General features: G+C 46.4%; 2 protein-coding genes across 2 annotated transcripts; one reads left to right on the top strand and one right to left on the bottom strand.

The window, feature by feature from the left end:
• Nucleotides 1–52,571: 52,571 nt before the first annotated feature.
• LOC125520009 (uncharacterized) lies at nucleotides 52,572–56,467 on the top strand. The gene is made up of 11 exons (XM_048684790.2): nucleotides 52,572–52,906; nucleotides 53,637–53,731; nucleotides 54,194–54,251; nucleotides 54,380–54,574; nucleotides 54,727–54,803; nucleotides 54,966–55,048; nucleotides 55,229–55,280; nucleotides 55,432–55,500; nucleotides 55,607–55,693; nucleotides 55,848–55,912; nucleotides 56,003–56,467. Exons 1-11 carry the CDS (start codon nucleotides 52,756–52,758, stop codon nucleotides 56,178–56,180), a joined length of 1,110 nt encoding a protein of 369 aa, XP_048540747.1. The 5' UTR covers nucleotides 52,572–52,755; the 3' UTR covers nucleotides 56,181–56,467.
• A 1,807-nt stretch (nucleotides 56,468–58,274) lies between these two features.
• PSRP6 (plastid-specific 50S ribosomal protein 6) lies at nucleotides 58,275–58,833 on the bottom strand. Its single transcript, XM_048684791.2, has one exon. It carries the CDS (start codon nucleotides 58,743–58,745, stop codon nucleotides 58,389–58,391), a length of 357 nt encoding a protein of 118 aa, XP_048540748.1. The 5' UTR covers nucleotides 58,746–58,833; the 3' UTR covers nucleotides 58,275–58,388.
• Nucleotides 58,834–72,089: the final 13,256 nt, after the last annotated feature.

The raw sequence follows: 72,089 nt of genomic DNA, 5'->3' as shown, positions 1-72,089 counted from the left end.
TGGGCCTACTAAGTTGACGGGGATGGAGGGCTTTGTCAACTTAGTCAATATGCACGATTCTAGCTCTAGTGACCGTACGATGTCCATCCAACGGCCGTAGTGCTTCTTCAACCTCTGGTCTTCTTGCTCCAGCCGCCCAACCCAACGCCGGTCGTGCCTCGTGCTCCTGCCTCCCGTGGTTGGTTGCGACGAGGTGGAGGCCTCACCGCCCCCTACTACTCCCACCGCTGGCCAGGCCATCCCTCTACTCACCCACACCCTGTGTTATTCTGCGGCCACGGCAGCCTCACACCGTAGCGAACCAGTGAACCCTCATACTCCTCTACGCGTGGGCGTCCACTGTCACGTCTTCCCCGGCTCCGCGTCGTCCCCTTCCTAGGCCTCGCCGTCGTCCACCGCCTTGGTGCTCTCGGCGTGGCATGGTCAACATGGTCAAGGAACGGCTTCCATCGGACGTGGACTGTACGTGGAGAGGCTGACAGCTGGGTCCACGGCCGCAGCAAGGAAGTGCCTCCTTATTACGTGCAAAATAATTATTCCTCCACCTGACAGCGGGGACCCACCGGATGGGCCACCGTATTTCACGAAAAAAATGTTTCCCCCTGACTGCTGGGACCCACCAGCTACATCTTCGCACACAAGGAAGTGCCTGACAGTCGGGACCCACCTGGTCGAAGCGTACCTAGCATTGTCATTCTGGTCGCGAACGTGTACGTACATATATACTGGTGGATGTAGAGGCGTCCACGTGTCGTAGTAGAGGCGCGCACGTAGCATGTACACGTACGTACAGTGGCCAGGGTATAAGAAAGAAAATACGGCCACGTATGTGTACATACGGGCGGGGTCTCTAACGCCTACTCGTGCATACGTACGGCCAGGGCTCGTGTACATGGTTGGGTCGGAAGGGAGAAACATCATCGTCATCGTGTTCATGGGGAGGCAACGGAATGCGTCGTGTTCATGGGGAGGCAACGAAATGCGTCGTGTTCATGGGGAGGCAACCGAATGCGTCGTGTTCAACGGGAGGCAACGGAACGCGTGGGAGCCAACCGGCTGGGTCGGAACGGAATGCGCGGTCGTGTTCATCGGGAGGGCTTGGACGGAACAGGCGATGGAAACGAGGCATGTCGTACCGCAGAACGAAGGAAACAGCCTTGTGTTCGACCAGCCACGTTCAAAACGGGATCCTGTTCATAGGGAGGGGTCTGGCGTACTGCAAAACGGAGGAAACGGACCTCCTACGGTCAAAACGGGGGTCCTGTTGATCGGGAGGGGTGTGGCGTACCGTAAAATGGACGAAACGGACCTCCTATGGTCGAAACGGGGGTCCTGTTGATCGGGAGGGGTGTGGCGTACCGCAAAACGGACGAAACGGACCTCCTACGATCGAAACGGGGGTCCTGTTCATCGGGAGGGTGTGGCGTACCGCAAAACGGGACTCCACGGGATACTGTTCATCTCCACCGTCGACCTCCTCCAGCCTCCACGGGCTACCGTCGACCTCCTCCGGCCTCCACGGGCTCCTGTTCATCCAGCCTCCACCGCGCTCTACTCCACCGACTACTGTTCAACCACCCCTCCACGGGCACCCCTCCATCGTCTACTGTTCATCCAGCCCTCCACACCATGGGGTCCTATTCAACCACCCCTCCACGGGCACCCCTCCACCATTTACTTTTCATCCAGCCCTCCACCACACCACGGGGTCCTGTTCATCCAGAGGCAACGCCACCGCTCACTGTTCATCCAACCCCCCTGCAACGCTCACTATTCATCATATCGACCGGCTTCAGTTAGCAGCAGTAGCGAAGGAATCGCTCGATCGGGTTCAGTTAACAGCCATCGATCGATCGCTCGGGTTCAGTAACGCGTAGCCTGCAGTGCAATCTCTTGGGTTCAGTTAGAGCCCAACGCCTCGCTCGGGTTCAGTTAGAGCCAACGCTTCGCACACACACGCGTACGTGTACGAGAGAAACACGCATCGCTCGGCCCCCGACCTCCCACCGTAACCGGGAACTCCCCGAAATTTTCCTCCCCCTCGCTTCTACCATGGTTTTTTCGGTCATGGACGGCCCAAAGAATGTCATGCAGCTGCGTCTCCGGCCCGCACAGGACGAAAAGCCCATTTTCTGTCATGATTTTTTGTCATAGAAGTAGGAGCCCACCACATCTATGATGATACCGGGTTTTGTCACAATTATCGTCATAGAAGTGTCATATGTATGACATAAAAAAAATTTGTTCGGCCCAAAATGTCACGGATGTGTCTTTTTTTTGTAGTGACGTGACGGCCAGTGTGCGGCGGAGCCGAAGAAGACCCAAGAAGGATGGCCTCAGAGGAGCCCGACTAAGCCGAACAGCCCAGCTCCTTCCCACTGTGACCTCCCGAGGCTCCAGGAGCCTCAGCCTCGGGAGCCGCATGTCGCATCTCCTCAGCAACCGACGCCTCAGGAGGGGGGTCGCAGGCTCCCGAGGACGACGCCCCGGGATCACCACACGACATGTGCTCCTCAGCACCCGAGCCGTCGGCCCCCGTCGCGGCTCGCTCCCCTGCATCGTCACCTAGGGCGAGCCCGGCACCGGCGGCGAAGAAGGGGACCATGATGATGGGGTTCTCGCGGGGCCCCACCTAACCGACTGGGCGCAACCCCCACTCATCAAAGGAAGGCATGTTCGCGGCAAATGTGACTTTGTTCTTGCAGCGGTACAACATGAAGTTGTTCCTGGCATCTCATCTGGCAGAGGGACACCTGACAGGACCGCGAACATTGTTTGCCGCGCAGCGAGAGGAAGCCCCTCCTCCTGGACCCTCATGTTGTCCCATATGCTGAGCAAGTCCCGCATCCGGCGAGAATGGCGCTGGAGCGGAGCAACTTGACGCCTGACAAACTCCCTCACCACCATGGGCGCTGATACGTCTCCGTCATATCTACTTTTCCCAACACTTTTGCCCTTATTTTGGACTCTAACTTGCATGATTTGAATGGAACTAAACCTGATTGACGTTGTTTTCAGCAGAATCACCATGGTGTTATTTATGTGCAGAAACAAGCGTTCTCGGAATGACCTGAAACTTCACAGAGCAACTTTTTGGAAGATATATAAAATACCTACAAAAGATGAAGGCCAGGGGGCCACCACCTGTCCACGAGGGTGGGGGCGCGCCCCCTACCTCGTGGGCCCCCTGGAGCTCCTCCGACTCCAACTCCAACTCTATATATTGTGTTTCAGGGAGAAAAAAAATCAGGGAGAAGAATTCATCGCGTTTTACGATACGGAGCCACTGCCAAGCCCTAAAACCTCTCGGGAAGGCTGATCTGGAGTCCCTTCGGGGCTTTGGAGAGGGGAATCCGTCACCATCGTCATCATCAACCATCCTCCATCAGCAATTTCATGATGCTCATCGCCGTGCGTGAGTAACTCCATCGTAGGCTTGCTTGACGGTGATGGGTTGGATGGGATCTATCATGTGATCGAGTTAGTTTTGTTAGGGTTTGATCCCTAGTATCCACTATGTTCTGAGATTGATGTTGCTATGACTTTGCTATGCTTAATGCTTGTCACTAGGGCCCAAGTGCCATGATTTCTGATCTGAACCTATTATGTTTTCATCAATATATGAGTGTCCTTGATCCTATCTTGCAAGCCTATAGTCACCTATTATGTGTTATGATCCATTAACCCCGAAGTGACAATAATCGGGATACTTACCGGTGATGACCGTAGTTTGACGAGTTCATGTATTCACTATGTTCTAATGCTTTGTTCCGGTACTCTATTAAAAGGAGGCCTTAATATCCCTTAGTTTCCGTAAGGACCCCGCTGCCACGGGAGGGTAGGACAAAAGATGTCATGCAAGTTCTTTTCCATAAGCACGTATGACTATATTCGGAATACATGCCTACATTACATCGATGAATGGAGCTAGTTCTGTGTCACCCTAGGTTATGACTGTTACATGATGAACTGCATCCGGCATAATTCTCCATCACTGATCCATTGCCTACGAGCTTTCCATATATTGTTCTTCGCTTATTTACTTTCCCGTTTCTATTGCTATCATCACTACAAAATACCAAAAACATTACTTTTACTATTGTTACCTTTTGCTACCATTACCACTACTATCATATTACTTTGCTACTAAACACTTTGTTGAAGATATTAAGTTTCCAGGTGTGGTTGAATTGACAACTCAGCTGCTAATACTTGAGAGTATTCTTTGGCTCCCCTTGTGTCGAATCAATAAATTTGGGTTGAATACTTTACCCTCGAAAACTGTTGCGATCCCCTATACTTGCGGGTTATCAAGACTATTTTCTGGCGCCATTGCCGGGGAACATAGCTCTATTCTTTGAGTCACTTGGGATTTATATCTTCTTATCATTATGAAGAACTTGAAAGATCCAAGAACCAAGATTTATCCCTCAACTATGAGGGGAGGTAAGAAACTGCCATCTAGCTCTGCACTTAATTCACCTTCTGTTTTGAGTAAGCTTGCGACACCTAAATCTGCTTCTGCTATTCGTTCTGATATGTCACATGTTATTGAAGATGCCACTTCTGCTATACATGATACTTATGATGAAACTACTTCTATGCTTGATACTACTGTGCCACTTGGTGAATTTCTTGATAAACAACTTGCTAGGGCTAGAGAGATTGAAAATATTGAATCTGATAATACTGATGAAATTGATGATGAAGACTTGCCTGTTATTCTTGAGGGTTATGTTTTTGATAAAGAAGCTTCTTTAGCTATTTTAGCTTGCAAGGATAGACACGAACTTAAGAGGTTATTAGCTAAATGGAATAAACAATCTCTAAATGCTAGGATGAAACCTGACCCTGCTTTTGCTACTTCACCTATCTGTGTTACCGATAAGGATTATGAATTCTTTGTTGATCCTGATATAATTACTTTAGTTGAATCTGATCCTTTTCATGGCTATGAATCTGAAACTGTTGTGGCACATCTTACTAAATTAAATGATATAGCCACCTTGTTCACTACTGATGAGAGAACTCGTTACTTTTATATCCTTAAAATATTTCCGTTCACATTAAAGGGTGATGCTAAGATATGGTTTAATTCTCTTGATCCTGGTTGTGTGCGTAGTCTCCAGGATATGATTTATTACTTCTCTGCTAAATATTTCCCTGCTCATAAGAAACAAGCTGCAAATTGAAGAAGAGAGTATCCCACAAGCTTGGGGGAGGCTTCTCCAATTACTTAATGCTTTTCTTGATCATCCTCTTAAGAAAAATGAAATACTTGATATCCTTTATAATGGACTAACTGATGCTTCCAGAGATTACCTGGATAGTTGTGCTAGTTCTGTTTTCAGGGAAAGAACACCAGATGAAGCTGAAATTCTATTGAATAACATGTTGACAAATGAAAATAATTGGACACCTCCGGAGCCAATTCCTGAGCCTATTCCTAAACCAACTCCGAAGAAGCGGGGTATTCTATTCCTCAGTCCTGAAGATATGCAAGAGGCAAAGAAATCTATGAAAGAAAAAGGTATTAAAGCTGAAGATGTTAAGAATTTACCTCCTATTGAAGAAATACATGGTCTTAATTTACCGCCTGTTGAAGAAACGTATGATCTTAATCCATTACCTATTGAAGAAACCCATGGTCTTGATAACCCGACACAGGTAGTAAAGGTAAATTCTCTCTATAGGTATGATAAAGCTGAAATCCCATTTACTAAGTTTGCTAGCCAATGATTAGATGAGTTTGATAAATTTATGGCTAAGCAAGAAGATTTTAATGCTTATTTTGGTAGACAATTGAAATACAATTCAAATATGCTTGAACACTTGGGTGATTATATGGCTAATGTAAATGGTGAACTTAAACTTATTAGTAAACATGCTTCTATGGTTACCACTCAAGTAGGATAAGTACTTAAAGCTCAAAATGATTTGCTCAATGAATTGAATAGTAAGAATAATGATAATGCTATTAGAGTGGCTACTAGAACTGGTAGAATGACTCAGGAACCTTTGTATCATGAAGGCCACCCTAAGAGAATTGAGCAAGATTCTCAGAGAAATAATATAGATGCACCTAGTCCTTCTAAAAGGAAGAAAAAGAAAAAATGATAGGACTTTGCATGCTTCTAGTGAACCTATTACTGAAACTCCTGAGAATCCAAATGATATTTCTATTTCTGATGCTGAAACTCAATCCGGTAATGAACCTGAAACTAGTGATAATGTTAATGATAATGTTCATGATGATGCTCAACCTAGTAATGATAATGATATAGGAATTGAACCTGCTGTTGATCTTAATAACCCACAATCAAAGAATCAACGTTATGATAAGAAAGACTTTGTTGCTAGGAAACATGGTAAGGAAAGAGAGCCTTGGGTTCAGAAACCCATGCCTTTTCCTCCCAAACCATCCAAGAAAAAGGATGATGAGGATTTTGAGTGCTTTGCTGAAATGATTAGACCTATCTTTTTGCGCATGCGATTAACTGATGTGCTCAAAATGAATCCTTATGCTAAGTATATGAAAGATATTGTTACAAATAAGAGAAAGATACCAAAAGCTGAAATTTCCATCATGCTTGCTAATTATACTTTTAAGGGTGGAATACCAAAGAAACTAGGAGATCCCGGTGTACCCACTGTACCATGCTCTATTGAAAGAAACTATGTTAAAACTGCCTTATGTGATCTTGGAGCCGGTGTTAGTGTTATGCATCTCTCTTTATATCGTAGACTTGATTTGAATAAGTTGACACCTACTGAAATATCTTTGCAAATGGCTGATAAATCAACTGCTATACCTGTCGGTATTTGTGAGGATGTGCCTGTTGTAGTTGCAAACGTCACTATTTTAACGGACTTTGTTATTCTTGATATTCCCAAGGACGATAGTATGTCTATTATTCTTGGAAGACCCTTTTCGAATACTGCAGGGGCTGTTATTGATTGCACTAAAGGCAATGTCACTTTTCATGTTAATGGTAATGAGCATACGGTACACTTTTCGAGGAAACAACCTCAAGTCCACAGTATCGATTCTATTGGAAAAATCCCATCGATTATATTTGGAGGTTTTGAATTTCCTCTTCCTACTGTAAAGAAGAAATATGATATTCTTATTATTGGGGATGTGCATATCCCCGTTGACGTAACATAGTGTTATTCGAAATTTCTCTGGTTCCATGTTATTCGGAATGAGTTCGTTAACAAGACTTGATCAACCTTGTTAGTGGATTCCTTTTGATGATCATGAGATGGATGAAACTAGAAGGCACAAGCTTCTGTACCCCACTTTTACTTTCTATTATTTATATTAAATAAAATAAAAATAAATATTTTCTGTCTGTTTTCTGATTATCCGTGCAATATAAAAATACCCCGAAAATAAAAGTTCTCCAAATGCCCTGAAATTTAAATATGATTTTTTCTAGAATATTTGAGAATCTTTGGCACTGAGAACACAGCAGGGGGGTCAACCACCTGCCCGCGAGGGTGGAGGGCACGCCCTACCCCCCTAGGCGCCCCCTGCCTCGTGGGCCCACGGTGGCCCTCCTCCACTTATCCTTTCACCCACACACTCCTTCTTCCTCCCCCAAACACAAACAACCAGCTCAAACCCGAGTCCAAGCTCGTTTTGCTGCCATTTTCGATCTCCTTGCTCAAAGCACCCCTCACAAAACTGCTTGGGGAGATTGTTCCTTGGTATGTGACTCCTCCATTGGTCCAATTAGTTTTTCCTCTAGTGCTTTATTCATTGCAAATTTTTGCTGCTTAGGTGACCCTGTTCTTGAGCTTGCATGTCAAATTTATATGGTCAAAAGTAGTTTTGATGCATGATATAGGCCCTAGGCACTTGTAGGAGTAGTTTCTATCAATATTATTGAGTTTGGTTTACTTTTATTTTGAAGTTGCTAAAAATTTCAGAATTTTCAGAAAATGATGAAGAGACTTTTGAGGGGCTCATCGAGCTGAAGCTCGAAGAAAAAGGCACCGAAGCCTAAGTATAATCTGCCTCGCACCGCGGAGGTTCGAGCGTGTGAATGGACTTCCGATGATTTCTTAAGAGCAGCCGGGATTTATGAAGATTTTCATGAATTGGCTAAGAATGTAGGCCTCACCGCTTTCCTCCATGACCAATGCGATCAGTATCTCTTACTCACAAATATATTTGTGCAAAACTTTCATTTCCATTCTAGGAGCTTACCACCTACGGTGGAGTTTTATTTATATGATGAGCATAAGGAGATGTCACTTTATGATTTTTGTCGGGTTTGTTTGGTCCCTTTCGAGGGCAAGATAGAGGAACCACATTGCAAGGATGTGGACGGGTTTATTGATACTATCACTGTAGGGGAAACAAGGAAGGTTTCCGATGCACGAATCACTAGCATACATTTCCCTATTTTACGCTATTTTGCATTATTTGCTAGTCGTTGTTTAATTGGTTGCGGAAACTGTGGAAACCTTAGTATCCCTGATATTAATATTTTGCTCCATGGTTTATACGGTGATAACTCTGTTAGTATGGGCGGCATTATTGCTAAACGGCTAAGTCTGAACCGTACCAAGGGCCCCATCTTTGGAGGCATCTATGCTTCATGCCTAGCTGCACATTTTAACATACCTATTAGGCATATGAGAAGGAAGAAAAAGTGTTGCCTCGTGTTTATTTAGATTATAAAAGTATGGTGGCACATGATTTTATTGTTAAGAATAGGGAAGGAGAGCTTAAATACAAATTGTTCTTTGATAAACATCATCCTGAGACTATTACCCTGCCTGCTCCTTCTTTGTTTGATTTATCTGCAGGCCAGTACCTTGTTCCGTTGAAGGCTATCCATGCCTACCAGAACCCTGCACCAGCCATGGAGCCAGAGCCGGAACCACAAGTTGATCCTTCACGACAGTATAATTACCAGTGGGATCCGGAGATGATTGCCAGCCAGTGGCAATCAGAGTCTTCTTCTTCTTCTCAGTACGACCCCAACTATTATTATGGATACCCGCCAGGCCAGCCGTGGCCATAGACCAACTTAGGCCAAAAGCCTAAGCATGGGGGAGTACGTATTTCCCACCGACATTACATTTATGTTCACACACTCATTGCTAGATGTCGGTGCTCATACTTTTTCATTGTATCATCCATGCTAGTTTACTTTCCTTTTTATGCTTTCTTCTTGTGTGTTTAATAAACCTTAAGAAAAACCAAAAAAATTAGTTGTAGCTTTTAATTATTTTACTTTCCATGATTGTAGTAGTAATTAAAAAGAAAACCCAAAAATATTTCATGTTCTTCTTTTGCTTGTTGGGAGCTTTCCCGTGTAAATAGTTTTATCTTTTTTTATTTTCTTTGGGGGTCGATAGGAGAAGACCATGATTAAATTGTTGAAGTGGCTCTTATATGCATTAATGTTGATCTGACAAAAGAACCCATATTGCCTTGTCTTCTCATGTTTATTGAATGCTTGCAGATTCCAGCTTAGTCCAATGCACGCGCACTATTATTATTATTCACATCGTTCGGTCGTGCAAGTGAAAGGCAATTATGACGATATATGATGGACTGACTGAGATGAGAAAAGTTGGTATGAACTCGACCTGTTTTGTTTTTGTAAATATGATTAGTTCATTGTTCCTGATTCATCCTATTATGAATAAACATGTTTGCAATGACAACTAGAGATCATAGTTTCTTGTTCCATGCTTGATTAGCTATGAGTTATAATGGTTTACCTTGCGTGCCAACATGCTATTCAAATGGTTATGATGTGGTATGATAGGATGGTATCCTCCCCTAAATGATTTAAGTGACTTGACTTGGCACATGTTCACACATGTAGTTGAAACAAAATCAACATAGCCTTCACGATATTTATGTTCATGGTGGATTATATCCTACTCATGCTTGCATTCGGTGTTGATTAATTTTAATGCATGTTCATGACTGTTGTCGCTCTCTAGCTAGTCGCTTCCCAGCCTTTTGCTAGCCTTCACCTGTACTAAGCAGGAATACTGCTTGTGCATCCAATCCCTTAAACCGCAAAGTTATTCCACATGAGTCCACTATACCTACCCATATACGGTATCTACCTGCCATTTCAAGTAAATTTGTATGTGCCAAACTCTAAACCTTCAAATAAATATCTTGTTTTGTATGCTAGAATAGCTCATGTATCAACTAGGGTTGTCTGTATCTTCCATGTTAGGCGGATTATTCTCAAGAGGAGTGAACTCTGCTCCTCACTCACGAGATAAATGGCTGGTCACTCGGATGCCCAGTCCCATGCTTTATGCAAACTAAATCAAAATAATTGCAAACAAAACTCCCCCTGGGACTCTTGTTAGTTGGAGGCACTCGTTGTTTTGAGCAAGCCATGGATTGATGCTTGTTGGTGGAAGGGGGAGTATAAACTTTACCATTCTGTTTGGGAACCGCCTATAATGTGTGTAGCATGGAAGATATTGCCATCTCTTGGTTGTTATGTAGACAATGAAAGTATACCGCTCAAAATATTATTTACCTCTATTTCAAAACCAAGCTCTGGCACCTCTACAAATCCCTGCTTCCCTCTGCGAAGGGCCTATCTCTTTACTTTTATGCTGAGTCATCATCCTCTTATTAAAAAGCACAAGTTGGAGAGCACCGCTGTCATTTGCATTCATTACTTTTAGTTTACATTGAGTATGACTTGACTGGATCTCTTTTACCATGAATTACAATGTCTAGTCAGTCCTTGGTCTTTAAAGGTGCTCTACATTTATGTTTTGCGGTCTCAGAAAGGGCTAGTGAGATACCATCTTGTTATATCATATTATGATTGTTTTGAGAAAGTGTTGTCATCCAAGATTTATTATTATTGCTCGCTAGTTGATTATGTTATTGATATGAGTAAACTTGAGACCTAAGCGTTATTGCGAATGTGGTTAGTTATAATATTTGCTGAAAACTTGAATGCTGACTTTACATATTTACAACAACAAGAGCAAACAGAGTTTGTAAAAGTTTTTCTTTATCACTTTCAGTTTGTCAACTGAATTTCTTGAGGACAAGTAAAGGTTTAAGCTTGGGGGAGTTGATACATCTCCGTCGTATCTACTTTTCCAAACACTTTTGCCCTTGTTTTGGACTCTAACTTGCATGATTTGAATGGAACTAACCCGGACTAACGCTGTTTTCAGCAGAATTACCATGGTGTTATTTATGTGCAGAAACAAACGTTCTCGGAATGACCTGAAACTTCACGGAGCAACTTTTTGGAAAATATAAAAAATACCTACAAAAGATGAAGGCCAGGGGGCCCACCACCTGTCCACGAGGGTGGGGGGCGTGCCTGCCCCCCTAGGGCGCACCCCCTACCTCGTGGGCCCCCTGGAGCTCCTCCGACTCCAACTCCAACTCTATATATTGTGTTTCGGGGAAAAAATCAAGGAGAAGAATTCATCACGTTTTACGATATGGAGCCGCCGCCAAGCCCTAAAACCTCTCGGGAAGGCTGGTCTGGAGTCTGTTCAGGGCTCCAGAGAGGGGAATCCGTCGCCATGTCATCATCAACCATCCTCCATCACCAATTTCATGATGCTCACCGCCGTGCGTGAGTAACTCCATCGTAGGCTTGCTGGACGGTGATGGGTTGGATGGGATCGATCATGTAATCGAGTTAGTTTTGTTAGATTTGATCCCTAGTATCCACTATGTTCTGAGATTGATGTTTCTATGACTTTGCTATGCTTAATGCAGTGGGGGCTCCTAAGGTCGGGGAAGGCTCTGATTACCAACTTGTAACGCCCTCGATGCGGCTATATCTCCCACGTGTCGAAGCACGACTTAGAGGCATAACCGCATTGAAAGCAATGTCGCAAGTGAGGTAATCTTCACACAACCCATGTAATACATAAGGGAAAGAGATACATAGTTGGCTTACAATCGCCACTTCACACAATACATGAATAAAGCATTACAACATCCAAATACAATCAAGGTCCGACTACGGAACCAAAATAAAAGAAGAACCCCAAATGCGACAAAGGTCCCCGATCGACCCCAACTGGGCTCCACTACTGATCAACTAGAACGAAGCAACACAAAGGACAAGATCTTCATCGAGCTCCTCCTGAGCTTGGTTGCGACATCTGCACGGTCTCATCGGCACCTGTAAGCTGGTTTTGGAAGTATCTGTGAGCCACAGGGACTCAGCAATCTCGCACCCTCGCGATCAAGACTATTTAAGCTTATGGGTAAGGTAAAGGTATGAGGTGGAGCTGCAGCAAGCGACTAGCATATATGGTGGCTAACATACGCAAATGAGAGCGAGAAGAGAAAGCAAAGCACGGTCGATAAAAGTATGATCAAGAAGTGATCCTAAAACAACCTACGTCAAGCATAACTCCAACACCGTGTTAACTTCCCGGACTCCATCGGAAAGAGACCATCACGGTTACACGCGCGGTTGATGTATTTTAATTAAGGTCAACTTCAAGTTTTCTACAACCGGACGTTAACAAATTCCCATCTACCCATAACCGCGGGCACGGCTTTCAAAAGTTCAAATCCCTGCAGTGGTGTCCCAACTTAGCCCATGACAAGCTCTCACGGTCAACGAAGGAATAGACCTCCTCCCGAGACATTCCGATCAGACTTGGTATCCTGGTTCTTCAAGACATCCTCGACAATGGTAAAACAAGTCCAACAAAGCCGCCCGATGTGCTGACATCCTGATGGGAGCTGCACATATCTCGTTCTCAGGGCAACACCGGATGAGACATCCTACGAGTAAAACCAGCCCTCAAGTTTCCCCGAGGTGGCCCCGCAGTCTACTCAGTTCAGACCAACACTTAGACAAGCACTGGCCCGGGGGGGTTAAAATAAGATGACCCTCGGGATGCGCGACTCCCAAGGGAAAAAGGCTAGGTGGCGAATGGTAAAACCAAGGTTGGACCTTGCTGGAGGAGTTTTATTGAAAGCAAACTGTCAAGGGGTTCCCATTATAACCCAACCGCGTAAGGAACGCAAAATCCGGGAACATAACACCGATATGACGGAAACTAGGGCGGCAAGAGTGGAACAAAACACCAGGCATAAGGCCGAGCCTTCCACCCTTTACCAAGTATATAGATGCATTAATTAAATAAGATATATTGTGATATCCCAACAAGTAAACATGTTCCAACAAGGAACAACATCTCCATGTTCCAACGAGGAACAAACTTCAATCTTCACCTGCAACTAACAACGCTATAAGAGGGGCTGAGCAAAGCGGTAACATAGCCAATCAACGGTTTGCTAGGACAAGGTGGGTTAGAGGCTTGGTTTAACAATATGGGAGGCATGATAAGCAAGTGGTAGGTATCGCAGCATAGGCATAGCAAAAGAGCGAGCAACTAGCAAGCAAAGATAGAAGTGATTTCGAGGGTATGGTCATCTTGCCTGAAATCCCGCAAGGAAGAAGAACGAGTCCATGAAGAAGACAAACGGAACGTAGTCAAACGGATCCTCACACACACAACGTTATCGGAACCAACCCGAAGAAGCAACACCGGAAAGAAACAAACAATCATGGTAAACAACCATCACATAATCATGGCATGATGCACAACCAAGTATGATGCATGTCCGGTTTAAATATGCATGGCATGGCAAAGTGCACAAACAACACTACAAGTTAAGTGGAGCTCAATATGCAACGGGTTGCATATTGACGGAACACCACATCAATTATTTAGTTCTCTCTTGTTTATGTACCCCAACAATATTAAATGTTCTTAACATGGCAAGGGTGAAGCAAAGTAAACTACCTATCTAGTCAAGTTTAAATGAGGCCGGAAGCAACGAACAACAATTCCGGAAACTCCTCATGGGCATATTATAGATTTGGTACTGTTCTGCCCTAAACATTATTTTAGAGTTGTTAAACATGCAAGATGAGTGCACCAAGTAAATCTAGGCATTTTTCTACCCCATTTACATATAAAGATTATTTAAATCGGAGCTACGGTTATTTAATTATGAAATAAAGCATTTTAGCAAGTTATTTAAACAAATTTAAACAAACAGCATGTTAAACATTTCAAACATAGATGAAAGTTGCATATTATTAAACTAGACAAAATTCTAAGCAAGTTTCATATATAAAGTTTTTACGTATAATACATGGTTTGAGAGTTATTATATGCATGAAGTATAGGGTCCAATCTGTAAAACGGGCAAACTCTGGATAATAGGTAAATTTCGCAGACAGGGAAAAACACTATATGGGCCGAAACTGAGACAAGCCCAATAGAAAAAAATAAAAGGTGGGGTGCTAGGGTGTGGCCTCACCCAGTGGGCCTGGCCCAAATCGGTGAAGAGGAGGCACGCTGGGGCGCAGCTGGGCCTTGGTTCGATCTGGCACTGGCGGGCTTGGGGGGAGTTGGGCCGGATCGAGGCAAAGAGGCAGGCCATCGCAGCGCTCCGGTCAACGCAGGCGAGCGGAGGCGCTGGCTGCGTGCGTTCCTCTCCTGCTCGATGCAGGATGCAGGGGAGGCCGGCGATGGCGCGAAGACCGGCGAGGGCTCCGGCGAGGACCGGCCGGAAGGGACTGGGACGGCGGGATCCGGCGAATCTGGGCACGGGAATGGAGCTCCAGCGGCGCGGCAGGGAACTCGGCGGGGCGCAGAATCCTGGCGGACGACGACGAGCGGCGCTGGGCATTCGGATCCACAGGATCGAGACGAGGCAAGGGGCTCGTCCTCGTCCTCGAGCTCTCGCATAACCAGGGGAGACGGAGGCGGGATGAGGCTGGAGATTCCAGGAGAGGAGGCTGGCGATGGGGACGAGCTCAAGGCCGTCCATGGCGTCAGACGACGTCCTCCTCGTTCCCTGCAGGCAGACGATGACGGAAGAGCGGGTGAGCACGGGGAAGGAGAAACGGGAAGAGACGACCGAGGAGAAGGGAGACAAGGCCGGCCTGGGGGTGCTGGTCGCCGGCGGCGACGTCCGGTTGAGGGAGAGGCGAGGAGAAGGACAAGTCGATCGATGGGGTGGATGGGACAAAGAGGATCGGGAGAAGCTTTGGTTGGTGGGTGCACTGTAGGATCCAAGGAGGAGCACTGGTTGGTTGGATCCGGCAGGGGGAGGTTTCGAGGGGGATTTGGAATGTGGCGGCGGCTGAATTGGACTGATGGGACAAGCCTCCTAATTTCTAGGGTTTGCCCAAAATAGGCTATTGGTAGATCTATATATAGCAAAAAGGGCTAAGTTTAGGGGCATTTGATCCCTCCGATCTTAATCGGACGGTCAAGACAAATATGTTAGGAAGTCCAATTAACAAAACGGAGACGCTTTGTAGATGTTTGGGGATGATCCAGACCCAACGGTGACGACTGCCCGGGTCAGGTCCGGGACAACTTCGGACGCGCGTGAGTGGGGCTGCAGGCTGACGAGAGAGGTTAGGTTGGACCTGGCGGTAGGTAGTGGGATATGTAGATGGTCTCGAGCTGAGAGAAGAGAAGAGAGGGTGGCCCGTCGACTGTTTTTAGAGACCGAAAACGTCCGACGTTAGACCGGCTATATTGCCGCTATAGTTATCCGTTGGGGCGTCAAACGGACTCCGAATACGATGAAACTTGGCAGGCGGCCTACTAGCAACAAAACAACACCGCACGCCAACTTTCATCCCATTCCGAGAACATTTTCCGGACACTTGTAAAATAATATGCGGACGTGCCGCGGGCGCGTGCAAGTGTGGTTGGGCTCAGAACGGAAAACGGAGAGAACTCGGAGAACCCGGATGAATGCAAGTTTTGAAAAACATGGTGATGCTATGCAAATGATGACATGATAAAATGCAACACGCAAGCAAATGACAAGGAAACAACAGCGAATAACTGGAGGACACCTGGCACATCGGTCTCGGGGCGTTACACTTGGCTTCGCCGCGAAGCCAAGCCCGAGCGCACCTTGGGCCCGGGGGCTACTGTCGGCGTCCTGGTAACGGGGGTCCCCAGACTTGCCTCCCTGCAGCCCGCGGCGTGGCTGAGCCAGCAGGCCGTACGGCCAATCACCACAAAGCATCCAAGACCCTCGCGAGGCGGACGACGCAAGGCCTCCTCTGGAGTGGCCTAGCCAGGCAGGCTCACGAGGAGCAGAGATATCAAGGCGGGGCAAACCTCACGAGGCCCTCGTGACATGAGCCATGACGCACGACACCAAGCGGGCGCCAGGCGAGCGCCAGCGCACGCAGCGTCCTTGTTTCCTCTTTGGTGCTAAGGAGGCCAGCGCAAGCGAAGAGTACTGAGGCATCGGGCAAAGGTTGCTATATTGGTGAAATGAGACCAAGACCAGGAGGACGGCAAGACGGAGGTCATCGTGGAGCCCAAGACGGCGTCACCACCAGAGCCTTTGGCAGGCGAAGACCACTTTTGTCAGGATAGCTTGTACTAGTTGTCCCCCTTTGAATTAGCCCGCCATTGTTGGCACCCTTCCCGCTCGATATTTGGGAAGAGGACCAGGGCCAATATAAATAGGACTAGCCACCACCTTAGTAAGGGACGGATCATTCAGACCATCCACACACACACAAGCTCACCGAGCTCAAGAACACCTCAACCTCAGGAGGCTATTCTTCCCTTGTACTGTTCATCATCAGCCCTAGAGGCAATCCACCACCACCACACTGGAGTAGGGTATTACACCACAACGGTGGCCCGAACCAGTATAAACCTCGTACCTTTCTGTGTTGCGAGTTCGCCGAGTTCGTCCGCGAGATCGTAGCGAGCTAGGGCGTAGATCGGTGGAGGGAAAGACTTCCCGCGCACCCTAGTGTTCCAACCTTAAGGGTTTGCCAGAACCCCACATCCGACAGAAGCGGAGTACATAGTTGCTTCTGAAGCAGCAAATGAAGGAGTCTGGATGAAGGAGTTCATATCCGATCTAGGTGTCATACCTAGTGCATCGGGTCCAATGAAAATCTTTTGTGACAATACTGGTGCAATTGCCTTGGCAAAGGAATCCAGATTTCATAAGAGAACCAAGCAAATCAAGAGATGCTTCAATTCCATCCGCGATCAAGTCAAGGGGGGATACATAGAGATTTGCAAAATACATACGGATCTGAATGTTGCAGACCCATTGACTAAGCCTCTCTCACGAGCAAAAACATGATCAGCACCAAGACTCCATGGGTGTTAGAATCATTACTGTGTAATCTAGATTATTGACTCTAGTGCAGGTGGGAGACTGGAGGAAATATGCCCTAGAGGCAATAATAAAGTTGTTGTTTATATTTCCTTATATCATGATAAATGTTTATTATTCATGCTAGAATTGTATTAACCGGAAACTTAGTACATGTGTGAATACATAGACAAACAGAGTGTCCCTAGTATGCCTCTACTTGACTAGCTCGTTAATCAAAGATGGTTAAGTTTCCTAGCCATAGACATGTGTTGTCATTTGATGAACGGGATCACATCATTAGAGAATGATGTGATGGACAAGGCCCATCCGTTAGCTTAGCACTATGATCGTTTAGTTTATTGCTATTGCTTTCTTCATGACTTATACATGTTCCTTCGAAGACAATTTTTTTATCTTTCAAATGCTAACGAAGATGAACCGCCTGAAAAATCGAGAAGATTGCCTCCAAAGGAAATGAAGTGCTACAAGTGCAAGTAGTATGGTCGCTTTATAGCTGACTGTCCCAACTAGGATATGAGCCAAAAACCAAGCATAAGGTGGCTTTCTCTTCATTGTACTAGATTTACTCGTGTGAACCATCACACTAAGCTCTTGAAGAAAGACGAACCATCATCATCATCATCATCTTCAAAGAGACCAGTCACTAACACGCGAGCTAGAGGAACCATTGAATCAAACATGAAGAGAATGTCTCAACTGGCCAGTGTGTGTGTGCTGGAATGACAATGGACTCTAAAGATGAATCATCGGGGTCTGAATTAGATAATGAAGAATTCTACATGGGCTTGGGCAGAGGAAATGCATTTGTCGCTCATGAATCATTCGAAAAATCACATCCATCAGATACCGAGGATGAAGCTTCAAGTGATGTTGAATCTACCTCATTTTCTCTCATGGCAAAAACCTCAAGGGAACAGGTATCATCTAAACATCGAAAATCCATGACTGAATTTTCTTCGGAAAACATGGCCTATGCTAAGCTAGTCAAGATTGCTCATTCTCAACAAGATGAACTTGAAATACTAGAGAAAAATATAAGGAAATCCGAAGGATTACTAGTCGAAGAGATGGAGAAAAATCAAGAGTTGACCCAGGAACATTATGCTCTTTCTTCAACTGTTGATGATCTTTCCAACCGGTATAATTCTCTTGTAGTGGACTACAAGAGTTTATCAGATGAACCCCTTATCAGGAATCAAGAACTCGAGTCACTAAAAGAGTCTCATCACATTCTTGCGAAAGAAAAGGCTTCTCTCTTCGTCGAGCAATCTGAAAAACTTCTTGGTGATTTTGTGTCATCTTGTTTAAAATGTTTGGAGCGTAGCAATGTTGGTTCCACTGCTAAAACATTGAATGCTACCATCAAGAATACTGCTATTACTACGAATGATATGTCTAAGCCCTACTCCGAGGAATTTGTTGCATTCCCTGATGAAATTCCAGGTTAAAAACTTGTCTGAGACGGGCATGCTTAGAAGCCTAAAAGGGCATCAAACTCTATGTGACGTTCTCAAGAAGTCAATTCTGCACAAAAACCCCCAGAAAGGAAGGTTTGGGTTTCGAAAGGAAACTCAATATCGATGGAACTTACTGGACACAAGAACAATATCCTCAAACAACTTGGGTTATGGCTAAAAGCAAAACTCCTGAACCTGCACTTCTGTCAGGACATGATTGTCCCATTCCTGTTGATAATGATGAGTCAGATGACTCGAATTACAAATCCTTCAAACAATAGAATGGTAAGGCATTTGCTCGTTATGTCGGTACTAACTACAGGATAGGATCATCCAAGAAACAAATTTGGGTGAAGAAGATCCTGATTGAAAATTTGTCTGTCATAGCTAACATGACTCTACAGGACAATTATCTTTGGAGAAGTAAAAACCATTTACAGAATAATTCTATTGCTTCCCCAATGGAAAACTGGTTGTGCTCTCAATAGGAGTACATGCATACTTCCTCGAATCATTACGCCCATGTCTCTGGAAACAATTTCAATTCTTACTCTTATGATTACACTCGTTTTACATAGATGAGTTAAAGAGCAAAACAAAGAAAGAAGGTTTCTACATCTTCAAAACAATCGAGGTCTTCACATCCCATACAAGTGTGTGTTGTGAAAATGAACTAACCTTCTTCTGCAGGAACTTCCTCACGGTCTCTCCTTGCAGATCCTATGCCCTTATAGCTTGAAGACAATAGTATTCGTGTTATGAGACGATAGTTTATCCGATCATTTATCTTTCACCCTCACCTTGTGTGTTACCATTTGCCTTGTTTACTTATTGTTTGGTGTCACTATTATCTTCAAGATGTAACCATACCCTTCGCAGTTATATATACTATTGTTTTCCTTCATGATATTACATTTGTTTGTGTATTGTGTTACCATTGTGATAGTTAAACTTGTGATATACTATGCTCGAACTATTATTGCTTCCTACCTTGAAAGGTTTGTTCCTCGGTAGGGTACTTGATTAGTTTTTAGTCTATCAAACCTTTTCCGTTGCTGGGTTTGGGTTCGATTCAAAACATTCAAAAGAATTTTGAATCTCCCATTCGCCCCCCTTTGGTTAATATCCTCTCGGTCCTAACAGAGCCTATCTGCATACCTTCACACCTTCAATTTTCCCACTCTCCACCGCGTGTGACTAGAGAGCAGTCAGACCCTCAGTGCATAGCAAAAATAAATAAGGAGAGAGTGGGTCTCCCTGTCGTAATCTTTCGGAGGGCTTGAAACTCTTGGTTTCTTCCATGTTAGACCGAACCCGGTATTTAACAGTGGAAACACATTGCATAATAAATTTGACCCAACTCTCTTGCAAGCCCAATTTCAACATAATCTCTTTCAGGAAAACCCACTCAACCTGGTATTCAACTGTGATGTGCCATGTGTTGTTTTTCTTTAACACCATTATTGGGTTTGCCAGCCACTTTGGGTGTGCGACCTCTCTTATGAACTTGGCTATTTCTTCCCCTATCACCATCCGATTTTCCTAGCATAGTGGCGCATGGGCTTATTTCATCGGCCTCGCATCCTTGCGAAGTGCCAGCCCCCAAGGCCGAGCACTTCCTGAACATCCTTGTGAATGTTCAGGCAGTGCTCGGCCTTGGGGGCTGGCACTCCTGACATGTCAGCGGGCTTCCAAGTGAATATATTTCAGATAGCTCGGAGGAAGGCGGGGAGCTCTACCTCTTGGCTCTCTAAGAGGTCTCCGCCGATCGTTACCATCTTGTTGCGGCCTTCCAGGTGTACTTGAAATGTATTTGTTTGTTTGGCTGGTTGGCACACGAGCCCTGGACTCTGCTTCTATAGGAGCTTGGCCTCTGATGGCCTTATCTGCTTTCTTATCTTGGCGAGCTCTGATGAGGCCAGAGTTGCCTCGTCGAGATCTACGTTAGCAACCTTAGCTTTATAGGCCTTTTCTGAGCCCCTCATACGGTAATTGTACCATTCGGGCTTGGCATCTTCAGTTGTAAGTAGGCATAGGATGGGATAGCCATGAACTTCACGTACACGAGCCTGCCCAAGATCACATGGTAGCTGCTCTGGAAGGGAGCGACCCCAAACTGAATTGCCTTGATTCGGTAGATGCGTTCACCTCCGAAGACGCCCTCGAGCTCGATCCTCCCCAAGGGACGGACTGGGTGGCCCGGTACTACCCCATGAAAACCCACATTCGACGTCTGTAGGCTGGACGGTGAGATCTTCATCTTCTCTAGGGTGTTGGTGAAGATACTGTCAAGGCCGTTGCCTCCATCCATCGATACACGTGAGAGGCGGCAACCCCCCACGATTGGATCTAGTACTAGAGCATGTTTTCCTGGATGAATGACATCCTTGGGGTGATCGTTGACGTCGAAGGTCACCGTTTCTTGGGACCAGACAAGCCGTTTGCTAGTTGCATTTTCTACCGCATAGGTCGCATGTTGCGCAAGTTTCTGGTTTTGGTGTGTATCCGCCGTTGTGAATATCATATTCATAGAGGTCGTGCGACCGGCCTAACGGTGTTGCGGAGCCCGCACAACGCCCTGCTCGCGTTTCCACGTGAGGTGGTTAGGGCTAGGGTAGGCTCCCAAAGCCTTCCCCTGCTCATCGTACATGTGGTCGGTGAGGTGTGGCCGAGATGTCAAAAAGTCACCCTGATCCGTCGACAACCAGCTCAAAAGAGCCGAACATGAGGGATTGGCTTGGCGGGAACTCGCCGGCCTCTTCTGATTCTCCACGCTGGGTTAGGTCTCCAATCAACGTCACATGTGCCTTGCGCGCCAACTGACAGAGCTAAATACCGCCAGATCCTACGGTAGGGTTAATGATGAGATCAGAAATACCAGAACGGAGTCTGCATACGCAATTTACCTAGGTTTGGGCCTCTGAAGATTAATACCCTAAATAATGCATCTTCTTGTTATTCATGGTGAGGGGATACCTCATGCAGAGGATTACAATGGTGTACGGGATTGCTACTTGGAGTTTTGATGTAATATTGGATGATCAACAAGGACCCTAGACCTCCCTTCATATAGGTAGAAGAGGCCTAGGGTTTACATGTGGGTAGATGTGATCTATGGCACCGTCGCCCCCCTAATCTTGGGGAGCATGAAGGTCGGCTCCGCCTCTTAGGGCTCCCTTCTAGTCTTGGTCCTAGCAGACCATCTGTATATGACGAGGCCGGGCTCCTTTCTGTTAGGTATCCTGGATACAGGACCCCGTCAAAGATCACTAGCAAAGGTCTTGGCCCTATATCACATGTCGTCGGAAGTATCACTGATCGGGCCTGATGCCTGATTCATCGATGTTGTGTTCGGATCCGAGCTCAAGGCCAGATCTATGGCGCAAGTTATTCTTGGTCTAGCTCCGAGATCGAATCTGGGGCTGGGAGGGAGACATCGATGAGGTCTTCGGGCTGGTCTAACATCCAACCCAAGGAAGTAAGTTTTCCATGAGAATTTGTGGCATGTTACAGATTTCCAAACCTGATGGTCTCGCCAGGAGGGAAGTTCTCGACCTGGCTCAAGCGGCTGGCCGAATCGGCGTGCAGCATGATGCTGCCGAAGGCGAAAACATGGCCAGGGACAAAGGTATTCACACAAGCGATGTCATCCTTGATCCGACAATGAGCCATCGAGCCTTCGTGACCACACAGTGGGACCTGCATGGGCCACCAATGTAGGTGCTAAAACCGGCAGATCTCAGGTAGCGGGTCCCGAGCTGGTGATCTTGGCACAATGGTAACAGGAAGTAAAGGGACACAATATTTACCAAGGTTTGGGCCCTCTTGAAGAGGTAAAACCATACGTTCTACTCTTGCTATATTGATTGTGGATGGGGTACAAATTACAGGAGGATCTACCTCGAGATCGTGTGTATGAGTTCTAATCTCCAAAACCCTTGCATCTATAGACTAAACCCCTTGGATTATATAGGCGCACCGGGGGTATCTAGGGTTACAAGTATGTCAGCTACAACTAGGGATAACATGCCGATCATTTGAATATGCCTTGAAGTGTACGCCAAGTCTTCAAAGAATTCCATCTTAAGTACATCGAGGGCCACGACTTGTGTGACCCATTCTTCAGTCGTTGGTTGTTCTTCGGCCCAGCCAATAAATGTTAGGCCGACGTGGTGTGCACCCCCTAATCTAGGACACAGTCAGTAGGGAAATCCGAAGAAGGAGATAAACACCATGCCGGCATCTTAACCTCCAAGTTGGTACAACAACAACCCTAGTTGGTTTCTTCTCTATGTAAAACCCTAGCCTCCCGAAGTATACAAGGGGATGCTAGGGAAACCTCATTCCCATCTACTCTCATAGAAACAACTCTAGGTAGTCATCTCATACACACCATTGTAACCCCTCGCATGAAGTATCCATCCACCATGAATTACAACCATGAGCAGGATGTAGGGTATTACTCTTCGGAGGCTCGAACCTGGGTAAAAAAACCATGCAACCTCCGCTCTGAGACTTTCAGCTACGCCAGGACCCCTACCGATGGATTTGACGATTTTTTGCACAATCAACGCCTATCATCAAGCCCCCTAATTGGGACCATCCCTTTGAGGTATTTTGTGAAACTGATAACAACGCCGTAAGTGTTTTCTTGGGATAACATGAAGGTAATAAGTTCAATATATCTATGCTAGTCACAGTTTGAATGATGCTCAAAGGAACTATGCTATAAATGATAGAGAATTATATACCGTATTATGTGCTTCTGAAAAGTTTAGGCCTTACATTACAAAAACAAAGGTCACTATCTACACGGATCGTCGGGCAGTAAAGGCGGTCCTAGCAAAACAAAGATACGAAGTCGAGATGGATCCAGTGGGCTCTACTCTTACAAGAATTAGACATGAAGATATCAGACCGCAGCGAGATAGATGACACTCAAGTGAATGTCTCCTTCGTAAAAAGGGATGACGTAGAAAATCAAAAGGAGGCGATATGTATTCCCTATGGTACCATGGTGGCATTAGATAAAGCCACAACATGTACCTTCGGGGATAATACACCCCCATTAATTAGTGTGGATGCTCCATTCCTGAAGGCAAATATAAGGAAAGAACGTGAACTTGATATAATTGATTACTCTAACGCTTTGCATCCTAGTAATTGATTACTCTAAACCTTTCTTTGGAGAGCTATGCATAATACTATTCCTTGTCGGGTTGCCCTGGCGACCCGCCATATCAAAGTGAGCAGGCAGTGCCCAGTCTATAAGATTGGAGCGGAAGACATTAAGCATCTCCTGTTCAAGTGTAGCTGAGCAAAGCACGTATGGCAAGCACGGGGCATTCATGATTTAATTGAGAGATCTTGTCTTGTTCATCATCCAGGACGGTCTGTTCTAGAGGAATTGTTGTACTCAAGCCCTAACCAGTCACTCGTTTTGGAACAAGCCCCATTGCCAGAGCTTGTTGCAGTGGCCTATTGGTATTTATGGTGGGAGAGGATGTTGGGGAACACAGAAATTTCAAAAAAAATCCTACGCACACGCAAGATCATGGTGATGCATAGCAACAAGAGGGAAGAGTGTTGTCCACGTACCCTCATAGACCGTAAGCGGAAGCATTATGACAACGCGGTTGATGTAGTCATACGTCTTCATGATCGACCGATCCTAGCACCGAAGGTACGGCACCTCCGTGATCTGCACACATTCGGCTCGGTGACGTCCCATGAACTCACGATCTAGTAGAGTGTCGAGGGAGAGATTTGTCAGCATGACGGCATGATGCCAGTGATGATGATGCTACCAGAACAGGGCTTCACCTTAGCACTGCTACGATATGACCGAGGTGGATTATGGTGGAGGGGGGCACCGCACACGGCTAAGAGATCAATGATCAACTTGTGTGTTTATGGGGTGCCCCCTGGCCACGTATATAAAGGAGGGGAGGGAAGAGGTGGCCGGCCCTAGGGGGCGCCAGGTGTGGGGAATCCTACTAGTACTCCCCAGTCCAAGTAGGATTCCCCTCCCCTTTCCTATTCAGAGTAGGAGAGAAAGAAAGAGAGGGAAAGGGAGAAGGAGAAGGAAAGGGGGGCCGCGCCCCCACCCCTTGTCCAATTCGGTTTGGGCAGGGGGGAGGCGCGCGCCACCTCTTGGCCCTTCTCCCCTCTCTCCACTAAAGCCCAATAAGGCCCATTACTTCTCCCGGTAAATTCCCGTAACTCCCCGGTACTCCGAAAAATACCCGAATCACTCGAAACCTTTCCAATGTCTGAATATAGCCTTCCAATATATCGATCTTTACATCTCAACCATTTCGAGACTTCTCTTCATGTCCGTGATCTCATCCGGGACTCTAAAAACCCTCGGTACATCAAATCACATAACTCATAATACCAATTGTCGTCTAACGTTAAGCGTGCGGACCCTACGGGTTCGAGAACTATGTAGACATGACCGAGACTCATCTCCGGTCAATAACCAATAGCAGAACCTGGATGTTCATATTGGCTCCCACATATCTACGAAGATCTTTATCGGTCAAACCGCATAACAACATATGTTGTTCCCTTTGTCATCGGTATGTTACTTGCCCGAGATTAGATCGTCGGTGTCTCAATACCTAGTTCAATCTCCTTACCGGCAAGTCTCTTTACTCATTCCGCAATGCAACATCCCGTAACTAACTCATTAGTCACATTACTTGCAAGGCTTATAGTGATGTGCATTACCGAGTGGGCCCAGAGATACCTCTCCGACAATCGGAGTGACAAGTCCTAATCTCGATCTATGCCAACTCAACAAACACCATCGGAGACACCTATAGAGCACCTTTATAATCACCCAGTTACATTGTGACGTTTGGTAGCACACAAAGTGTTCCTCGGGCATTCGGGAGTTGCATGATCTCATAGTCATAGGAACATGTATGAGTTATGGAGAAAGCAATAGCAACAAACTAAACGATCATCGTGCTAAGCTAACGGTTGGGTCAAGTCAATCACATCATTCTCTAATGATGTGATCTCGTTAATCAAATGACAACTCATGTCTATGGTTAGGAAACATAACCATCATTGATTCAACGAGCTAGTCAAGTAGAGGCATACTAGTGACATTCTGTTTGTCTATGTATTCACACATGTACTAAGTTTCTGGTTAATACAATTCTAGCATGAATAATAAACATTTATCATGATATAAGGAAATATAAATAACAACTTTATTATTGCCTCTAGGGCATATTTCCTTCAGTCTCCCACTTGCATTAGAGTCAATAATCTAGTTCACATCATCATGTGATTTAACACCAATGGTTCACATTTTTATGTGATTAGTTCACATCTCCATGTGACTAACACCCAAAGGGTTTACTAGAGTCAATAATCTAGTTCACATCGCTATGTGATTAACACCCAAAGAGTGATCATGTTTTGCTTGTGAGAGAAATTTAGTCAACAGGTCTACCACATTCGGAGCCGTATGTATTTTGCAAATTTTCTATGTCTACAATGCTTTGCACGGAGCTACTCTAGCTAATTTCTCCCACTTTCGATCTGTATCAAGATCGAGACTTAGAGTCATCCAGATCGGTGTCAAATCTTGCATCGACGTAACTCTTTACGATGAACTCTTTGTCACCTCCATAACCGAGAAACATTTCCTTATTCCACTAAGGATATTTTTGACCGTTGTCCAGTGATCCACTCTTGGATCACTATTGTACCCTCTTGAAAAACTGATGGTGAGGTACACAATAAGTCTGGTACACAACATGGCATACTTTATAGAACCTATGACTAAGGCATAGGGAATGACTTTTCATTCTCTTTCTATTTTCTGTTGTGGTCGGGTTTTGAGTCTTTACTCAACTTCACACCTTGCAACACAGGCAAGAACTCCTTCTTTGACTTTTCCATTTTGAACTACTTCAAAATCTTGTCAAGGTATGTACTCATTGAAAATATATCAAGCGTCTTGATCTATCTCTATAGATCTTGATGCTCAATATGTAAGTAGTTTCATCAAGGTATTTCTTTGAAAAACTCTTTTCAAACACTCCTTTATGCTTTCCAGAAAATTCTACGTTATTTCCGATCAACAATATGTCATTCACATATACTTATCAGAAATGTTGTAGTGCTCCCACTCACTTTCTTGTAAATACAAGCTTCACCGCAAGTCTGTACAAAACCATATGCTTTGATCACTTTATCAAAGTATATATTCCAACTCTGAGATGCTTGCACCAGTCCATAGATGGATCGCTGGAGCTTGCATACTTTGTTAGCACCTTTAGGATTGACAAAACCTTCTTGTTGCATCATATACAACTCTTCTTTAAGAAATCCATTAAGGAATGCAGTTTTGACATCCATTTGCAAGATTCCATAAAATGTGGCAATTGCTAACATGATTCGGATAGACTTAAGCATTGCTACGAGTGAGAAAATCTCATCATAGTCAACATCTTGAACTTGTCGAAAACCTTTTGCGACAACTCGAGCTTTGTAGATAGTAACACTACTATCAGTGTCCGTCTTCCTCTTGAAAATCCATTTATTCTTAATGGCTCGCCAATCAACGGGCAAGTCAATCAAAGTCCATACTTTGTTCTAATACATGGATCTCATCGCAGATTTCATGGCTTCAAGCCATTTCGCGGAATCTGGGCTCATCATCACTTCCTCATAGTTCGTAGGTTCGTCATGGTCAAGTAACATGACCTCCAGAATAGGATTACCGTACCACTCTGGTGCGGAACGTATTCTGGTTGACCTACGAGGTTCGGTAGTAACTTGATCTGAAGTTTCATGATCATCATCATTAACTTCCTCACTAATTGGTGTAGGAATCACTAGAACTGATTTCTGTGATAACTACTTTCCAATTCGGGAGAAGGTACAATTACCTCATCAAGTTTTACATTCCTCCCAATCACTTCTTTCGAGAGAAACTTCTTCTCTAGAAAGGATCCATTCTTAGCAACGAATATCTTGCCTTCGGATCTGTGATAGAAGGTGTACCCAACAGTTTCCTTTGGTTATCCTATGAAGACGCATTTCTCCGATTTGGGTTTGAGCTTATCAGGTTGAAACTTTTTCACATAAGCATCATAGCCCCAAACTTTAAGAAACGACAACTTAGGTTTCTTGCTAAACCACAGTTCATATGGTGTCGTCTCAATGGATTTAGATGGTGCCCTATTTAACGTGAATGCAGCAGTCTCTAATGCATAACCCCAAAACGATAGTGATAAATCGGTAAGAGACATCATAGATTGCACCATATCTAATAAAGCACGATTATGACGTTCGGACACACCATTACGCTGTGGTGTTCCAGGTGGCGTGAGTTGCGAAACTATTCCGCATTGTTTCAAATGAAGACCAAACTCGTAACTCAAATATTCTCCTCCACGATCAGATCGCAGAAACTTTATTTTTCTTGTTATGATGATTTTCCACTTCACTCTGAAATTTTTTGAACTTTTCAAATGTTTCAAACTTATTTCATCAAGTAGATATACCCATATCTTCTCAAATCATCTGTGAAGATTAGAAAATAACGATACCCGCCGCGAGCCTCAACACTCATCGGATTGCATACATCAGTATGTATTATTTCCAATAAGTCAGCTGCTTGCTCCATTGTTCCAGAGAATGGAGTTTTAGTCATCTTGCCCACGAGGCATGGTTTGCAAGCATCAAATGATTCATAATCAAGTGATTCCAGAAGCCCATCAGCATGGAGTTTCTTCATGTGTTTACACCAATATGACCTAAACGGCAGTGCCACATATAAGTTGCACTATCATTATTAACTTTGCATCTTTTGGCTTCAATATTATGAATATGTGTATTACTATGATCGAGATTCAATAAACCATTCACCTTGGGTGTATGACCTTAGAAGGTTTTATTCATGTAAACAGAATAACAAGTATCCTTGACTTAAATGAATAACTGTATTGCAATAAACATGATCCAATCATATTATGCTCTACGCAAACACCAAATAACATTTATTTTAGGTTTAACACTAATCCCGAAGGTAAAGGGAGTGTGCGATGGTGATCTTATCAACCTTGGAATCACTTCCAACTCACATCATCACCTCGCCCTTAACTAGTCTCTATTTATTTTGCAACTCCCGTTTCGAGTTACTACTCTTAGTAACTGAACCAGTATCAAATATCGAGGTGTTGTTATAAACACTAGTAAACTACACATCAATAACATGTATATCAAATATATACTTTTGTTCACTTTGTCATCCTTCTTATCCGCCAAGTATCTAGGGCGGTTCCACTTCCAGTGACCATTTCCTTTGCAGTAGAAGCACTCAGTTCCAGGCTTGAGTCTAGCTTTGAATTTCTTCATGGGAGCAGCAAATTGCTTGCTATTCTTCTTTGAAGTTCCTCTTTCTTTCCCTTTGCCATTTTTCTTGAAACTAGTGGTCTTGTTAACCATCAACACTTGATGCTATTTCTTGATTTCTACCTTCGCCGATTTCAGCATCGCGAAGAGCTTGGGAATTACTTTCGTCATCCCTTGCATATTATAGTTCATCACTAAGTTCTAGTAACTTGGTGATAGTGACTAGAGAACTTTGTCAATTACTATCTTGTTTGGAAGATTAACTCCCACTTGATTCAAGCAATTATAGTACCCAGACAATCTGAGCACATGCTCACTAGTTGAGCTATTCTCCTCCATCTCGTAGGCAAAGTACTATCAGAGGTCTTCTACCTCTCGACACGGGCTTGAGTATGAAATACCAATTTCAACTCTTAGAACATCTTATATGCTCTGTGGCGTTCAAAACGTTTTTGAAGTCCCGGTTCTAAGTTGTAAAGCATGGTGCACTAAACTATCAATTAGTCATCATACCGAGATTTACCAAACATTCATAACGTCTGTATCTGCTCCTGCAATAGGTCCGTCACCTAGCGGTGCATCAAGGACATAATTCTTCTGTGCAACAATTAGGATAATCCTCAGATCACGGACCTAGTCCGCATCATTGCTACTATCATCTTTCAACATAGTTTTTCTCTAGAAACATATCAAAAATAAACGGGGAGCTACATCGCGAGCTATTGATCTACAACATAGTTATGCAAATACTATCAGGACTAAGTTCATGATAAATTAAAGTTCAATTAATCATATTACTTAAGAACTCCCACTTAGATAGACATCCCTCTAGTCATCTAAATGATCACGTGATCCAAATCAACTAAACCATGTCCGATCATCACGTGAGATGGAGTAGTTTTCAATGGTGAACATCACTATGTTGATCATATCTACTATATGATTCACACTCGACCTTTCGGTCTCCAGTGTTCCGAGGCCATATCTACATCTGCTAGGCTCGTCAAGTTTAACCCGAGTATTCCGCGTGTGCAAAACTGGCTTGCACCCATTGTATGTGAACGTAGAGCTTATCACACCCGATCATCACGTGGTGTCTCGGCACGACGAACTGTCGCAATGGTGCATACTCAGGGAGAACACTTATACCTTGAAATTTAGTGAGAGATCATCTTATAATGCTACCGCCGAACTAAGCAAAATAAGATACATAAAGGATAAACATCACATGTAATCTAAATATGTGACATGATATGGCCATCATCATCTTGTGCCTTTGATCTCAATCTCCAAAACACCGTCATGATCTCTATCGTCACCGGCATGACACCATGATATACACCATCTTGATCTCTATCAACGTGTCATCACATGGTCGTCTCACCAACTATTGCTTTTGCAACTATTGCTATCGCATAGCGATAAAGTAAAGCAATTATATGGCGCTTGCATCTTATGCAATAAAGAGACAATCATAAGGCTCCTGCCAGTTGCCGATAACTTTAAAAAAATATGATCATGTCATACAAAAATTTATATCTCATCACGTCTTGACCATATCAAATCACAACATGCCCTACAAAAACAAGTTAGATGTCCTCTACTTTGTTGTTGCAAGTTTTACGTGGCTGCTACGGGCTGAGCAAGAACCGTTCTTACCTACACATCAAAAACCACAACGCGGTATAGTGATTGCTTTTTTATCTTCAGAAAGAACCCTGTTCATTGAATCCGATTCAACTAAAGTTGGAGAAACAGACACCCACTAGCCACCTGTGTGTGAAGCACGTCGGTAGAACCAGTCTCGCGTAAGCGTACGCGTAATGTCGGTCTGAGCCGCTTCATCCAACAATACCGCCGAACCAAGAATCAACTAGTGATGGCAAGCAATATGTATATACCCACACCCACAACTCCTTTGTGTTCTACACGTGCATCTAACATCTACGCATAAACCTGGCTCGGATGCCACTATTGGGGAACGCAGTAATTTCAAAAAAAAATCCGACGCACACGCAAGATCATGGTGATGCATAGCAATGAAGGGAAAGAGTGTTGTCCACGTACCCTCGTTGTCGGTGTCAAAACCGGCGGATCTCGGGTAGGGGGTCCTGAACTGTGCGTCTAGGCCGGATGGTAACAGGAGGCAGGGGACACGAAGTTTTACCCAGGTTCGGGCCCTCTTGATGGAGGTAAAACCCTACATCATGCTTGATTAATGTTGATGATATGGGTAGTACAAGAGTAGATCTACCACGAGATCAGAGAGGCTAAACCCTAGAAGCTAGCCTATGGTATGATTGTATGTTGTGATTGTTGTCCTACGGACTAAAACCCTTCGGTTTATATAGACACCGGAGAGGGTTAGGGTTACACAAGGTCGGTTACAAAGGAGGAGATATCCATATACGTATTGCATAGCTTGCCTTCCACGCCAAGTAGAGTCCCATCCGGACACGAGACGAAGTCTTCAATCTTGCATCTTCATAGTCTAACAGTCCGGCCAATGGAGATAGTCCGGCTGTCTGGAGACCCCCTAATCCAGGACTCCCTCAGTAGCCCCTGAACCAGGCTTCAATGACAATGAGTCCAGCGCGCAGTATTATCTTTGGCATTGCAAGGCGGGTTCTTTCTCCGAATACATCACAGAAGAATTTGAATACGAGGATAGTGTCCGACCCTGCAAAATAAGTTCCACATTCCACCGCAGAGAGAATAATTTTTTCGCAGATCTAATTTGCTGGCTTGTTTTGGCAGCATGATGTTATGTCATGGCCCGGTGATTATTCGAACCGTTTCTGTTAACCAGCTCCACATATAACGCGAGGCGGTTTCTTGACACGTCTTGCCGAAGCGGAGATCGTGTTCCCCCAATCACGGGATTCTCATTAATGCGGCCGTGGGTAACCCAACCATGTCCAGGAGTCCTAGATTATAGGCAAGTCCCAAACGGCTACGGAGAGGACGCTTGATATTCACCCTCTTTATAAGGGGACAAGGTTTTCGCTTTTTCCCTCTCGTGCTCAATCGAACCCTTCCCCCGCCTCGAGTTCTAACACCCAAAGCCCAGGTTAGGTGCTCCGGATCTTCAATCATGTCTGGATCCGGCCTTCAAGGCCTATGGACGCCCTCCTCCGTTACGGAAGAGGACATTAAGAAGTTGAGGGAGGCCAGATACCTGACCGCCGAGGTTTCGCATCGGCTGCCTGCTCGAGGGCAGATAGTCCCTACTCCTGAACCCAATGAGAACGTTGTGTTCGTCTCCCACTTCCTCCGAGGTCTAGGCCTCACTCTGGATCCTTTCGTCAGGGGTTTGATGTTCTATTACGGGCTAGATTTCCACGATCTAGCTCCGGACTCCTTTCTCCACATCTCGACATTTATTGTCGTGTGTGAGGCTTTCCTCCGTGTTACCCCTCACTTCGGCCTGTGGCTCAAGACCTTTGAAGTAAAGCCGAAGATGATCGAGGGGCAACATGCAGCGTGTGGAGGTGCATCAATAAGCAAGATGGCGGGAGCTCCATGGCCGAAAGGTTCCTTTCCAGAGGTGTCCGAATTATGGCAACGGGAGTGGTTTTACGTCACGGCTCCCCGAAGTGCCAAGTGGGCGGCTGCCCCCGCTTTCCGCTCGGGCCCCCCACCACAACTGATGTCATGGATTAGCAGAGGTCTGAGCTAGGGTCCAGCCAAGGACGTGCCTATACTGCAAAGCCGCATCCGAGATCTCTTCGAGGGAGATTTTAATTTGGTTGCGGTAATACAAGTTATGCTGGTTCGTCAAGTCCAGCCCTGCAAACGCCGACCCCTTCGCTTGTGGGAGTTCAACCCAGAGGGACCATGTGCCATTCAAAGTTTCCTCAGCCTGACACACGAGGAGATGTACAAGTCATTCTTCGGACCTCAAGTAGAATGTCCGAATATTACCAAGGACGTGGGCCTGAGCAGTAACCGCGCCGCCGAACAAGTAAGAAATCCTCTAGCTGAACACACTGTCTTTTATTCGAAGTTATTTCTGAGAGTTCGCTTTTTGACCAGGACTGGCTAACGAAGGCGAAGATGATTCGGTGTTTGGCCCCCCTCCCTGAGGGTTTGGAAAATCCGGTATTGGAAAAGATGCTCGAGGTCGCACCTTGCCCGGAGCCCTTGAAGGAAGATACCGGGAGGGATAATACGGGCGGACGCGGGCCCCCGTCGCTGCCCATTCCAACCGAGGGAACGAGCGTCACCATGAAGGAGGACGGCTGGGGGAGGAAAAGGACTGCTTCCGAGGATCCGGAAGCCGAAGCCTCCAAACGGGAGAAGTCTCCCACAGAGGGTCCTGCCTCGGGGGGTGCTTTTGCCGCACAAAGTCCGCGGGGGGATCAGCCCTCCAACGAGTCGTAAGTGATCCAAAATACTTTAATAGTAAAGGTATGCTATCTTTTTTCTTTGAGAAAATAACCACCGCATATATCTTGCAGTTTGGGCCTTAGCCCCTCTCAAATGAGCTCGTCTTCGGGGGATCTTCTTCCAGAGATGATGGAGAGCGAAACGCCTCCCCCGGACTCCTCCGCTCCAGAAGCGGGCGACCCCGAAGTGTCGTCACGGAGGGCCTCTCCGGATCCGGTGAGGCCAGAAGATAATCCCGTAGAACCCCGAAGGCCCCAGTGTCCGGCTCCCGAAGAGAGCATACAAAAGAGTCCGGCACCGTCTGGTGTGCGGTCGGACGTTCTGAAGGAGTTGGTGGGGCGAGCGGCCATCTCAGAAGAACATCGTATGCTGATGGATACGGTGATGGAGAGAATCTCGTCTGCCGAAAGCGGATTACATGAAGCCTTTATGATTCTACTAACAGGCTTTGAGGTATGTGAGATAATATGTGATAGTACTGCACATGTTAGGTGTGCCCTATGTAGATAGTAGCCCCTAAGACTCTGGTTGTCATCGAGAACGGCGGCGAACAGAGGATCAAATTCCCAGGCAATAACCAGACTGCCCCTATGTGCAGGTGGTGGAAGCTTCGGTGGCTAGCCGGACTAGTGAGTTTGCCAAATTAAAACGGTAACTGGATGCGGCAGACGCCGACATCGAGCTTGTTAACAAGAGGCTTGATGAGGCACAGGGTAAGTGTTATTATCTGGTGAATGCCACATAGTAAGAGTAGCATGATGCCAGTATCTTTAATGTGTTGTGACTGCAGATGGAGCTGCCACCGTGGAAACCTTGCGGGCAGAACTTGCCCGAGCCAAGGAACAAGCGAGGATTAGTAATGCGGCTGCTTTGAAGGCGGCCGAAGAGTTGGAAGCCGAGAAGGACGCACATTGCGAGAGCCAAGAGAAGATGGCCAAGATGGCCGTAGAATTAAAAGAAACTGCCAACTTTTGCTGGGTCCTTGAAAAAGAAAACCGAGTGAAGGCAACGGACCTTGAGAAGGCCGCGGCGGCGGACAAAGACACCCGTTCTGCTATGAGAGTGAAGAAGGAGGAGCTGCGGGAAGCCGCGGATATTGCGGCTGGGAAACCCTTCATGTTACGGAGGAAGTTCGGAGATCCACGGTATGCCCCTCTGGATCGGCTGTGGAGTTTGGCGGATGCGTATATGGATTTGGCGGCGAGCGCTGCTGATGCGGCCAAGTACTTCCAAGGTTAGACAGATCGTGAAGTGGACAAGCTATTCTGGACGCAATTCGATGTTCCAGAGCGTTCGCTTTCATTGACAGACCAGCTAGCTGAATGGGCCGAACTAAATAGGTTGTCCGGACTCGCCATGAGGTCTGTTGTGGATCAGCTATGGCCCGAAAAGCCAAAACCGAACAGCTATTTCAGCTTAGTGCAGCAGTTCCTTGGTGCGGTGCCGCGCATTAATGCGATGAAGAGGTCAACGTGCATAGAAGGCTCGCCGATGGCCCTTGCCCGTGTTAAAGCATATTGGGCGGAGATGGACGCTACCACTGTTGCGGCGCAGGGTTCGGGCATAGGACGAGTGGCTGCCGGGCACTATTTCGAGGAGGTTCTCGAGGGTGCTCGTTTGATAGAGGCCCAGTGCTCGAAGAATATTATGTTTGAGTGATATGTACTCTCATTGTAAACATAATGCTTTTATGAAGTTTTTATAAGGCTATGTTTATACTTTTGCCTGAAAGTAGTATGATACCTCCTGGGCGGCCGTTTATGTATACATGTGTATAACCTGAAAGATTGCAGCCGTCGGCTTCAACCCCCACGCATATAATGCGGAGGTGCTCAAAAAAATGTGTGTTTACACTTAACCCAATGTCTTGGTCCTATTAAGGAGGTGATAGCGTAGCGAGCGAGGCAACCAGGCTATAATGCTTTAACACTTTCACTTAGCCATAGGAGTTTGACAGTGGGGCTACTAGATACCCCCTGGTGGCTCCGCACTCTCCCGATCGCGGGGTGCATACATGCCTGGCCTGAAAACGGCCCTTCGTTAAGGCGGAGGAATTCTAACATTCCGATAGGTCACCAGGTGGTTGACCAGTCTCACGCTATATCATGACAGTCAGTTTTCGGCTTTCTCTACTAAGGTGCTCGTCCGGATGAACCAGGGCACAATCGCAGTAGTTCTCCTGGTGCTACCTTAGCCGGTAAAGCGGAACGTAAGGCACCAAAACACAGGAGCCGGGCAAACCCAACATTTGACCAAAGACAATGATTTGGAGTTGATGCATATAAGGCCAAACTCGCGACGCCGAACACTCCCTAAGGTATTCGGTCTTTATGGTATAAACCAGGCCTAAATAGTACCCTTCGTAAGAAGCCCCTTGTGTCCAGGTACGTGCACTATTCTGACGTGGCCACATGCCAAGACGTCAGCATCCTTCTCAACTGTGCTGAGAATTCGGTGGATATGTATCAACAAGAGACAGTAAAAAAGGTTTACGCAGGGTCTTAATCTAAAAAGAATCCTTGGAGCGGGTCCCTATTGCACGTCTGCGCCTGTGTCTCCGTTGTGCCGTATCCTGGACGGGTGTAGCACGATGATCATCTGTAAAATAGAGGAACTTAGGTGAAAAAGTTGTCGTGCAAAAGGATAGTTTTTAAGGGAACCAGGTATAATTCAAGATGAGTAAAAATTGCCACTTGTCTGCGCGTTGAGCCCCTTGTATAGGGGTGTGACCATTGATCCGGCATGAATTACATATAGCTGTGCCGGACTCGTCTAACCGTGTCCGAGGTCTTGACGACCTGTTAAACGCTTTAGTTGGTAAGGCCGTTTTTAGTGTGCGGCTATCAAGGCAGCCGCACTCTCTTCGGCGCGCAAAGATCGCTTAATACTTCCGTTTACTGTAATGATGCCACGTGGACCGGGCATCTTGAGTGTGAGGGAAGCATAGTGCGGTATTGCATTAAAGCGAGCGAAAGCTTCGCGTCCGAGTAGTGCTTGATAGCCACTTTGGAACGGAGCGATGTGGAAGGTTAAATGTTCGCTACGGAAGTTATCGGGGGAGCCGAATAGAACTTTTAGTAGCAGGGAGCCCGTGCAATGAGCCCCTGGGCCTGGCGTTACTCCTTTAAAGGTAGTATTTCTATGGCAAATTTTTGTTGGGTCTATCCCCATTTCGCGGATTGTGTCCTGATATATCAGGTTTAGACTGCTGCCACCGTCCATCAGGACTCGTGTGCAGTGATATCCGTCAATTATTGGGTCTAATACCAGGGGAGCTGAGGGAGTCCTGGATTAGGGGGTGTCCGAATGGCCGAACTATACCTTCGGCCGGACTCCTGAACTATGAAGATACAAGATTGAAGACTTCGTCCCGTGTCCGGAAGGGACTTTCCTTGGCGTGGAAGGCAAGCTTGGCGATACGGATATGTAGATCCCCTACCATTGTAACCGACTCTGTGTAACCCTAGCCCTCTCCGATGTCTATATAAACCGGAGAGTTTTAGTCCGTAGGACGAAACAACAATCATACCATAGGCTAGCTTCTAGGGTTTAGCCTCTCTGATCTCGTGGTAGATCTACTCTTGTACTACCCATATCATCAATATTAATCAAGCAGGACGTAGGGTTTTACCTCCATCAAGAGGGCCCGAACCTGGGTAAAACATCATGTCCCCTGCCTCCTGTTACCATCCGGCCTAGATGCACAGTTCGGGACCCCCTACCAGAGATCCGCCGGTTTTGACACCAACATTGGTGCTTTCATTGAGAGTTCCTCTGTGTCGTCACTTTTAGGCCCGATGGCTTCTCCGATCATCAACAGCGATGCGATCCAGGGTGAGACTTTTCTCCCCGGGCAGATCTTCATATTCGGTGGCTTTGCACTGCGGGCCAACTCGCTTGGTCATCGGGAGCAAATCGAAAGCTACGGCCCTGGCCACCAAGTCAGATTTGGAAGTTTGAACTACACAACCGACATCCGCGGAGACTTGATCTTCGACGGATTCGAGCCACAGCCGAGCACGCCACACTGTCACGATGGGCATGATTTAGCTCTGCCATCGAACAGTGCCTTGGAGGCCGCACCTATGTCCGCCCCGACCCCTAGCTTGGAGCCGATCACACCAATCGAGGATGGGTGGTTAGACACCGCCTCAGGGGCTGCAATCTCTACGGCGATCGAGCCGAACACCAGCCCTATTCTCTGCGAAGCCCGTGACTCCAAGGAGCCAGACTCCTCTCTAGACTCCGAGCCCTCCTCGCCCCGGCCGATCGATTGGGCGCCGATCATGGAGTTCACCGCCGCGGACATCTTTCAGCACTCGCCCTTTGGCGATATTCTGAATTCACTAAAGTCTCTCTCTTTATCAGGAGAGCCTTGGCCGGACTATGGTCAACAAGGTTGGGATGCGGATGATGAAGAAATTCAAAGCCCACCCACCACCCACTTCGTAGCCACTGTCGATAATTTAAACGACGTGCTCGACTTCGACTCCGAAGACATCGACGGTATGGACGACGATGTAGGAGATGAACACGAACCAATGCCTATAAGGCACTGGACAGCCACCTCATCTCATGATGTATACATGGTGGACACACCCAAAGGAAGCGACGACGAGGAACACAGGGATGCAACGAGGGATCGTTCACTTGAAAAGCAATCAAAGCGGCGACGTAAGCACCGCTCCAAGCCTCGCCTCGACAGAGACAGCAGCCATACAGACCCAGCCATAGAGCAGGATGAGCCGGCGGACGATGAACATGCCTTCGAGCAAGCGTCCAAACAGGGAAACTTGGATAAACAAACCGAACACCCTGTCCCCGGCGAAAACAATAGTCCGGACGACCTTACGCCGGATAAACTCATGGAGCAGAAGAACCTCCACAAAAGGCTCGTCGCCACTGCGCATAGCCTGAAAAAGCAGAAGCGGAAGCTCAAAACTGCGGAAGATGCACTCAGAATCAGATGGAGCAAAGTACGCAACACCGCAGACAAATATGCCAGCAGTCGCCGCACAAAAAGCTATCCAAAGCGAAAGCTACTGCCTGAATTTGACGAGGAGGCCTTAGAGCCCCCGCAGTCAAAAAATAGGAAAGCCATCCGGTCGGATGGACGACCGCATGGCTAGCATGGAGCGGCAAGCGGCGCCACACACAAGCCGGCACGCGATCCACCAAAGGATCCGCATCAAAAATACGGCCCAGCCAGATCTATATACGGGCCAAGAAAGCAAGCTCTAGTAAGCAATGCAACACAACAAATATCCGAACATCACGGCACACCCAAATACAGGGGTGTCGCACACCCCCTATGTTTCACCGATGAGGTGCTGGACCATGAATTTCCAGCGGGATTCAAGCCCGTAAACATAGAGGCGTACGACGGAACAATAGACCCTGGGGTCTGGATCGAGGATTATATCCTCCACATACACATGGCCAGAGGAGATGACCTCCACGCCATAAAATACTTACCCCTCAAGCTTAAAGGGCCAGCCCGGCATTGGCTCAAAAGCCTTCCCGAAAACACCATTGGAAGTTGGGAAGAGCTTGAGGATGCTTTCCGGGCAAATTTTCTAGGGACCTATGTCCACCCTCCGGATGCAGACGATCTCAGTCACATAACTCAACAGCCCGGAGAGTCAGCCCGGAAATTATGGAACAGATTTCTTACTAAAAAGAATCAGATAGTCGACTGTCCGGACGCTGAAGCCCTAGAAGCTTTTAAACACAACGTTCGAGACGAATGGCTCGCCAGACACCTCGGCCAAGAAAAGCCAAGAACAATGGCCGCATTAACAAGCCTCATGACCCGCTTTTGCGCAGGAGAGGACAGCTGGTTGGCAAGATGTAGCACCAGCGACCCAAGTACATCCGAAGTTAGGGATGGAAACGAAAAACCCCGACGCAGCAAGGACCAGCGCCGGAATAAGGGAAACAGCCCAAAGAGCACGGCGGTCAACGCCGGATTCAAAAGCTCGCGGCAAAATCAGAGAAAGCTGCCCCTCAAGGATAACAGGGACGAGCTATCCAACTTAAACAAAATCTTGGACAAGATATGTCAAATACACAGTACTCCCGGGAAGCCTGCGAACCATACCCACAGAGATTGTTGGGTTTTCAAGCAAGCCGGCAAACTCAATGCCGAACACAAGGGGCTCGACACACCAAGTGAGGACGACGACGAACCCCACAAGCAGAGCACCAGAAAACAAAAGGATTTCCCACAAGAAGTCAAAACAGTACACTTACTTCACGTGACGAACAGAACAGCGCCACCAGAGATACGCGCCATACGGCCTATTCCAAAGGAGTCTCGCCAATGGTTGTTAAAACCAATCACCTTCGACCATTAGGATTACTCTAGAAGTATCCGAAACGTAGGCTGGACTGCCTTGGTATTAGATCCAATAATCGGCGGACTCCATTTTACAAACATCTTGATGGACGGCGACAGTGGTCTAAACCTGTTATACCAGGACACAATCCGCAACATGGGGATAGACCCAACAAAAATTCGCCATAGAAAAACCTCCTTTCAAGGGGTAACGCCAGGCCCGGATGCCCGTTGCATGGGTTCTCTCCGGCTAGAAGTTATCTTCGGCTCCCCCGATAACTTCCGTTGCGAACAGCTAACTTTCCACATCGCCCCATTCTCAAGTAGCTATCAAGCACTGCTAGGACGCGAAGCTTTCGCCTGCTTTAACGCAATACCGCATTATGCATCTCTTATGCTTAAGATGCCCGGTCCACGAGGCATCATCTCATTAAAGGGAAAACATTGAGTGTTCCTCCCGCGCGGAAAACAGTGTGGCTGCCTTGACAGCCCCACAATAAAGCGGCTTCACTAGCCAAAGCATCTAAACAGGTCGTTAAGACCACGGACACGGCTAGACGAGTCCGGCATAAACATACAATTGATAAAGGCTTAATAGCCGTATACCCCTGTACTAGGGGCTCCGCGCATATAAAACAAGAGACAATAAAGCTCAATTTTACCCATTTTGATTTATACTTTGTTTATTTAGTATAACTCATGTTCGGCACAATTTTTCTTTAACTAAGTTCCTCTCTTTTACAGATGAACACCGTGCTACGCCCGTCCAAGATACGGCACAACGGAGACACAGGCGCAGACGTGCAGCAGGGACCCGTTCCAAGGATTCTTTTCAGATTAAGACCCTATGTAAACCTTTTTTACTGTCTCTTGTTGATACACATCCCCTGGTTTCTTGGTATAACCAAGGAGGAGGCTGGCGTTTTGGCATGTGGCCACGTCAGAGTTTTGCGCGTACCTGGACACTAGGGGCTTATTACTAAGGGTGTTATCCCGCCCGCCCTCATAAAGACCGAATACCTTAGGGAGTGTTCGGCGTCGCGAGTTTGGCCTTATATGCATCAGCTCCAAATCATGTCTTTGGTCAAATGTTGGGTTTTCCCGGCTCCTGTGTTTTCCTGCCTTACGTTCCGCTCTATCGGCTAAGGCGGCACCAGGAGAACTACTACGATTGTGCCCCGGTTCGGCCAGGCGAGTACCTCAGTAGAGAAAGCCGAAAACTGACTGTCATGATATAGCGTGAGACTGGTCAACCACTCGATGACATACCAGAATCTTTAGGATTCCTCCGCATTAACGAAGGGCCGTTTCCCGGCCAGGCACATACGCGCCCCGAGTTCGGGCGAGCGCAGGCGCCACCAGGGGCTATATAAGTAGCCTCAATGTCAAACTCCTATGGCTAAGTGAAAGTGATAAAGCATCATAGTCCGATTGCCTAGTTCGCTGCACTATCACCTCCTTTGTAGGACCAAGACGTTGGATCAAGTGTGAAAATGCGCCTTCTACGAACACCCCCTCATTATGTGCGTGGGGGCTGAAGCCGACGACTACCATCTTTCAGATTATATATACGTATATGTTAAACAGCCGCACAGGAGGTATCCCAATACTTGTGGGCACAAGTATAAAAAGCTTCTACAATTTATCAAAATATTGTTTTACAATAATACATGCTATTCGAATATAGTATCCTTCGAGCACTGCGTCTCTATTAAATGAGCGCCTTGCAGAACTTCCTGAAAATAGCGCTCAGCGGGTACTCGGCTTCCATCTGAGTCTGGGGATGCAACAGCAGTGGCTTCCATTTCCGCCCAGTATGTCTTGACACGGGCAAGAGCCATCCGCGCACCCTCTATGCACGCTGACCTCTTCATCGCATTGATATGCGGCGCCGCACCAAGGAACTGCTGCACCAAGTTGAAATAACTTTTCGGCTCGGGCCTCTCTGGCCACAGATGACTCATGACATACTTCATGGCAAGTCCGGACAACCTATTTAGCTCGGCCCATTCGGCCAAACGATCGGCTAATGACAGTGGACGCTCTGGATTGTGGAACTGCGACCAGAAGAGCTTTTCCACTTCACGATCTTCTTGATCTCGGAAGTGTTCGGCCGCATCTGCGGCACTCGCTGCTAAATCCAGATAGGTGTCTGCCGTACTCCACATCTGGTCTAACGGAGCATGTTTAGGATCACAGAACTTCCTCCGCAGCATAAAGGGCTTTCCAGCCGCGATCTCTCCGGCCTGACGCAGCTCCTCCTTCATAGCTCTCATCGCAGAGCGAGCATCCTTGGCATCGGCAACGGCCTTCCTCAGGTCCGTCTGTTCCGCCCGATCTTCTTTTTCAAGAAGCTTGCAACGGTCAGTAGCATTCTTCAGCCTCACGGCCATCTCGGCCATTTCCTTCTTGCTTCGGTAGTGAGCAGCATGTTCGGCTTTCAGCTCTTCAATTGCCTTTCCGGCAGCCGCATCACTTTTCCTAGCTTGCTCCTTGGCTCGGGCAAGTTCCGCCCGAAGATTCTCCATGGCAGTAGCACCATCTGCATCAAGCGCACACATTGTAAGATACTGGCATAAAGCTCCTCTTACCAGGTGCCGCCAATGTAGGAGATCTCGGATGTTGCCCTGCAACAGGGGCACGTCCTTTGCCGGCCCCCAGTCCAGCCCCGTATTGACCCATGACGCCAGTCGCGGAGGGGGACCCGAGCGAAAGGCAGGTGGCGCACCCACTTAGGGGCCCTGGGAGCGGTAATATAAAACCACTCTCGTTGCCATAAGCTGGACTCCTCTTGAAAAGAGCCCTCGGGCCATGGAGTACCAGCATTCTTGCTTATAAAAGCACCTCTGCACTCCGCGTGCCGTCCCTCGATCATCTTTGGCTCTACTTTGAAGGTCTTGAGCCATAGTCCGAAGTGAGGAGTGATACGAAGGAAGGCTTCACACACGACGATGAATGAGGAAATATGGAGGATGGACTCCGGGGCTAAGTCGTGAAATTCCAGCCCATAATAATACATGAGCCCCCTCATGAAGGGATCCGTCGGGAAGCCTAGCCCCCGAAGGAAGTGAGACATGAACACCACACTCTCACCGGGCTTGGGAGTGGGAATGACCTGCCCTTGAGCAGGCAACCTATGCGAGATTTCGCAGGTCAAGAACCTGGCCTCTCTCAACTTCAGCACATCCTCCTCCGTGATGGAGGAGGGCATCCATCAGCCTCGAAGGTCGGAACCGGACATTGTCGAAGGTCCGAAGCGCCTGAAATCTGGAGCCTTGGGTGTTGGAACTTGAGGCAAAGGGAGAACTCGTTTGAGATTGAAAGAAAGGAGTAAGGCCTTGGTCTCTTTATAAGAGGTTGAATACCAAGGGCCTTCCCCGTGACCGTTTGGGACTCGCCTTTGATCGAGAAAATATACCAACGGGTACAGTTGGGTTACCCACGCCCGTATTGATGAGAATCCTAGAATAAGGGGACACGATCTCTGCTTTAACAAGACGTGCCAAGGAAACCGCCTCGCTAAACGTGCTAAGGTGGGACAATAAAACGATTCGAATAAATACATGGCCATGGTGTGATGTCACGCTACGGAATACGTCAGCAGATTAGATTTGTGTAAATATTATTCTCTCTATGGCAATATGTGGAAACTTATTTTGCAGAGCCGGACACTACCTTTGTGTTCAAAATCTTCTATGAAGTACTTGGAGGAGGAACCCTCCTTGCAATGCCTAAGACAATCTGTGCGCCGGACTCGTCGTCATTGAAGCCTGGTTCAGGGGCTACTGAGGGAGTCCTGGATTAGGGGGTGTCCGGATGGCCGGACTATACCTTCGGCCGGACTCCTGGACTATGAAGATACAAGATTGAAGACTTTGTCCTGTGTCCGGAAGGGACTTTCCTTGGCGTGGAAGGCAAGCTTGGCGATACGGATATGTAGATCCCCTACCATTGTAACCGACGCTGTGTAACCCTAGCCCTCTCCGGTGTCTATATAAACCGGAGAGTTTTAGTCCGTAGGACGAAACAACAATCATACCATAGGCTAGCTTCTAGGGTTTAGCCTCTCTGATCTCGTGGTAGATCTACTCTTGTACTACCCATATCATCAATATTAATCAAGCAGGACGTAGGGTTTTACCTCCATCAAGAGGGCCCGAACCTGGGTAAAACATCATGTCCCCTGCCTCCTGTTACCATCCGGCCTAGACGCACAGTTCGGGACCCCCTACCTGAGATCCGCCGGTTTTGACACCGACAGGAGCCCATCCCGCAAGCCGGATACTTGCTGAGTAATCACGATGGTCGAAAGTGATTAGTTGAGACGACCAGTGGCAGGGCTCCGCGGTGATAGGCCCTTGGGCATATTTTTCTGGGAGTGCCATTTTGTTTCTTCCCTTGATCATGTGTAACACGTTTACTGTTTTGACCTCTGGTGGAAATTTCTTTTGTTCCCCAGTGTCTTGCTTGAGAGGCTCATCCTCGTCTTCGCTTGGTGCATCCTCCCCTTTGTGTACGGCATTGAGCTTACCGGACTGCTTGAAGACCCAACATTCTCTGTGGGTATGGTTAGCAGGTTTACCAGGGGTGCTATGGATCTGGCATATTTGGTCCAGAATTTTGTTTAGGCTGGACAGTTCGTCTTTGGTGCCTTTAGAGGGTGGCTTTTGCTGACCTGGCCGAGAGCTTTTGAATTTGGCGTTTACTGTCGTGCTCTTCATGTTGTCTTCTTTATTCGGCGTTTGTTATTGCTGTTGTGCCGTGATTTTCTGTTTCCATGTCTAACTTCAGATGTACTGGGGTCGCTGGTGCTGCATCTGGCTAGCCAGCTGTCCTCACCTGCGCAAAAGCGGGTCATGAGGCTTGTTAATGCTGCCATTGTTCTCGGCTTTTCTTGGCTGAGGTGTCTGGCGAGCCATTCGTCACGGGCGCTATGCTTAAAAGCTGCCAAGGCTTCGGCATCCGGACAGTCGACAATTTGGTTCTTTTTAGTAAGAAACCTGTTCCAAAGTTTTCGGGCTGACTCTCCAGGCTGTTGAGTTATATGACTCAAATCGTCCGCGTCCGGAGGTCGGACATAAGTCCCTTGAAAATTTGCCCGAAACGCATCTTCGAGCTCTTCCCAGCTTCCAATGGAGTTTTCGGGGAGGCTTTTGAGCCAGTGACGAGCTGGCCCTTTGAGCTTGAGGGGTAAGTACTTGATGGCGTGGAGATCATCTCCTCGAGCCATATGGATATGGAGGATATAGTCCTCAATCCAGACCCCAGGGTTTGTTGTTCCGTCGTATGCCTCTATGTTTACGGGTTTGAATCCCTCTGGAAATTCATGGTCCAGCACCTCATCGGTGAAACATAGGGGGTGTGCGGCACCCCTGTATCTGGGTGTACCGCGTTGTTCGGATGTTTATTGTGTTACATTGTATGCTGGGGTGCGCTTGCGTGGTCCATAGATGGATCTGGTTGCGCCGTCCTTTTGGTGCGAGCCCTCGCGTGGATCGCGTACTGTCTTTGTGAGTGGCATTGTTTGCCGCTCTATGTTGGCCATGAGGTCGTCTATCCGGCCAGGTGGCTGTTTTGATTTTTGGTTGTGGGGGGTCTGAGGCCTCCTCATCGAATTCAGGTAGCAACTTCTGCTTTGGGTAGCTCTTGGTGGGGCGATTGTCGCCGTACCTCGCTGATGTGTTGAGTACTTTACTCCATCTGATTTGGAGTGTGTCTTGCGCAGCCTTGAGCCTTTGCTTCTGCTTTTTCAGACTCCTCGCGGTGGCAACAAGCCTTTGACGGGCATTCTGCTGCTCCGGGTGCCTGTCCGGCGTTATGTCGTCCGGACTATTATCTTTGACAGAATTGGTTTGTTCGGTTTGATTCTCTGTATTGCCGTGGTCCGGCAGTGGTTCGCCCTGCTCCAACGCTGGGTCTATATGATTGTTATTTCTGCCGAGGCGGGATTTGGGGCGGCACTTCCGCCGCCGCTTTGACTGCTTCTCGAGGGAACAGGCTTCGGTGCGTCCTTCCGTTCCTCGTCGTCTTCTTCTTTTGGTGTGTCCACCATGTATACGTCATATGATGAAGTGGACGTCCAGCGCCCTGTGTGCGGTGGTTCCTTTTCACCTCCCGGATCGTCGTCCATACCGTCGATGTCTTCGGAGTCGAAGTCGAGCATGTCGGTTGAGTCATCGACAGTGGCTATTAAGTGGGTGGTGGGTGGGCGTCGAATTTCTTTGTCGTCCGCATCCCAATCCTGTTGGCCATAATCCGGCCAGGGCTCTCCTGACAAAGAGAGAGACCTTAGTGAATTCAGGATGTCGCCAAAGGGCGAGTGCTGAAAGATATCCGCGGCGGTGAATTCCATGATCGGCGCCCAATCGGATTCGATTGGCAGGGGCGCGGGCGGTTCAGAGTCAGAAAAAGAGTTCGGCACCTTGGAGTCACGGGCTGCGCAGAGGGTTATGCTGGTGTTTGGCTTGATCGCCGTTGAGACTGCAGCCCCTGAGGCGGTGTCTAACCACCCGTCCTCGATTGGCACAGTTGGCTCCGAGCTAAGGGTCGGAGCTGATGCGGGCGCGGCCTCTGGGGTACTGTTCGGCGGCAGAGCTAGGTCATACCCATCGCGACAGTGCGGCGTGCCCGACTGTGGCTCGAATCCGTTGAAGATCAAGTCTCCGCGGATGTCGGCCGTGTAGTTCAAACTTCCAAATCTGACCTGATGACCAGGAGTGTAGCTTTCAATCTGCTCCAGATGGCCAAGCGAATTAGCCCGCAGTGCAAAGCCGCCGAATACGAAGATCTGTCCGGGGAGAAAAGTCTCACCCTGGACCGCATCGCTATCGATGATAGTAGGAGCCATCAAGCCTAATGGCGATGACACAGAGGAACTCTCAATGAAAGCACCAATGTCGGTGTCAAAACCGGCGGATCTCGGGTAGGGGGTCCCGAACTGTGTGTCTAGGCCAGATGGTAACAGGAGGCAGGGGACACGAAGTTTTACCCAGGTTCGGGCCCTCTTGATGGAGGTAAAACCCTACGTCCTGCTTGATTAATATTGATGATATGGGTAGTACAAGAGTAGATCTACCACGAGATCAGAGAGGCTAAACCCTAGAAGCTAGCCTATGGTATGATTGTATGTTGTGATTGTTGTCCTACGGACTAAAACCCTTCGGTTTATATAGACACTGGAGACGGTTAGGGTTACACAAGGTCGGTTACAAAGGAGGAGATATCCATATACGTATTGCATAGATTGCCTTCCACGCCAAGTAGAGTCACATCCGGACACGAGACGAAGTCTTCAATCTTGCATCTTCATAGTCTAATAGTCCGGCCAATGGAGATAGTCCGGCTGTCCGGAGACCCCCTAATCCAGGACTCCCTCACTCGTAGACCGTAAGCGGAAGCATTATGACAACGCAGTTGATGTAGTTGTACGTCTTCACGATCGACCGATCCTAGCACCGAAGGTACGGCACCTCCGCGATCTGCACACGTTCGGCTCGGTGACGTCCGACGAACTCACGATCCAGTAGAGTGTCGAGGGAGAGCTTCGTCAGCACGACGGCGTGATGACGATGATGATGATGCTACCGGAACAGGGCTTCGCCTTAGCACCGCTACGATATGACCGAGGTGGATTATGGTGGAGGGGGCACCGCACACGGCTAAGAGATCAATGATCAACTTGTGTGTCTATGGGGTGTCCCCTGGCCACGTATATAAAGGAGGGGAGGGAAGAGGTGGCCGGCCCTAGGGGGCGCGCCAGGTGTGGGGAATCCTACTAGTACTCCCCAGTCCAAGTAGGATTCCCCTCCCTTTTCCTATTCGGAGTAGGAGAGAAGGAAAGAGAGGGAGAGGGAGAAGGAAAGGGGGGCACGCCCCCACCCCTTGTACAATTCGGTTTGGGCAGGGGGGAGGCGCGCGCCACCTCTTGGCCCTTCTCCCCTCTCTCCACTAAAGCCCAATAAGGCCCATTACTTCTCCCGGTGAATTCCCGTAACTCCCTGGTACTTCGAAAAATACCCGAATGACTCAGAACCTTTCTGATGTCTGAATATAGCCTTCCAATATATCGATCTTTACGTCTCGACCATTTCGAGACTCCTTGTCATGTCCGTGATCTCACCCAGGACTTTGAACAACCTTCGGTACATCAAATCACATAACTCATAATACCAATTGTCATCGAACGTTAAGCGTGCGGACCCTACGGGTTCGAGAACTATGTAGACATGACCGAGACTCATCTCCGGTCAATAACCAATAGTGGAACCTGGATGTTCATATTGGCTCCCACATATTCTACGAAGATCTTTATCGGTCAAACCGCATAATAACATACGTTGTTCCCTTTGTCATAGGTATGTTACTTGCCTGAGATTCGATCGTCGGTATCTCAATACCTAGTTCAATCTCGTTACCGGCAAGTCTCTTTACTCGTTCTGTAATGCAACATCCCGTAACTAACTATTAGTCACATTGCTTGCAAGGCTTATAGTGATGTGCATTACCGAGAGGGCCCAAAGATACCTCTCCGACAATTGGAGTGACAAATCCTAATCTTGATCTATGCCAACTCAACAAACACCATCGGAGACACCTGTAGAGCACCTTTATAATCACCCGGTTACGTTGTGACGTTTGGTAGCACACAAAGTGTTCCTCCGGCATTCGGGAGTTTCATGATCTCATAGTCATAGGAACATGTATAAGTTATGGAGAAAGCAATAGCAACAAACTAAACGATCATCGTGCTAAGCTAACGGTTGGGTCAAGTCAATCACATCATTCTCTAAAGATGTGATCTCGTTAATCAAATGACAACTCATGTGTATGGTTAGGAAACATAACCATCATTGATTCAACGAGCTAGTCAAGTAGAGGCATACTAGTGACATTCTGTTTGTCTATGTATTCACACATGTACTGAGTTTCTGGTTAATACAATTCTAGCATGAATAATAAACATTTATCATGATATAAGGAAATATAAATAACAACTTTATTATTGCCTCTAGGGCATATTTCCTTCAGAGGAGGCAAATTAGCTGTGATATTTAGGTGCGGTCCCCAGAAAGATCTGGAATGGTAATCAAAGTGTTATCCTCAAATTTCAGGTCTGCTGAAGTTCCTAATGCAAGGTTGAGAAAGGATAGGTGGGCTCCACCTACAGGTGATTGCATTAAGATAAATGTTGATGTTTCTTTCGATCCAGATATGTTAAGGGGAACTACATGTGCAGGCATTCGTGATTAAAAAAGGGAAGTTCATCGCCGCATGTAATGCACGGTTGCATATGGTTCAAGATGTTCTTTCGGCTGAGGCTCTCGCTCTCAAGCATGGTTTGTTCTTAGCTGAATCCATGGGTTGTAATAAATTTGTTATGAGTTTCTGATAATAGTGAATTAATAGAAATTATGATGAATGAGAGGCCTCCTACAGGTATTACTGCAGCGATTTTTCATGATTGTTTTTCTATGGAGCCAGAATTTGTTAGGAGTATAATCATGCGAATAGGGAAGCAAATTTTGTAGCTCATGAACTAGCCTAGTTGGCTAAGTTCCAGGCCCACCAGGGTCTGGTTGGATGATCCTCCCCCTCTATTGTACCTCTCATGGTGAATGATGTAACATTATTATCTATTAAATAAAGAGGTCTTTTTGAGGTTAAAAAAACTAGCGAGACGAATTCTTGCCTAAAACCGAGAAGGAAAAGGAAGGTTGGAACTAAATTGTACCTAAAAATAAGTCTTGGGCAAAGCACAAGAGTAGCATTTTGTCGTGTAGGTACCATCCACCCCTACAGGGTCACCACACCCGACAAGTGTTTGGTGAAATGTCTTTTTGTCCCTTCTTTGAAGTAATGGATTCAGACATGGAGTACATGTATGAGCACTACATTGAGTCGTTCGACGAGGAGGATTATGCGAATGAAATGATGATGATGATGTAGGTGATCTTTGTAGATGAGGAGAGTGCAGAAGAGCATGTTCTCAATTTCAAGGGATAGATCAAGGGTCATTGAGTGTTGAATCAGAACAAGGCACAAGGGCATTTGACTAATGCGCCCTAGATGCCCGGACAATTTTCACCAGCGCTTTCAGATGCAAAACCCGTCTCCGGTCGTCTCTACAATGGCGTCCGGTCCTACAATGACTACTTAATCTTAAAGAAGAATGACGTAGGAAGGATTTCATTCTATGGTTAGCAGAAGTGCACAGCTGCATTGCGGATACTTGCATATGGCATAGACGCGGATTCGTGGAACGAACAGCTCGAGATGTCTGAGAGCACATGCGGAGACGCCATGGTCAGATTTGCTACTGCGGTGGTCGAGGTGTTTGGATCTCAGTACTTAAGAGAACCAATTGTCGCAGACACCGAAAGACTTTTGACAATGTATGAAGTAAGAAGGTAGTCAGGTTTGCTCGGATTTCTTGATTTTATGCACCCAAAAGCTCTACAAGGGCATGGCAATATTAGGGCCATGTTAAAAAGCTTCTGGATTTGACACGATTTCTTTGGCATGCCCAGGTCTCACAGTGACGTCAATGTGTTGCAGCGGTCTCCATTGTTTGTTAGGTGAACTAAGGGCAAGGTCCTCCTTGCAACTATACTGTCAATGTGCATCAATACAACATGGACTACTATCTCATGGTATCTATCCTCCTTGAGCTACCTTTGTCAAGACCATCTAGAAAGGATGTGGAGAGGACATTTGGAGTGTTTGAAGCCCATTTTGTGGTTGCTCGTGGACCTGCTAAATAATGGGATAAGAAGACCTTGTGGGAGGTGGTCACATATTGTGTGATCATGAACAACATGATTGTGGAGGATGAGGGTGAACGTGCCGTCAGAGGTCTGGAATTTGAGAATATGGGTGATCCTATCCAACTTCCACATCAGAATCCAGTCACTTTAACGAGTTTGTTCAAATGTATCGATAAATTCGACACCGAGCAAATCATAAGCACCTACATGAAAATTTGATTAAGCATCCGTGGGCGGTTAAAAGTGATAACCAGGGCATATGCGTGAGTTGAATTCAAAATTAAATTATTTATTTGAAAACTTAGTTGGATTATAATATTTAAATTAGAAGTACTCTCGGGTTTGAATATTTTTAAGTGGATCATAGTGTCCGTTTTGGAGGCCGGTGTTTGAGATGCACTAACCGTACTTCCGCTCCAAACGCATTGACCCGGATCGACAGCTAAGCTAGGAGCAACTCTTGCAGACCCCGCAAAACGCCGGCCCGCAAAACACGTATGCAGTTCGCGTAAAACAATTTTTGCGGGCCGGCGCGGGCTGGCACAAATGTAGACCCCCAAATGGATTCGTAAAAAAGTATATTCGTGGAATATACTTTTTTACGGGTCAGCTATGCGGGTTATACTCTTTGCGTCGCTGCATCCCCGCAAATCATCAGCCTGTAAATCTCAAATCCAACATAATTCAACAATCGAAAACAAACTGAATTATTCAAATCAAACATAAAACAATAATCATCCGCATTACAAATAATTATTCAAATCACCGTAGCAAACTTAAAATAATGCAATACAAAACTTGTCATGAATACAAATACAAATGAATACAAAAATTAGTCACTGTCCGGCCCTTTGCCAATGGTGCTCAATGAGATCTTCCTGAAGTTGAAAGTGTGTGTCTGCATTTTCAATCTCCTTGTATGTCTAAAGAAAAGCTCTAATCCGGTTTGGGTCTCTAATGAGCCGAAACGCCATATGCAATCACCCGCATAGCTGCGGAGATTTTTTGATATGCACTAAAACCCTTTAAGCCCACGGCATTCCTTCTTTGAGTGAAATACCGGCAATTTGCCTCGCAAGCTTCAACAATTTTCACAAAAAGGAATCGGCGCATTCGATACTTTCAGCGGAAGAGGTGTGCAGGATATGTAGGGTTCTCCGAAAAATAATCTTGCATCAACATCCCGTTTCCAAGATGGCGATTCCGTGGAATGCACAGACGCCCGACAGTAGATCCTCGCCTCCTCTTTCGGTACTTGTCTTCATGCTTCTTCACGGCAAGCGCCATAACCAATGTTTGCTGCCGAAAGGTCGCAAGCATGGTCTCCACATCCGAGTCGTCCGAATCGGACGAATCGGATAGCAAGAACTTCTCACACGGGGTCAACTCCATCTACACGCACGCCGGCGCGTCAATCTACTACACAGCTCGTGAAAATCACAAAAAAAGGGACTAATCGGTGGCGAGTGATCCCGGGCGGCGACGAGGGTGATGCGCTCGGCGGTGGTCGATCCCAGCGGCGGCGGCGACTGGGGGCGGCTCTTCTCACCGGATCCGGAGGGGCGGTGCAGCGGCTCGGCGCGGGAGGGTGTGGGGCGGCCCCGCGGAGCGATTCCGCCTGCAGATATGGCCGGAATCGCCGGCGGCGGGCGGGCGGAAGCAAGGGCGGGCGGCGGCGGAAGGAAGGGGGAAAAGAGCGCGGGCTGAAATGTCCCTTCCGCCAACTGCTTCTCTGTGATGCAGGGCACCGCAATCGCGAGGGGAAAACCCGCATTTTCTCGGGTTGGGGCCGGAAATTTGCCGCGCCACCTAAAAATTTATGCGGGTCGGGGCGGGGTGCGGAGTCTGGTCGGGCAGGCTTTTCGGTCCGTACCCGCATTTTGACGGTTATTTTGCAGGTAAGGGACGGATGCGGGGTCTAATAGAGAGCAGAAACAGCAAAGAAGATCCGACGGGCCTCACCCCACCAGCCGGCACTCCCCACCCCACCCCGAGACGTCCAACTCCATCACCAACCCTCCGATAACCCCCTTCCATAAGTACTGCTTTTTTTTTGAGACAATTCCATAAGTACTGCTAGTACCAGCTCCAAACCCACGCACGATTGTTGTTCAACTCGGCCCTGTTCGTTTCCTCCGCCGCCCACGCCACGCCACGCCACGCGGGCGCCGCACGAGGAGCGCGCGAGCTGCCGCGAGCCCGCGATCGACCTGTTCTGTTGATCCAGCTCGAAAGGGGTAAAGAATGGCGCCGCCGCCCGAGGAGGAGCGGGGCGGCGGTGGCTGCTGCGCGAGGTGGCTTCGGCGGGAGGTGCTGCTGGCCCTCGCGCTGGGGCAGCTCATCTCGCTGCTCATCACCTCCACCGGCTTCTCCTCCTCCGAGCTCGCGCGCCGAGGTGCGTTCGTCAACTCGCGGCGCCCTTCCTCCCCCCGTGTCGCCGTTGGCCGGGCGACGGCTTACGGCCGACGAGTGTTTGATCAGTACTCTGTCATCACCAATTGTGCTTTGATTAATACTCTGTCGTCGCTAATTGTGCTTTGGTTAACACTCTGTCGCTGTTGGTTTCCCTCTTGGATGACAAGAGGCATCGCCCTCCGCTTTCTCTTCTCTAATTATGGTAAATTTGCGGAGAGATTGTTCCTTTCTGACTTTTCGAGTGGTGCTCCGGCGGTGTTCGGGAATCTAGATTGATTGGTCGCCTACCTCGTGTTCTTCAGTTCCGTTGCTTTTGGGTCGACACTCGACAGCAAAGTGGATTTTTGGAGCCTCTCGATTAAATATTGGGGTTCCATGGCTTTTTCCCAAGACTTTACAGTTTACACAACATCTGATGCGGCGTGGTTCTCCCTTTTAGTTTATAGGCTATAAACAAATCATCTCTGCCATGAGAAAAGATATTAGTTTCTTTATAAGCCGATTGAGATCTTCTGTGTCAGTTTGGACGATGTCACCTCAGTTCAGAAGCAGAGTGCACTCTTGTGAACTAGTAATAACTAAAACAAAAATGCAAGCGCCAAAGTCTCAGCACACTAGTGTAAAAAATGCTCTTATATTTTGGGACGGAGGGAGTAATATTTAATGTTGGGCCAATTCTGATATGCAATCTGACAGTGCCATGTTTTCAGGTATCAATGCACCAACGTCGCAGTCCCTCTTGAACTACATCCTTCTTGCTCTTGTCTACGGTGGAATACTCCTCTACCGGAGACAGCCACTCACGGTACGATCCCCCATCCTCTTCTGTTCTTAGCACGCCTCGGGATGAACTGTGAGATGATCAGAAAGCTAAGCCATTAAACTGTTTTAGAACCGTAAGGAATTTGGGGATTCCTGCTCTTGTGCTACCTGTAGCTTTCAGCACATGGCCAACCTCTAGCTAGCTAGTTTGTTCTCTTTGACTAGTTGGTACAGTAGTACTAGTTTGGTTTGCATTGTTTTCCTCCTACATGATTGATGATTGTAGGATACAAGTTTGGTATATCTTATCCCAATAGTCTGGACTCTGGACCTATGGTCGCAACCTTTATCACTATATGTATGACAAGGTTTATGCTTATTCTGATTCTGTTCTTGCGTACACTGTTGTTGTTGGCACAAGTTGTCACAGTGTTCACCAGTGGCACAATCATATGAATCCTCTAATGATATATAACTTGAAGTTCTCTACTTTCTTTTTGTGCAGACAAAATGGTACTACTACTTGATCCTCGGCATTATTGATGTGGAGGCTAACTATATCGGTATGTAGTTAACACAAGCGGAAAATGTAATCTTGTATATGCCCCCCTTGAATATAATGTCAATGGGGCTTTTATGCGACACCATGTTTGGGGGAACAAACATAATTGTTTTTTCTTTGTTTATGCAGTTGTCAAATCTTATCAGTACACATCTTTGACGAGTGTGATGCTGCTGGATTGTTGGTCAATTCCATGTGTAATTGTTCTTACTTGGATCTTTTTGAAGACCAAATATGGATTCAGGAAGTTCTTTGGTGTTGGAGTTTGTGTGGCTGGCCTTATATTAGTAGTATTTTCGGACGTCCATGCCTCTGATCGAGCTAGTAAGGATATACTTCTCATCAACCTATATTACAGTTCCATATATCTATTTCCGCAAGTGTTTTTGCGAATCCTGATTAGGAAATTACAAAATTGTTGCTCTTGTTATATCAAAATTCAAAATCATAACATCTATTTCTGCAATTTCTTGCAGAAGGGCCCAAACCTTTGAAGGGTGATTTACTTGTAATTGTTGGCTCCATGCTTTATGCTTGCAGTAATGTTACCGAGGTAAACTAGCAACTCTTAGCACCCATAAACACTTCATTTTACGTTTCTGGTTTTCCCTACTTGCATTTGAAAAATATATTATCCCTTTCTCAATGCATGAAGAAGATTCATCAATTCTCTTTCCTAAAAGGAAATTATAAATTTTCCTCCCTAATGTTTCAGGAATATCTGGTCAAGAAGAACAACCGAATTGAGTTGATGGCCATGTTGGGAATTTTTGGAGCAGTTATCAGTGGCATACAAATGTATCCTTGGACTTAAATCTTCTAGCTCCTCCGATAATTTTCTACTGTATCAAAATGATCCTACCTTTTACTCATCATTTGCATGATTCGAAGTACTTTTTTTCCATCGTATCTGAGGGATTTATCACATACTGCACTACATACTATTCTTCACTTGTATATTCCTTGACATTACTACAGAAGTATTCTTGAGCGAGAAGAACTTCATTCGATCAAATGGAATGCCGGCGCGGTAAGTCTCTCTCATTATCGTTTTGGGCACTGGTGCACTTAAAAATTACTCAAAATATCCATAGACATACAACATGCTAAAAACCTATGACCATCCACGTACCATACAAAAAAGAAGAAAAATATTGTGTTCATCTCCAGTAATGTTTCAGGTGTTCCCTTTTATCGGATTCGCATTGGCAATGTTCCTGTTTTACTCGACTGTACCTACGGTGCTGAAGGTACTAGAGGGTTTGTTGAGCTTTACCAGATAATCCTGCGCTCCTGGCTATTTTTGGAGTTCGCTGACAATCTTGCATCTATATATGTCTCCCTTGCCCATCGCAGATTTGCGGGGCAACCATGCTAAACCTCTCACTCCTGACCTCAGACATGTGGGCTGTCCTGATCCGCATCTTCGCCTACCATGAGAAGGTCTGGTTCTTCCTTTGCACTGGTTCTTCCTTTGCATTTTCTGCAGACGCAAATTTCCGATTAAATAATTGTCGGCTAAAGCCTGTGGATGATGTGGCTGTTACAATAAGCTCGATAAACTCTACTTACCACGTGTTTGTTCGCTCACTGCCAGGTTGACTGGATGTACTTCGTTGCGTTTGCCTGCACGGCCGGGGGCCTTCTGGTCTACTCGTACAGGTAAATGCTGCTGATTATTATTGTCAGTTAAGCAGCTGCTGCAATCTGACATGCCATTTTCTCACAACTGAGATCTCTGGTTGCACGCAGGAGCTCCAAGGAGGCTGATGACACGGCACAGGTCACGGGGGCCAGCGACGAGCAGAGTAGGGTAGGGGATGAGGAGTCTGGAATTCAGAACCAGGTGCGAAGTTCCTTTGCTGGCGGCAATGATAACCAGGCCTCCTACAAGGAGCTGCCATCAAATGGCAGCCCCTCCAAGAACTAGGCAATAGGCGCATAGACTGATACTCGTACGGCAATAGGCAGTTACAACAATTCTCAGTGAGGAAATCCTTGTACAAGTAAAGGGGAACCTGTCCAGTTTGAGATATCAACTTTCTTCTCGTTGTAAAATTTTGAATTTTCTTTTCTCTTTCTTTCGAGATTTTCTGCCTAGACAATATCTAATTGAGTTTAGCAACCATTCAGCCCGCATAAGAAAATGCAATATACATATGCTGTGTATTAGTGTATGACTGACATCAGGTGGGAATAATAAATGGTCCAGAATTATATCTCCTTGCAACTGGTACTCCTAACATATATACGGCTTTTGTTGAGAAAAATCAGTTGTACGGAAACTACAATAACCAAATGATCCATCACCATGTGCTACAAAAATTTGCTAATATACCCTAAAAACAGTAAAAAGAACCCAAAGAGATGGAGACACACAAGTTAACTGCGGTATTTTGTTAAAAATAAAGGAATGATCATCATGGGCGATGAATTGGATGCGATAACCAATCTGAAGAGTTTGCATTACCATGTATAGTAGAAAACAAGCGCATAAGACACACATATTAAAAATAAAGGAATGGTCATCATGGGCGATGAATTGGATGCGTTAACCAATCTGAAGAGTTTGCATTACCATGTATAGTAGAAAACAAGCGCATAAGACACACACATGTACTCCCTCCGCAAAGAAATATAAGAGCGTTTAAATCACTACAGTATATTGGAAGGAATGCAGACCGAGAAATATATGGAGAAGAATCGTATGAGACGAGAGAGGACCAAGCAGCAGTCTGGACTGGTACTTCAAACAAAATGCTGCATCTTGAGATTGTTACTGTTCTTGGCCACTCAGATCCCGCAACGCTTCCTTAAAATTTCACTCAATCCACCCTTATCGCCGTTATTGAAACTTCCTTGAGACTTGGGAAAAATTGTATCCCTGGGAACCCTTACAAAATAATTGTGTACCTGAAGCAGTTCAAGCTTAGGCGTTGCCTTTTCTTCAAACTTGACAGATTTGAGGCCAGATAGGTTCACAAGCTGGAGAAATGTCAGCCTTGCGAAGGCCTCGGGTTGATAATGGAAGTGGAGTTCTCCCTTTTCAAACGGCTCGTTATGAAGACGTAGAATGGCAAGTTTTGTCAGCTTCCCCAGTGCTACAAGTACTATGTCAGCATGCTTCACTTGGGTACTCCGTAGAGTTAACTTGGCTAGCATCTGTAGCTATTCAATCCATGTAGGCAATTTGACCAGATAGCCATACACAACTTAAGGCTATGAATATGAAGGCAATCTGGAGGTGGGGACAATTTATCTAGACATCCTTCTAAGTTCTAACCCAGGCTCACCCTCAGAGCACATCGACAAGGACAGCAAGCGGACATGATCGATGATATCAGAGCAGAGCTCCTTGCAGTTTCTCTTGTTGATGCCAGTCACTCCGTTCCAAGCTTACGCAACTGAGTTAAGCTCACACAGATCCTTCAGAATGGCCTTCCCCCGTGCAGTGTTGACAACACCAAGTGTGTGCAGGGCCTTCATTCTCCCAATCCCTCTGGGCACTTTCACACAATGCTCATCCAAATCATGAATATAATTTTTCTGTACATAGCTCTTGTAAGTTGTCAAGCAAAATTCCTTCAAGGGCTGATCAATTCCTCTGACATAACTGCTGGGAAGCAAATCATCAGTAGGCACGAGACAGGCGCGAAGGTATTTTAGCTTTGACAGCAATGTGATCACTGATCACAAATGTACTTCTTATACTCAGTGTCTCCAGCTCTGACATACCAAAAATCAATCTGGCAGATGGTATATACTACTACCTCCGTCCCATATTAATTGATGTATCTAGGGAGTAGGCAGCACTAGGGTCATCCAAAATGATCAAACTTCAAGAGAGTTTACCCACCAGCATTTTGTGGTAGCCACATTGCCCCTTTGTAATGCTTTGACAGCTTGAACCTATCACCAACCCGTGGTCGAACCGAGAAACACTAGGTAAAATCGAATTGCACACAACTTGAAACCATAAATCATCGAGCAAAGCAACTACTAAATCTAAAGGAGCAGTGGTCACTGAAGTAGAATCCAGGATTGTAATTGCAAAGTGTAGCAGCAGTTAATAATCTCAAGCAAAAACCATGCGTGCGGAGAAATAAAATACAGAGAGGCAACGGTGGACTTCACGGCGTCAGTCTGCGGCGGCAGGGGCGGCGACCACCTCGACCTCAACGGCGGCGGCGGGCGTGGTCTCCTCATCCTGCGGCACCTCATCTTCCTTCGCACCGGCGGCTACGAGCGTCCAGTCATCGGGAAGCGCCGGCAGCGGCTCGTACTGAACGGGGCGGCGCTTGATGTCCCACCGCTGCGTCTTCTTGGGCCGCGTCTTCATATGGTGCTTGGTCCCTTTCTTCTGCGGCCGCGACGAGCACTCCACCGACAGCGCGCACCCTCCGCCGACCCCAAAGAAGCCCACCGACGGGCGGGCGGACCGTGGCGCGACCGCCGGCGCCGCTGAGCCCGCCAGAAAAGCTGTGACGAGCGACATGTTCGTCGAAATGCCTCTGCTTCGACCAGGGGAGAGCTACACGAGTGTTGTGTTTGGGATAAGAAAGGACGGAGGGTGGCTTTGGATTGGGTTTAGTATATCCTGGGTTCCCAAGTGCGGAGCAAAATCTGACGGTCTGGAACATATGAAATCCTACCGTCCAAGTTTCCCCTGCAATAATGTCAAATGAAAGATATAATCATTCTCTTAAAGATGGGCATTCACTCCGTCCTGGCTCCTTGTCCGATTTTTTTAACAAAGTACAGACAAGCACTCATTTCTATGAACGCACACATGCACACATTATCCCTATGAGCACGTTTGAAAGATTAAGCTGACATATCATCTTGAAATTTACGAAGTCACCATAGGCACCTCGGCGGTAATCCTGAAATAAATCCAGGAATAAATGTGACTACCAGGATTTGAACCCTGATGGGCTGGGGATATCACAGTCCCTCTAATCATCCAATCACATATTGGTTTGCCTCCTCTTCCGATTTTTGAGATAAATATTTTGGAGGCACCGGAATCAGACTAGTGATTATGTTCCCATCAGACCATTTGGTAGTAATGTGAAAACCGTTTCGCTCCCAACTGATTTGAGTCGGTGAAAAGCTCTGTGCCCTCCCTCCGCTGGCGAGGTTGCAGGTTCCCGCCTTCTCTCTCTACCACTCCGGCGATGGGAGGGGGAGGGGACCTCGACATTTCGAATCTGCCGTGTAGTTAGGTAGGATTACTATTGTTTCACACAAAAAATGTAGGATTACTATTGCATATTGTTGAAGTCTGGTCGTGAGCATTTAGTATTGCATGTGGGCAGAACCCAAAACCGTGTTGCTCATTCCCTTGCTCAATTAGGTAGATCTTCTACTAGAACGGTTGTTTGGTTGAGACACCTAATGAGATTGGCAATGCATGCCAAGATGATTGTAAGGACTATCCTTAATTAATAAAACTCTTCATTCACAAAAAGGTAGGATTAGTGTTTCCTGGAGGCATCGCTTCAATGGGGAGGACACCGTCGCGTCGGAATAAATTGCCACTGTTCTTCCTCCAACTCGGCGGTTCTTCAATTGGTGGCCTCGGGGAGCAGTCGTCTCATCGGTCTACGGTTCCACCGAGCTTAAGTTCGTCTGTTGTTCTCGACGGTGGTTTGGTCAGCCTCTGCAGATGAATTTGATGAATTGAAGTTGGGTGAGCGGATACAGGTTGGAGGCGGTGCTCTTGTTCCTCGACTACATTTGGTTAAGACAGAGGTGTCGAGATCAGGTGGACATGGGGAAGATCCCTGGCTGACGGGCCACAACGACTTGATCTTATCACTTGTGATTGATCGTTTAATTAGGTCAAAAGGCAGCATGGTCTGTGATGGTGCTCCTCCTCTTGATCTGGCTTTGAAGGATGATTCGCTCTGCCTCCAGCGGCGCTACAACGACGATGGTGACTAGGGGGTGTCAGTTCGGCAAGGTACAAGGGGATCTGATGTCCAAAAGGTATATTTTTCTTTTACATGGTCCTTTGTGCATAAGTTCTTGTCATCATCTTCTCTGGATGTCTTGTATGGTTTCAATGTGTATGTTGTTGCAAGGATTGGTATTGTCAATTAGAGAGGGGGAGTGGATAGGTGACTAACAACTTTTAACTTCTTTTCCAATTTTAGGGATACAACAAGGAAGTAGGTTCTCTAGATATACAACGAGGTGGTCAACCTATATGACAAGTTCAACAACAAGTACAAGCTAAAGAGTAAACACAATAACACAAGCTTGCACAAAGTAAGTAAAGGATAGAAATAACCGCAAGTGGAGGCAATGTTGTTGTTTTCGAAGTTCCCTCCTTTAGGGGAGGTACGTCTCATTGAAGGGGTGTGGAGGCACGATGCACCCCAAGCGCCACAATGGCTCACAATATTCTCCTCACGCCCTCACACAATGCAAGGTGTCGTGATTCCCTTGAAGGCGGCAATTGTAATCTTTACAAATAAGGTTGGGGCTATCTCCACAACTTAATTGGAGGCTCCCAACACCGCCACAAAGCTTCACCAAAATGGAATGTGGCTATGAGGTGACATCTTCCATATAGGGTGCCAAACACCTAAGGGTAACAAGATTCATAAGAGAAAGTATAAGGGAATCAAATTCCAATGGGTGGAACTGTAGTTCTAGGTCTCCTCCCTCAGTCCCTAGCAAATCAACAACTTTGATTGGCTAGAGAAGGAGATCAGGCAAGAAAAAGCTTAGGGCATTAATGAAGGAGAGAGGGAGGCAAAACATAGCAGGTTGGAGGAGGAAGAACCTCCTCCTTTTATAGTCCCACCCGTTTATAACCGTTATGCTGCCAAACCACCAGAGCGCTACTACTGCTTGGGTGGCCGATAGTACCGGCTAAAATCATATAGATGGCACTACTGGTAGGCCTCGTTCGTCTGGTCCAAAAGCTTCAAGGAGGAATGAGACGAAGACTTGGCGTGTACTCCATGGCGTAGAGATAGTCCTCACCATGTTTTCCCCTTAGATATGGCCGACCATGTGTAAACCCTATGTACCCCCGCATCTATATAAACCAAGGTGCCAGGACCATAGAGGGTAGATTCATTTACGTACGATCTCGCAGTAGATCCACTACTGCAGGATGCTGCTAACGCGACACTACGATCAGAGACCCTTCGATGAAACTGTGTGCGATGCAATAATCACAAACGGTGGTGTAAAATAACCGTCAAAAAAGGTGCAAAATGTTTGTGATGGAGGGCACAACAAATACGGTTCAGATTTTAGTTGCATGTGCGATGTTGGGCATACGGTTGATCCATACGAACTGTTTGCGATTAGACAGAATAACATAAACGGGCAGCCATATCAATGTGTATGCGATATAAGGCATATAGTTCGCTCTGATGAACTGTTTGCGATGATAGAGGTGAACACAAACGATTCAGCGTAACAAGATGTGTGTGATACCCGCAAACAGGTCGGGAATCAGAATTGTGTGCGATCATTATAGACAGCCCATACGGTCTTTTTTGAGAATTGTGTGCTCGTCAGGGAACACAGTTCAACAAACCAACTTGTGGGCGATAATGTAGAAGATCTTTGTTGAATACATATTACTAACCGTTTGCGATGAGATTGACAGGATAAACATAGATAACAAAGAGAGAACGGAAACAGAGATATGTACAGTCTGCTTAATTTAGTCCTTCTTCTTGTTGTTGTTGGATGCCCCGCGACATCGTCTTGCCGAGGATGCTTCTTGCTGCTGGCGGTTGGCTTTTCATCACCGCCGCCATCGTCGTCATCCTCCTCCTTGTTCGACCATTCCACCTCATCATCATCGTCGTCCTCTTCTCCGTCCTCCGACGACTCCTCGTCCGTCTGGTTGTCGTCTGAGGACTCCGGAGGCGGCGTCCCTTTCATGATCCGGATATAATCGAGGTCTGGGCTTGACACCGGACTCATGGAAGATGAGCGGGATGATCCGAAGTTGACCTATCATCGGGCGCCAGACTGCTGGCCGAACTGTCGTCCTCGCTGTCGCTCGACATGGCTGCAAAGTGTGTGCCAGTGTGTAGCGTGGCCTGCCAGGGACGAAGAAGATGGTGGACACTTAAGTGGGGTATGCAGAGAAGAGGAAATGCCAATTGAAGCAGGGGTTGACGTATTATCAAACCGCTGATATAATCAACCGCAATTATTTGTACCCAGTCGCTCCAAATTCCCGGGGTTGCGCAGGACTCCTATTGGCTGGTTTGTTTTTTCAGGACAAAGGGAAGGAACGAGTTTTGGGATTATGCACTTGTACCGGTACGAACGGAGTAGGACAGTTGGCAAGCAATACATTGAGCTCTTCTTATTGATAAAGCCAATAATAATAAAACTACAAAGGAAAAGAAAAAAAAGGCAAAGGAAAAATATCTGCATGAATCTTCGTGTAACATTAATGGCATAGGACCTAGATGTGCATTACTTAGAGCACATATACATGTGCTTTAGAAATATGGTCAAACAAAACCCCTAATCATCACTGCAAATAGCGCATAGAACATGACTAATGCGACAACCACAACTACACATGCTAGTTCCTTCTTGTCTCTTGCTTTCATCTGTTGCCTGTGATTGATTCTTTCTTGCTTCATCTTACTGATTGTACATTTCAGATCAGCCAGTTTCTTCTTCAGCTTTACGTTATCTTCTGCGAGCTTGGTGATAACCCTCCGAGCCCTGCCATGCCATTCTTCATCCAGCCAGTTAACAAAGGCACAAGCCTCATATCCCTGCCAATGTTAAATAGTATTCAGGATGAGCGGTGGCATTAACTGAAGTAAAATGATGAACTTAGCACTAACCTCTAAGGGGCAACTGAGAAACCGCCTGCCAATGTCGAATCCCTCCGTGCATACACGTCGAGCGGGAGTGTGCCCGTGCACACAACTCAGCTTTTGGTACTTCTTGGTGGCACAAAACTCAGAGTCGAACTCGTGTTGCGCGAGTGATGCGTCTCCAACGTATCTATAATTTTTGATTGTTCCATGCTATTATATTATTTGTTTTGGATGTTTTATATGCATTAATATGCTATTTTATATGACTTTTTGGGACTAACCTATTAACCAAGAGCCCATTGCCAGTTTCTGTTTTTCCTTGTTTTAGAGTTTCGCAGAAAAGGAATACCAAACGGAGTCCAAACAGAATAAAACTTCCGCGATAGTCTTTCTTGGACTAGAAGACACCCAGGAGACTTGGAGTTCAAGTCGGAAGAGCCACGAGGTGGCCACAAGGGTGGAGGGCGCGCCCCCAACCTTGTGGGCCCCTCAGTGGCCTCCTGGCCTAGATCTTCCTCCTATATATACTCTTATACCCTGAAAACTTCCAGGGGAGGCACGAAACCACTTTTCCACCGCCGCAACCTTCTGTACCCGTGAGATCCCATCTTGGGCCTTTTCCGGCATCCTGCCGCAGGGAGATTCAATCATGGAGGGCTTCTACATCAACACCATTGCCTCATCGATGAAGCGTGAGTAGTTTACCACAGACCTATGGGTCCATAGCTAGTAGCTGGATGGCTCTCTCTCTCTCTCTCTCTTTGATTCTCAATACCATGTTCTCCTCGATGTCTTGGAGATCTATTCGATGTAATACTATTTTGTGGTGTGTTTGCCGAGATCCGATGAATTGTGAATTTATGATCAGCTTATCTATGAATATTATTTGAATCTCCTCTGAATTCTTTTATGCATGATTTGATATCTTTGTAAGTCTCTTCGAACTATCGAATGGGTTTTCCCAACTAGATTGGTTTTTCTTGCAATGGGAGAAGTGCTTAGCTTTGGGTTCAATCTTGCGGTGTCCTTTCCCAGTGACAGTAGGGGCAGCAAGGCACGTATTGTATTGTTGCCATCGAGGATAACAAGATGAGGTTTTCATCATATTGCTTGAGTTAATTCCGCTACATCATGTCATCATACTTAATGTGTTACTTTGTTCTTATGAACTTAATACTCTAGATGCAGGCAGGAGTCGGTTGATGTGTGGTGTAATAGTAGTAGATGCAGAATTGTTTCGGTCTACTTGACACGGACATGATGCCTATACTCATGATCATTGCCTTAGATATCATCATAACTTTGTGCTTTTCTATCAATTGCTCGGCAGTAATTTGTTCACCCACCATAATAATTCCTTTCTTGAGAGAAGCCTCTAGTGAAACCTATGGCCCCCGTGTCTATTTTCCATCATATAAGTTTCCGATCTATAATTCTAGTTTCCTATTTACTTTATTTTGCAATCTTTTACTTTCCGTTCCATAAACCAAAAATATTACTTTACCATTGATCCATCTCTATTAGATCTCACTTTGCGAATAACCATGAAGGGATTAACAACCCCTTTGTCGTGTTGGTTGCAAGTTGGTCTTTGTTTGTGCAGGTATTCGGTGGCTTGTCACGTTGTCTCCTACTTGATTGATACCTTGGTTCTCAAAACTAAGGGAAATACTTATGCTACTTTGCTGCATCACCCTTTCCTCTTCAAGGGAAAAACCAATGCAAGTTTAAGAGGTAGCAGGGAGTCTGGAGTCATGCTCCGAATTCGGCAGCAGATCACTTTCCCAGGGGGGTTTCATTCAGTATGGATTCAGCAAGGAGCTATACTTTGGACATGCTAAAAAAGATCGGGATAGATTGGAACCTAACAGGACGATTCGGATCCGTAGTACACCTGCCTTCTGATGACCTTAGGCAAGTGCTCGGCGGCGATCGCCGTCATGGCGGTGATACGAGCAGGAGCAGCCACACCAAAACCATCAGCACCACTCGTTCGGGTTCCCCCAGTGTTAGCGCCATGCGAGGGAATTTGGAGGCTATGTAGGGATTTGGGGGAAATGGGGAAACTGTGTGGATAAGCTAACAGTCGGGAACTACTTATGACACTATATGTTGTATACGGCACATTGTGTGAGAAGACATCGTAGGTTAGACATAGTTTTCGTTACATAACCGTATGTGACGTACTACCCTGTCCATATAATTGAGTTACAGTGATACCGTGTAAACAGCCGCTCTGCGGATATCCGTAAAAAAAGCCACTCTGCATATAGAGATGGCGGCGGCGGCCTAGGCAGCGGCTACCGGAGAAGAGGTCAATCCTCGATCGATAGGCGGTGGTGGCGTCATAGGAGGTCAATCCTCGGTCTGCGGCGAGAGATAGGAGGAGCTCAACCATCGAGGTCGGCGGGGGTGTGATTCGAGCACATCCATCATGGTCGATGGCGGGATAGTGGAGGTCGAACTTCGGGCGGCAGCCATACTAAGGTTTGCTCCTCGACCCTGCTATCTCGGCGTGCCGCCACATCACGCTTCTCTGTCTTCTAGGTGGAGGTCACCGCACGGCTAATTAATTAAGATATTCTTTTCATGAGTGGCTTAATTAAGGTATTCAATTCCTAAGGGTAGTGTTGTACTAGTACTCCGCGTGTAAATTGACTGGCCATTAATTTTTGTCATTTCACGTCTGGATAACAATATGGAGCGCCCTCAATAATTATAAAAATAAAACCTTGTGATTTATGCACACATCTTTGGGCAGCAGTTAATCAGTGTATTAATGTTGTTGTTTTGTTTTTAGTTACCATTCGTGTGGTGCAGATGGAACGATCTCGATGGATGAAGAATCGGGAAACCGCAGATTTTATCAGTGGCATGACAGAGTTCATGAATTTGGATGAAAGTATAAAGAGGAGAATTGGTGATGTGGATTACATCATGTGTCCATGTACCGGTTGTGCCAATATAGAGTCACATGAAGTTGCAGATGTCTAGTTGCACTTAGTCTCTAGGGGATTCATGGATGGATATACACGTTGGACCACACAAGGTGAAGAGGAGGTCATGGATGAAGATACCTAGGGCTGCGAGATGAAAAACCCTGATCAGTGTCACATGGATGTTGAATCTAACATCGGGCAGAGGCGTCAAGCTACCAATGGAACACCGGAAAGCCGAAACGCCCACTGGAAAACCAAGACGTCGACGTAGATGACGACGATCTTGATATGCCAGATTTTGCTGCTATGATTGCAGATTTTGAGGGCCCCAAAAAGGATAAGATTGGCTACAAGGATTTGCCAACCATTGATGCGGACTCCAAGAAAGAATTGTATCCAGGTTGCAAAAAGAAATATTCTAAGTTGAGTGCCACCCTGGCGCTTCTCAGATTTAAAGTAGCAAACGGTCTATCAAACAAGGGCTTCATATAGATGTTAGGTCTTTTCAAAGAAATTCTTCCGGAAGATAATGTGCTCCCCAGAAGCACGAATGAAGCGAAGAAAATTGTTTGCCCATTGGAACTTGAAGCACAGAAGATACACGCTTGTGTGAATGATTGTATATTGTACCATGGTGAGTACAAAGATTTGCATGCATGTCCCACATGCAAGCATGCAAGATACAAGCGCAAGAGAGCAAAGGACAAGTACAAATTGGATGACGAGATCAAGACAAGAATCCCGTTCAAGGTTGTTTGGTACTTGCCTTTAATTCCAAGGTTAAGGCGTTTGCTTGCAAACCCTAGAGAGGCAAAGAGGTTGCAGTGGCATCATGATGAGCGAATTGCGGACAAGTTTATGAGGCACCCAAAAGATGGGGCTCGGTGGGAATTAATCGACAACAAGTTTGAATACTTTGCCAAGGATCCTAGAAGTATAAGGCTCACGGAGTGTACTGACGGGATGAATCCTTTTGACGATATGAGCACCAATCACAGCACATGCCAGATGCTTCTGTGCATATATAACCTAGCTCCATGGTTGTGTATGAAGAAAAAATACATTATGATGTCAATGATTATCCAAGGCCCAAAGCAACCTGGAAATGACATCAACATTTACTTTCAGCTACTGGTAGAAGAACTGCTGACAGTGTGGATAGATGCGCCTGCTGTAAAATGTTATGATGCTTACAGAAAGGAGATTTTCGATCTACATGCGATGCTGGTGCACACCATTCAAGATATGCCAGCATTAGGCAACACATCGGGGCAGAAAACAAAGGGATATGTAGGGTGTGTCACATGCATGGATAGGACAGCTAGCAGAAGACTTCTCAACTCGCACAAAACCGTGTGTTTGCGTCATCGTAGGTTCTTACGGAAAAATCACCCATACTGAAAGATGAAAGCTGAATTTGATGGTACGACAGAGGTAGGTGTGGGCCCAAGACCCTACGAAGGGGAGGTGGTCCACAACATGGCTAAAAAAATTAATGTTGTGCTTGGCAAGAACCACCCTTTGACAGTGAAACAAACACCCAAGGGTCAAGTGTTTAAGAAGAAATCGGTGTTCTGGAAATTACCTTACTGGGAGATTCTACTTGTATGTCACTACATATATGTCATGCACGTAGAGAAAAACGTATGTGAAAGCATCCTTGGTACTTTGCTCAAGATTAAAGGTTAAAAAAGGATGGTGACGGTTCATGGCTCGATATGCTTGCTGTAACATCCCAAATTTTCAATTTGGAATGTTATACATAGGTCATTCATGCATATCATATTTTTGTTGCATTTCGTTTTCGCGATCCTCGAAATTCTAAGCAACTCAAGGACCCTCGGAGAGGTTGGGCATTTCACCGTTTTTATATTTGATTTTTTTTCAAATATCGAAACTAGGATCATTGGTTTTATTATTTTATTCTCCAAAATATATTTCATACTAAAATATGTGAGAGGAGATAATATGACTTCTCCAAAATAAATGAAATATTGGAGGAAAAATATTAAAATCATATATTTGATTTTTATTCGGATTTTATTGCTATTTTATTTGCATAGGAAAAATGCGCGTTTTTCAAAATTGCATGTTAGGCCCAAATAAATGTTCACCTTGTCCGGCATATTTTTAGAGGACGGGAAAAATTTATTTCGGGATTTTTGGAGTCCTTTTAGTATTTTTTTTCTTCTGCAGCGGAATTATTATTTTTTTAAAAAGAGAAAAAAAACTTCCGCGCCCGACTGGGCCAAGGCCCAGCCGAGCCAGGCCGGCCCGCGCCGCGCCATCGCCTCCGCCGTGCCCGAGTCCGGCCAGGACATGGCGCAGCCGCCGTCGTCGCCGCCCGGTACTCCTCCCGCCCCCTCCCGCAAGCCACCCGCCCCTCCCCTTTATAAGCCGCCGCACTTGCCCCTGAATCGCCACCCCGCCGTCGCAAGCCGCTGCAGCAGCACCCGCCGCCGCCTGCCGCCAGCCGCCGCCGCCTGCCGCGCCTCGCCGCCAGGCACCGCCGCCCGCAGCGCCCATCGCCGCCTGCCGCCGCCCCGCTCGCCGGAAGCCGCCATAGCCGCGCCGGAGTTCGCAATTCTCGCCGTCCGGTTTTTTTCTAGTTTAGGTAAAAACCGTCGGTTTAAAAAAACCCTAGTTTTGGTTTTTTTAGATCGGTTCGCCGGTTTTCTCGGTTTAGTTATTTAGCGAACGTTCGTCCGTACGTTCATTTTAATGAATGGTTTTCGCCCGTTAGTCACAGACAACGAGCATTCATTCGTTAGCCCGTTCGTCAGTTTTTCTTTTTCTCAGATTTTTCGCAGTTATTTTCGATCGTGATTTCTGATCCGATTTTCATTTTAGTTTATCTTTTCGCTCGTTTATCGGAATCAGGCGATTCAAGCGCCTAGATCTTCGTCTCGAAGCCCTCTTTCCGTTTAACCAACTTGAACAAGATTTTGGTATTGTAAAATTTGACTTTAGTACAGATTAGTAATCGGATCTTGTTTCTTCCGCAGTTTGAGTTTCGTTGCTCCATTTGATTTGATTCTTTTTGCAAACCGGAGTTCTTAAGTTGAAATTTCTGGTTAGACCTTCTTATTCATGTTTTACCCATGCATATTTGCTTGATTTCTTATGTATGCTATTGTTTCTTTGCGATAGAACACCCGGAGTGCGAAGCGTGCTACTACGAGTCTCTAGGTTTTGCGGATCATCATCAAGGCAAGTAACACTTTGATCATACCCCTTTTTATCACCCAGTTTTATGCATTAGTTCCAATCCTCAAACATTGCATTATTACGTTGTGATATAACATGTGGGTTTGGGAAGTAGTTGATGAGGTAGAACCTATTGCCCTATTATTACCAAACCCTTGGGAGTTACTTCTATGTATTGCTTATATTGCTATGCTATGCTCGTAGACGTGGTTTGGGTGAGTGAATCCATGACAGATGTGAGATTGTTAATCAATGGTTCAACTTAAGGTGGCAACTTTAATACACATCTGGGTGGATTGCTAGTCGGGCACCTGGAGAATCCAGTGTTGTCCTAGGATATCCCGGAGTACCCGTGTGATAATCCTAAGGTCCACCACCTAGGCTCAAAGGGAACTGAGATATTTCATGCTAGAAACTTCCGTCTGCAGCAACAAGCTATTATGGGCTCGAGCATAGTTGAGTAAGTTGCATGACCTCTTCTAGTGGTAGGCTAGCAGATGTAGAGGGATGTAGGTTGGTACTGTCTCCCCGGGGTTAGAGTTAATGCTTCTGAAAGACTGTGTCTCGGTCATCCATTTCTCAAACACCATGTAGTGCAAGAAATCCAACGGAGGAGATCGAGTCTTGTGGGGAAAAGTGCGCAAACCTCTGCAGAGTGTACAATCTAATCATGGTTAGCCGTGTCCCCGGTTAAGGACATCTTGAGTATCTAGTACTTGGATTATCATATCTATCTCATCACTCTAATTTAATATTGTTGGGTTGATAATTACTTTCAATTGGGATTGAGTTGGAGGAACCTTCTCAATGATGTTTCAACTACCATGATAGTTAAATAAAATCTATTCCTTTGTTGTAGGAAAAAATTGGCTTTTCGCAAAACTATAACTGAGGGAGTCCTGGATTAGGGGGTCTCCGGATAGCCGGACTATCTCCATTGGCCGGACTGTTAGACTATGAAGATACAAGATTGAAGACTTCGTCTCATGTCCGGATGGGACTCTACTTGGCGTGGAAGGCAAGCTAGGCAATACGGATATGGATATTTCCTCCTTTGTAACCGACCTTGCGTAACCCTAACCATCTCCAGTGTCTATATAAACCGAAGGGTTTTAGTCCGTAGGACAACAACCATAACATACAATCATACCATAGGCTAGCTTCTAGGGTTTAGCCTCTCTGATCTCGTGGTAGATCTACTCTTGTACTACCCATATCATCAATATCAATCAAGCAGGACGTAGGGTTTTACCTCCATCAAGAGGGCCCGAACCTAGGTAAAACATCGTGTCCCCTGCCTCCTGTTACCATCCGGCCTAGACGCACAGTTCGGGACCCCCTACCCGAGATCCGCCGGTTTTGACACCGACAATAACCATAGAGCCTTTCCACCAGCCAAATATGCATGTAGTGATAGCATTATTTAGTTCTTGCTCTACTGTGTTATATTGCCAGCATATTCCATGTGCTGACCCGTTTTTGGGCTGCAACGTATTATGTTGCAGACTTTTCATACGAGGAGTAATGTTCGTTAGGTCGTTGCCATGCAGCTCAGCTATGCCGTTGGAGTTGATGGACTCACTTTATCTTCCAAGCCTTTCGCTGTTATCGTATTAGATGGCCTTATGCCATATTTATTGTAATAAGTTCTCTTTTGAGATATTCGATGTAATAAGTGTGTGATTGCTACTCTGTTATAAATCCTTCGAGTACTGTGTGTGTCAACATTACCGATCCAGTGATGACACTGAAGCATAGAGACTTGATCGTTTGAGGTCGGGTCGCTACAAGATGGTATCAGAGCACACGCTGAGTGTAGGACACAACCACTAAGCTAAAGCCCTAGATCACTATTCTCTTCTCATTTCTAACTCCTCTCCATTTTCTACTCTTTAGGATGGTAGACGCAAGGAACAAGTTTGCACAACCGGATGAAGAAGCACCTTTTGGACGACACTTGAAGGAAGTCACTAAGTACCTGAACATTGGAATACCAAGCTTCACCGGGACTTACAACACCACTTTACCAGAAGAGGAGCGATGGATGATTCAAGTTCAAGTTCCAGGAAGGACATTCGCGCCAGTCACTAAGCCCATAGAGTTTTCCTTTGATGCACCAACCTGGAGTCTAGGAAAGAGTATGGCGGCCCACATCACCATGGGACGTATTGGAGAAGTTTACCATAAGGAGCTTAAGGATACTATCTACTAGATTTGTGGGCACCGAGATGAGCAATGGGAGATGATCAGCACCAGGAAGGATAGATCAATCGCAGCCTTCATCCAGGAGTTAAACCAGCACATTCGTCGCCAGGAGAACCAGATGTGCGCAGGCATGATAGATCTGAAGAAGGCGATGACAAGGATCACGGAACTGGAGGAAGAACTCAAGGCTACTCGCGAAGATTATGAGGAGGAAATCGTCGTACTAGTGGAGAAGAATGACGATCTAGAAAGGAAGCTAGGAGTCTTCATGGGAGACCCTGCGCCAGGAGGATAAGACGATGAACCCAAGGAGATTTGTTATGAGGACTACATCATCATCGACGACACCAACTCGGACCCCGACGATAGCGATGATGACTATGAAGACGAAGCTGGAACAGACATCATGGAGTCTTCGACCTATCAATATTTCTAGTAGACCACCACATTAGTAGTAGTATTCCACCATGTATATAGTATAGTCCGAGCACTTTTGTAACGATAGTTAGATCGATTGTATGCCCTTGTTTGATTGATTGAGTGATATGATTGTGTTTGTCTCATGTGCATATGGGTAGTGTTTCTCTCACTGGACCTCATTCTATTCCATTCTCTTCCCTCTAAACCCTCAGATACCTTCGAGACGTGACCCCGGATTTACCTTCCCAC

This window comes from Triticum urartu, chromosome 7A (genome assembly GCF_056163025.1).
Source record: "Triticum urartu cultivar PI428250 chromosome 7A, HENAU_Tu73, whole genome shotgun sequence".
In the NCBI taxonomy this organism is placed as follows: Eukaryota; Viridiplantae; Streptophyta; class Magnoliopsida; order Poales; family Poaceae; genus Triticum; species Triticum urartu.
This window is presented reverse-complemented; position numbering and strand designations above follow the sequence as displayed.

Excerpts from the sequence above, each read along its gene's own strand:
- PSRP6 (XM_048684791.2), bottom strand. The coding sequence starts at position 58,745 with ATGTCGCTCGTCACAGCTTTTCTGGCGGGCTCAGCGGCGCCGGCGGTC.
- LOC125520009 (XM_048684790.2), top strand. The coding sequence starts at position 52,756 with ATGGCGCCGCCGCCCGAGGAGGAGCGGGGCGGCGGTGGCTGCTGCGCG. Across the intron at positions 55,694-55,847 it reads TCTTCGCCTACCATGAGAAG|GTTGACTGGATGTACTTCGT; the intron begins GTCTGGTTCTTC and ends GCTCACTGCCAG. Across the intron at positions 55,913-56,002 it reads CTTCTGGTCTACTCGTACAG|GAGCTCCAAGGAGGCTGATG; the intron begins GTAAATGCTGCT and ends GGTTGCACGCAG.